This window comes from Diadema antillarum, unplaced genomic scaffold (genome assembly GCF_040938485.1).
Source record: "Diadema antillarum isolate AM-2024a unplaced genomic scaffold, OU_Dant_1.0 scf00000026, whole genome shotgun sequence".
Taxonomy (NCBI): Eukaryota; Metazoa; Echinodermata; class Echinoidea; order Diadematoida; family Diadematidae; genus Diadema; species Diadema antillarum.
Genome location: NW_027270915.1, coordinates 853,924 through 926,012, shown reverse-complemented (window position 1 = coordinate 926,012; position 72,089 = coordinate 853,924). Strand labels below are relative to the sequence as shown.

General features: G+C 37.8%; 4 protein-coding genes across 4 annotated transcripts in view; 3 read left to right on the top strand and 1 right to left on the bottom strand.

Moving 5' to 3' along the window:
* LOC139734513 (uncharacterized) overlaps positions 1–4,637 on the top strand; it is a 106,311-nt gene extending 101,674 nt beyond the window's left edge. Inside the window, exon 16 of the mRNA XM_071645291.1 lies at positions 4,249–4,637. Coding sequence (XP_071501392.1) covers positions 4,249–4,251 — 3 coding nt within the window. The 3' untranslated portion in view covers positions 4,252–4,637. The remainder of the gene's footprint in view (positions 1–4,248) is intronic.
* A 14,884-nt stretch (positions 4,638–19,521) lies between these two features.
* LOC139734359 (ethanolamine kinase 1-like) lies at positions 19,522–30,361 on the bottom strand. Its single transcript, XM_071645154.1, has 8 exons — positions 30,230–30,361; positions 28,211–28,470; positions 25,994–26,134; positions 24,807–24,949; positions 23,254–23,337; positions 21,202–21,362; positions 20,371–20,444; positions 19,522–19,656 (listed from the first exon to the last, which is right to left on the bottom strand). Exons 1-8 carry the CDS (start codon positions 30,359–30,361, stop codon positions 19,596–19,598), a joined length of 1,056 nt encoding a protein of 351 aa, XP_071501255.1. The 3' UTR covers positions 19,522–19,595.
* A 1,997-nt stretch (positions 30,362–32,358) lies between these two features.
* Positions 32,359–51,686, top strand: LOC139734680 (epoxide hydrolase 1-like). Its single transcript, XM_071645467.1, has 7 exons — positions 32,359–32,776; positions 34,663–34,831; positions 39,262–39,376; positions 41,916–42,045; positions 44,140–44,345; positions 48,501–48,732; positions 50,937–51,686. The coding sequence occupies exons 1-7, from the start codon at positions 32,448–32,450 to the stop codon at positions 51,136–51,138; spliced, it is 1,383 nt and encodes a 460-aa protein (XP_071501568.1). The 5' UTR covers positions 32,359–32,447; the 3' UTR covers positions 51,139–51,686.
* Positions 51,687–60,708: 9,022 nt separating this feature from the next.
* Positions 60,709–71,741, top strand: LOC139734675 (epoxide hydrolase 1-like). The gene is made up of 7 exons (XM_071645462.1): positions 60,709–61,177; positions 62,364–62,532; positions 66,585–66,699; positions 67,524–67,653; positions 68,199–68,404; positions 70,252–70,483; positions 71,193–71,741. Exons 1-7 carry the CDS (start codon positions 60,849–60,851, stop codon positions 71,392–71,394), a joined length of 1,383 nt encoding a protein of 460 aa, XP_071501563.1. The 5' UTR covers positions 60,709–60,848; the 3' UTR covers positions 71,395–71,741.
* Positions 71,742–72,089: the final 348 nt, after the last annotated feature.

Here is a 72,089-nt window from a genome sequence, read left to right as displayed (position 1 = left end):
GAGAGCCTCTTTTCTCAGTTCACACTTTTTCTGAGGTTGTGCTTTCTTTCCAATGTTTAGATAGGTTAGGAGAGTCCATTTGATTTGAGTTATACATCATTTTAAAGCTTAAAGTCTGTTCTTTTAGAATATGGTCTTAACTAAAAATTCATGTCTGGCGACTTTTTGTTTGTTTTGAGGTGCACTGTCACAAATGATAATTTGAATATGAGTGTGTATGAATATGATTAAAGCCGAAATGATTAATGAAATCATCGCGATCTCGCCGGGTGACAGTAGCGTAAAAATAGTTGAGTAACGCGTGTTAACCTACTTAATCGGTGTTCAGAAAAAGAAACAAACGCATTTATTAATTTGAATAGATCTGGATTTGTTCATTATCATTTAACAAATGATAATTTAAATATGAGTGTGTATAATGATTAAAGCCGAAATAATTAATGAAATCATCGCGATCTCGCCGGGTGACAGTAGCGTAAAAATAGTTGAATAACACATGTTAACCTACTTAATCGGTGTTCGGAAAAAGAAACAAACGCATTTAACAGTTCAAGGATGTACAAAACGCGAAGAGATTTTCGAGAGAAAATAAAGAACGCATTTTTAATCCCTTCGGACGCAACGATCATACATTGTATAAAATTACAGCCGAAATGATTCATGAAATTATCAAATTCCCGCTGGGCACCAACAGCGTAAGATACCTTGCAAGTTAGCGGTAAACAACTCATGTATGATACTCTGAAATTATCGCGATCTCGCCAGGTGACAGTAGCGTAAAAATAGATGAATAACGCATTTTAACCTAAATCAGGAAAAGAAACAAACACATTTATTAGTTTGAATAGATCTGGGTTTGTTCATTATCACAGTTTTAACACTGCATTTCACAATGAAGATTTTTCTTTCTTTCAGAATGGTCTACGAGGTACAGATTTGCGTAAAAAGGATCACAACGTAACCTTCCACACTCAATCCTGTCGCATATTTTTCAAGAACGGATGTACAAAACGCGAAAAGATTTTCGGAAGAAAATAAAGAACCGGAACGCATTTTTAATCCCTTCGAGCGCAACGATCATACATGTATATTGTACTAGATTACAGCCGAAATGATTCATGAAATCATCGCATTCCCGCTGGGAACCAAAAGCGTAAAAATACCTCGCAAGTTACGGTAAACAACGCCTGTATGTTACTCTATTTGTGCTGGTGTTAGAAAAACTTAAATAAGAATTACAATAAAGAATCAACTCATTTCAACCCCTACTTTTTCGTCTAAGTCACAAATAATTTCCCTTTATTATCTCAATAATAATGACCCATAATTGCCCAATAACAACGCAAAGGATGTTCTTAAGTTTCATTGATAGGTATAATATGATGTCGTGCTTATGTTTTTCTTTGTTTTTGATGCGTACGGTTATAATGAGGTACCGGTTATAACGAGGTAATATCGCCGGTCCCACGGACCTCGTTATAACGAGGTTTCACTGTATTCTATTCTCCCGTCCTTTTACATAAATGTCGATCATTACAAAAGAAAAAGCTTGACTCGTTCTTCCTCCCAACAAAAATTTAAAATTTAATAAATTCTCTCCTAGTTAACCAGGAATGCAGGCAAACTTGAATATTGAGACTGTTCCACACCTTCAAAATTAGATTAATTTGTTCTCAAAGCTGTAATCCTTCAGTGCAGTATTCATTTCTTGTTGACTCTTCCGGTATCGTTAGGAATAAAATATGTTTTTTTGCTTCTTTCATGCCATCGTTTTTCATGCCCATACATGTGTGCCTTTCTCTCTTTCTCTCTCTCTCTCTCTCTCTGTCTCTGTCTCTGTCTCTGTCTCTCTCTCTCTGTCTCTCTCTCTCTCGCTCTTTGTGCATTAAATAAAAGCATGCATCAAAATAAATTGTGTCCCTGTTTTGAACCAGTCAAGTACATGATTGCAATATGATGCATCAGAATCAAATATGCCAGATACTGGAAGTCGAAAAATTCTTTCAAATCAGTTTTTCAATTTTGCAAATCCCTTTCGATCAATCCACAGCACATCATGGTACACTTGTGATGCATCCAACCCAAAATAATATCCATTATGAATAGAAGCATTATTTATTCCTCATGCTTTGTTGGCCAAAACACAATTCAAATTTCATGAATTTAAATTTAAGTGAACCGTCTTATTTGAATTCAGGATTAATTTGATGCAATAGCTGGTATACTAATGGGATGATTCTGGATATATTAGAAGAAATTGGAGAAAAAGAAATTATATGAAGTTATTACAAACAAAAATGGGGACATGTTAAACAATATGGATGGATCTATGTTGAAAATTAAATTTAAAAAGATTACCTCTCTTGCCTGTTTGTTATATGAAAAGGCTTAGTAGTAATAGTGGTTGGAATACTTTCGTCAATGTGAAGAAAAAAAAAGTTATGAGGTCGTGATATAAGGCAAAAATTATCAATGATTTTATTTTCAATTGCTGCTGTCAAACCTCCTTTTCTCTTTTTGTGTTTCCCATCATGTTGAGGCAAATTATTTTGTTTGCTGTCTGTGTAATCATGTACTGTGACAAATATTTTCCATTATTTCTGCATGGTGTCTTTGTTTTCTCCATTTTGCCTCATTTCTACATATTCTATACCTCTGCATGACATAGTATGATTCACTTGGTTACTCTTTGAGATACTCGCTACTGTTTTACCTGCAAAAGTTTATAGTTAATGCATTTATATAGTAATTTTATGTTGTTAACTAATTCCACATTTTATCATGCACATTGTTAATTGATTCTTATACAATAATGATGATATTTAATGTGATAGTATTATAATTATAATTATAATTGTAATTACAAGTAGTAGTAGTACTCTTTTAAAAAAATGAGTGAAAATATTCGCTCTTAAAGGAGTGAATACAAAAAAGAAAGAATTCAGAGTGAAATTGGAGTGAATTTTGAGTAAAAATGTTTATTTTCACTCATTTTGGAGTGACCTCAAGGATCACTCGAAGATTTTGGAGTGATCTCTGAGGTCACTCTGAAACGAGTGAAAATGAACATTTTCACTCTAAATTCACTCCAATTTCACTCTGAATTCACTCTTTTTTGTATTCACTCCTTTAAGGGTGAATATTTTCTCTCAATTTTTTTTTTAGAGAGTAGTAGTAGTAGTAGTGTCATCATTATTATTATTGCTATTATTGTTATAATTATTATTATTATTATTGTTATCATCTTCATCATCATCACAATCATCAATATTATCATTTTGTATGTAATATTATTTTGTATGTAATATAATGTACATAAATCAGAAAGTTTAATCTTGTCAACATCCAGGCTACATATTCTGTGCCACATTTAACACCAATCATTCATATACTGTGTATTCTTTGCATACCATCATGTATTATTTATTTCATTTGCTTCAATTTGAAATGCAATTGATGACAATTATAAGGTTGATATACAATCTTGATAATTAGAATTAGATGACAATGATGATAGTGATGATGTTAATAGGGCAAAAATGATAGCAATCATTCAACCATTTGCCAAAGATTATGCAAAGAGGAATTTAAAGGGATCGTATAGTTTTGGTTGAGACCTAATTTCAGGTTTCTAACAATTTTTGGTGAGATAATGAGAAGCCTCTTCTGAAATACGAAAGAGCATGTAATTCCATGAGGAATTCAACGTTTATTTCATGAAAATTGGTTTTGAAATGGCTGAGATATCCAAAACAGAGCGATTCTAATAAAGTGTGGGACCCACATTTTATTACGATCGCTTTGTTTTACTTTGTTTTTGGATGTTTCAGTCACTCCAAACCCGATTTTCATCAAATAAACTTTGAATTCCTCTTAAAATGGTATGCTCTGTACTATTTCATAAGTAATTTCTTGGTATCTCGCAAAAAGTTAAAAACCCAATTCTCTTCTCCACCAACACTGTACCATCCCTTTAAAACCAGTCACTTCAGCTTCTGAGCTTTCCGTGCAATATTGACAGAGACAGGGTGTTCTTGTATTAATGCCTCATTGCTTCTGACAATTTAAGATGATTTATTGCAAAGTACATGTACACACACACACACACATATATATATATATATATATATATATATATATATATATATATATATATATATATATATATATACTGTGTCATCATCTTCAGTTTGTAATCATATCCTAGTTTGTTTGATGGTATATTGGATCCGCCTTTTATTTCTGCAGTAAGTACAGTAGCAGTCCCTGTCATCTAGTCCAGCTGTTTTATGTCATCTGTCCGTCACCGCGGCAACCCTCCAATCTGAAGACTGGTATCGGCCAACTTGAATCAACCAATCGGAACATCACTCGCATTCTCTGGACACAGGTGCGGATAACACATCACTGTAGCAACAGGGGAGTTTACATGGTGGCTGTAAATGTTGTAGTTTACGTTAATAGCAATGTTGTGATTGCTGCAAAATATTCTCTTAGAAGTTTAGAATAAGAAATGTCACATTGTCATGGCAACACAGAATGTATCTGTTCTGATGCTAGTGGCTATAGGTGATGTTTAGTCATCTTTGTGAACTGATGTATTAAGGTAAAGCCCAACATTTATCATACATAAAAGGAATTCCTCATGATCTTAAGGTAGGCCCTAGTGTCCATAACTAGTATTCTGGCCTAAAGGATGGCATGTACTTGAGACAGGTTCGCAAATATCTCCGGCAAAGTCTTCAGATTAAATGTCCAATGCCTGTGATGGAAGTTTTTAGAGAGGAGTTGCTCTTTTTTGTGTGTGACAAAGATTAGAATCACATGCAGTAGGATGTCCAGGTTTACTGTGTATGACTTGTCCAAACACATTTTCTCATGATGTAGTCCCGTATGTAACGTCTCCGCAGATTTGATCTTTGCAATGTGCGATGATGGTTCTTCATCATCTCCTTCCGTGTCCATCTCTAACAGAAAGAAATAGATTTAAAAATCCATTACAAGTTTCTATAACTACCCGGTATGTCTCAACCCAGTATTATGCAATCCATACAAACATGAATAGATGCAGACTGGTTCCGTAGCACCTGCTTTGGAGTACAACTGTGTCCCACTCTCCAACTGTTCACCTTGTTCGTGAGTGTAGAAAGGAATGTGACATGAGTGGTGTGTTATACACCACAAACAAGTATTCACACACACACACACACACACACACACACACACACACACACACACGATAATATACTGTCAATTTGCATCCATCATTCTGATGCAGTATTGTGCTTCACTAATATAAAGTCCAAGTTCATTATGTGTATTGACCTCCATTCCCACTCCCCATAAAAAAAATCTATGTGACTGTGAAGTTGATTCAGATATAATACACTGTAACCTGTTGGGTATTGAGGAACCTTGTCCATTTGGTGCCATCTATATAGACCACTTTGAAAGTTTTGTAAATCATCTTGAGGAAATAAAGAAGCATTTCTGTACATGGGTAGAGTTATTCAAAAAGAAATACGTACAGGGGAAATGGGGCATTATATGTGTGACTTTGTTTGATGATAAATCTACTGTCTGGAATATTTTTGTGTGATGCCGATATGCCTATAGTCATGTATCGCAATCTGTTATATAATCACCACAGTACCAAGAAATGGCATGTTTAGTGATTGTACAATGTAATTATGAGACTGTCGTGAAATGATGCTTGGGATTAATTTGCTGAAAGCTGGAGAAAACGTGTATGAAAAAAGAAGGGGAAAAAAGGTCAATGCACAGCTGCATTCTCAAGCCAACTTACAATTATATACAGTGGGCTCTCATTATAAGGAATAATTATAGAACAAACTCTCACTAAAGTGAGGTAATATGTTCTTGCAACAAAATTCAAAGCTCCTTAATTTTTATTATGTTGTTTTTCAAACCCTGATATAACAAAATATTGATGCAACAATGTAATCTCTTAGGTCCCAAGAAGATTCTTATAATGAGAGTTCACTATATATGGAAGTAACAAAGCATAGTTTAGTGTGAATAGTGCCTTATTTGTTTGATACCAGATACATATCATACAGAGATTCAAGGAAAGATTAGAATAGGGTAAAGATGAATATTCATTGAAAGACTGTCCCTCCTCTGACACGTGAATATTAATTGATGTAGTCATTATCAAATTTTCTTTCATAAATTCAAGTGTTCAGAATATTCACTATATTGTATATACATGTATTTTACTATGATTATCAATCCTGTTTATATACAATTACCGCTGGTATAAATCATTGTAATCCGAAACAGTCTTTAGTTTGGCGATCACCAGGAGAAATAAAATATCTTGAAAATTAATAGCAGCTATTCTTTCTGTCTTCATCATATCATTTGATGAGGGTGAAGTGAAATTTTGGTAATCGTTTTCTAACGTTGCTTTATTTTGTGCTCAACTTACTATATTTTTTTTTCCTCATCGAGAAGAAGTTTGATAATGAGTTATAATGTAAGTTCCTGCAAGATCATTGTAATGTATGATATGATTCATGTATTGATATGGAACAAATTTATTGGAAGGTTCCATAAAATTGGTCCGTCTACACACTATGCAAGCCAAACAAAACTGACACTTATTATTATTATCATGTCATCAATTCGGAAAACTAAAAGTTCTGTGTCATTCATTGAGACTACTGTCGTTAAATTGTTAATCAGTATTCCTATTGACGGTGTTGCTATGTAATTGTACGGACTTGGCGCAAGTTGCGTGTCTGCACAGCACAGGTGCGCTATTGTATCGGCAAGGTGCTAATGTACGCAGGGTACGACGGTCGGCAACCACGGTGTACAATACGTGCCTTGTTTTCCTTCGTATTTAGGAACAGTATTTTGGGTATATGATATTACAGGCTCTTTATGCAGCAGAATAAAAAATGTTTAAAAAAAGAAAAAAAAAGAAAAAAATTGCAAAAAGTAGATTTATGGTATGTTTCTCGCGACCTTGGCACCTATGTAGTTTTCATATGTGTATAGTATATTAGAATTATTATGTGATTTGTGGATTTGATTCTAGAAAATTCCTCATATGTAGGGAAATTTTCTATAAAAAGACATCTAGTGTGCGTTTATAAAAGATGGAATGCCATTTGACACCGCACACGAGTGGTGGAGTGGTAAATCTCAGATCATGCACGCTGGCAAGTTTCTAGTTGATGTGTCGCGGGTGTTCTGATTGGCATCGATGCATTCATGCACACGGCGAAATTTAGTCTTCCAGCCTGCACTGCGCTTTAGTCTTGACCTTGACATGCGGTCGTAAAGGTCAAAGGTCACACACACACACACACACACACACACAGAGGTCACAAGGACAGTTTAATAGTGGTCTCCTCCACTTTCCTTTCCTGTTCACCTGTCCAAGAGACGGCTGCATCTGGCCGTACAAAGGCCTGAGTTGTAGGAGCCTTACTAGCACCGCACACCACACCCCTCCACTCCTCAGGGGCGGACCGTTTCTTGTCGGTCCTGACTAGATAATGGTAGCTGTTCTCTTTGGTCAACCGTCGCGACTCCGGCCAAAGCTTTCTTCCGTACATGCTGAAGAGCATCCCAAGAAGTGACAAAAGGAATTTTTCGCTGACTCTGCCTCCCCATATGTTGCAGCGAGTAATTGCTTTTTCATCTTTCGAGTACCGGTACCTATGGCCCAGTTTCCATTAGGGTGCTTCATTTTATGTTTGACTTCTACTGAATTGTTTGGATAGGGTTTTTTCTTTTCTTTTCCTTTTGTTGATTGCCCAAGGTATATTCACCACTTATTCCAGTGGCTTATGGGCTTATGGCAAAAATCTCTTCCAGTGAACCACAATATAACATTAATTTTATCTTTTGATTTTGGCACTTTGAGGGCTTAAATCGTCAAGTGCTGCTACAGTTTGTTTTTCAGTCATGGGAGAAAGCATCGGCAAAAGAGGACAGCTACCATACACAAAAACTTATGTATGGGATTAATGATTATGTGTAGGCCCCAGCAATTTTCCAGCGATGGAAATAAGCATCAAGAAAAAAAAAAACTTGTTTTAGTTCATATGGACCTTCCATAACATATATATTTAAGTTATGATAGAGATAGCAAGTATGGTGCTTTGTTTATTAATGAAAATAAAGACACATTGATTTTATGTCTTCTCAAGTCGAATTATTGTACTATATCACTTTCTTTACTGTAAATTTGTGGTGGGCTTTCTTTGATATGTTTCGCTTCCTAGGGCAATATTGTTAGCCTATAATATTTTAGTAGCCGCAAAAGGTGTGCATAAATATTTTGAGAGGTGAGGACGACCTAGTTGTAAACAAAAACTTTTTGTGTGTTTTTAGGACTGTATTTATTGAATGTACTGCATTTCTACGTATTTATTTAATAACTAGCTTCTTTTTAAACCTGACTATGCCAAATGGAAATATCTTTTTTTTTCCATTGCTATGCAATATCATATAATTAGCATGTCTTTTGTCTTGTATTATATGTCATTTGTATCTTGTACCAAGATTCTGATCACATCTACTGTTGGATTTCATACACCACTTTTTAGTTTGAGATTTTAGAGATGTTTAGCTGAATTAGTGAGCAGTGAGAGGGGGAAAAAAGAGGGGAAATAAGTGATGAGTGTGTTTTTGAAGTGAGTTTAAAATTCTATATAAGAAATTGAACACGATGAAATTTTGTTTATCTTTTTCTGAATTGGACAGTACCCTAATGTATAGATAATTCAGTTATGCTCTGTAAATCAACAACCTGTGCTGTATAAAAATGTTACTCTCCATTTATTGGTCAAATGCAACTTTAAAATCCTGATGTGTCTTGGGCATTTATCCGAGGCATGTTTGTTAATATTTCTTACATCTTTTTTCTTTTCTTACAACCTATTTTCCAGATTTTGTGTGTCCATACCAGTCACGTTGAAAGATCCCACCCTTGATAATCTGTCTTTTCTTGTACAAGCCAGAGTCAAAGTAGATGGAAACGCCGTCTGCTTGTTTTCAATGAGTAGTAACGTGAAATCAAGTGATGTCTTGGAAGCACTCTCTTTAGTACAATTATGAAATAAATCCTTTTTCGCCATAACCTCTGTGAATCAGTCTGATCCCAAGAATTCCTTTGATTGCTGATGTTAATGAAAAACACAGACAGCACATGCTTCTTGCATTTTATTGGATTTTTTTTTTGACAACAAATCTTAATTTCTATTTTTTAAGATAGTCCTGCAATTTGCAACACTAGTACATGTCTCTTTAGACTCAAAGAGAACCGGTTTAGTTTAACTTTTTTTCGTTTGATCGGTGAAGGAGGTCTTCAAGCAATGATTCCCTTGTAGTGAAAACTTGACAGATAAAAAGATGTGGACTGTTTCTTACAAGAAAGAAAAGAAAATGAGATCTTCATTTGAAAGAAATGGCCATATTAAAGAATTGTATTCAGTAATTGAATAAATGAATTCACAACTCCAAGGAAACTGAACTACCTTTGTGTGAGCTCTTTGTGAAGTTTGTACCAGGTAATTGTTAATTTTGATTATCGAAATGTGCATACAAATATGGATTATCTCTCTCTCTCTCTAAATATGTTTAATGTGAATATTTATATATATATAGATATATATATATAATAGTGAGAACTTTGAGCAAAGAAAATCCCGATGAAAACCCATTTTCTTTACTCAAAGTTCTCACTATTTATTATTATTTGTTTCTGGTCAGTTTTCCCTTTCTTGTTTCAAAATATATATGTATATATATATATATATATATATATATATATATATATACATTTATATATGTATATATATACATACATACATATATATATATATATATATATATATATATATATATGTATATGTATATGTGTGTATATATATATATATATATATATGTTGTGTGTGTGGATATGTGTGTGTGTGTGTGTGTGTGTGTGTGTACATAGTATATTATACATGTATATCAATGTAAAAGAGGAAATTTTCAGGCATTTCACGCAACCAGAAGCTAGCATAAAAATAAAACCATGCGAATATTTTTGCATGCCATATGTTCCAGTAATAAATAATAATTGAATAATAATAATAATTGTTTTGGATATAAACTCCAAATTTTATTGTCTAAGAATGGAAATTCATTTTGCCCAATTGATCGTGGGCCCGGCAGCCACTGAGCCGAGCGCCAGATCGACGTTGCTCTAACCTTTTCAACTGTTGAACGGCAAACAAGGTAGCAGCAACTCCCATCTTTTAACGTCTTTTGGTATGACGCAGCCGGGGTTTGAACCCACGACCTCCCGATTGTGAGGGCAGCCGCTCTACTCACTGAGCCAACACATCGGTAAATGTCCTGATTCTGCGAATAAAAAACATGCGAAATTCACCTTGCCCAGAGGAGCGTGCAAAAATACATGAAAACTCCACTTTTACAGTATATTAATTTATAATTAAGTGTGAGGTGTTTCAACTTCTTTACGAATAGATTTCATGGCATCAGTGTAATAGAGAACAAATAAAGGCTACCTCAGCTAATACTATGACTTTCCCTGCACTCTTGCCAATCGTTCAACCGTGTCGATCGGCCTAGGTCAATACAATCCAGTCACATGATCAACGACCACAGAAGCCTACATACCAAGAGTACTGCCCTGACTGAGACCAGTAAGGCCAAAAGTCTTGTCCTATTGGCCCTCATTGTTTCTTCGCTGTATACAGTGGACTCCCGTTATAACAAAGTCCTCGGGATCGGCAGTTTTCTTTCATTATAACGAAATTTCATTACAAACCGAACAAGTAAACAATAAAATACTTAGAGCTGATAATGTTACGGTCTGAATTTTTACTTCGTTGTAACCCGAATATCGTTAAAACCGTGTTCTTTATAACGGGAGTGCACTGTGCTGTATATAGGCCCTACTGTATATGTCAAAATCAAAATCATGCATACAGGTGTTGTAGAAACAATGGAAACATAGAGAGTGTATGTGAGTTTAATGATTGGTGATGTTTATATGCTTATTTCAAACATTGATATAGGAGAGGAAAATGAGAAGAAAGAAATGAAAAAGAAATGATGCCTTCACAATTAACTGTTTATGTGCCACGTTCGCACGCCCAACTCAGTCGACGGCGTGCCAACTTGCTACATACTGGCTATTTGAAAGAAATGCAATCATAGATTTGTAGTACAATTTACATCAAAGCAAAGCTTGACATTTTCTCTCTAACTTTCCTCATTATATGTCCAGGGTAACAGAAATCTATAAAAGTTAGAGACTTTAAAAACAAAACCTTTTCCCAAAGCATAACTATGTTGCTATCTCAATAATGTGGCACACAGGGGGTTTACACCATGGCATATAAAGAGTTAACATGAGAAACAGGAATTAGTCTAGAAAATTTCCACCCTCTAGCGTATTTTTTCATCAGTTTGCAAGCCTATTTAAATCTTGTTCTCATTATGAATGTTAAAAAAAAAAAAGTTAAATACGGATATACGTGTACAGTTGAACCTCTCGTATCCAGACAAGTCGGGACCGGGGCTCATCCGGATAAGGGATTTGGCCAGATACGGGAGACTCAATGCTTTATACATGTACATATACATACACATGTACTGATGTAGCCCATTGTAGTACCACATGTAGTAATGTGTATACTGCAACCTTTTCATTGTTACACTCAGTAACAGACCCCAAAATAGAGGTTTGTGTTTGCAAGAATGAAATCATTTTCTTTTATAAATTCTTTGGATGATTTACCTAAATAATTATTCAGAAATGTATCAAGTTTATGTAATTCATGTGTGTTTGTGTAGGAGTTCTCAAGGAGTTGGGAATCCCCCTTTCCTCCCATAATTATTTTTTTAAAAAATCACGGCGAGATTGCGTCCGTATAATAGAGAAATCCGGATAAAGGGAGGCCGGATAAGAGAGGTTCAACTGTATATATGTTTGATATTTGTTATTCACAAGAATATTTGGAAGGAAACATAGTCTTTGACAATCCTTTTTCTATGACTTGCATAACATCACATCTAAGATCATCACTCATACCATCACTTAACAACCGTGCCGTTATTCACTGAGAATGACAGACAGAATTACATTGCATGCAAGGCAGCGGATTCACAGTATAACCTTTTATTCAGAGGGGAGGGGTAAACAGTTTCCATGGTAATAATGATGTCATAGACCAAGTACTAAAAACATCACACACGACGAGACACAAATTTCACACCCGATATTTCTCCTGTGTGGAAGTGCTTGAACCTGTTGTGGTACGTTTATAATAAACATGATCGTCTCTTTCACTATGACATAAAAATACACACATACTGTAGGACCCTACCAATACACCCGTGTTTTCATTTGGTCATTTCCAACAGGGGCGGATCCAGGAATTCTGTAGAGGGGAGCACAACTAATATTTCTGGTGCCACTTCTGGGTTTCATTTCACTTTTTTCTTTTTATTTCTTTTGTATTTAATGAAAAATAAAGGGGGCCTGCACCGGTTGCGCCCCCTCTGGATCCGCCACTGTAAAACACACACACACATAAATGCCATAAGAACGCAGTGTTTCATATTCATGATTCGATTATAATCATTCAATCCAGCAATACAAAAACATGCTTCCTGTGCGTTTTTCTATTGTTCTGAAACCTCTACATATAAAAATAGAATAATCTATTTTCATGCATAGTACACAACAGGCGTATATTGCCGATGTATCAGCGATATCTACACGTAATTTCTTGCTCAGGCAACCTGCCTGTTTAAACGAGATTGATCATTTCACAAGCTTTTGGTTGTTTTGACAAAGTCCCATCACAACAATCATTTCCAAGAATCCACTTTTTGTGCATCTAAAACGGAGAAAAACAAGAAAAAGTCACGCTCACTTTACAAGTATGTAATTCTGCAATTTGCTCATATTCTGTTAAGAAGATGAATTGACTCCAGGCTGACAAAATAACTTTGTTTCACAAAAGTGACAGTTGTAACATCAATGTTTGGCTAATACAGACTATAAATTACACAGAAAACTTTGAACTTTAAGGCAAGAAAGACTACTCTTTTATAGTGGACAATTTTATACAATGATTCTTCATAAGATTTTACTGCATCAGTGAAATGACATTGTGTACAACCATATGTGACCGTGCACCTCAAAACGAACATGAAGTCGCACACACTGATTTTGCGTGGGGACTGAAAATAAGTGAAATGGGTCAACCTAGCCAAACTTGACTTTTTCATATTTTCTGGAAGAGCGGGTATTCTTTTACATTATGCTAAAAATTTTTATCATAAAACTGGCAGGAAAGTGTGTTTTTTAGCAGTTTATCTCGAGCATTTTTGGTAGAATAGTGTGATTAGGTGTGTCTTTAGAATCCCTTTTTCATTTCTGAAAAACCTTGTCCACACTCTTCACTTTCAATTCTAATAACTTTTGAATGGATAGTGTTATTGCTTTGAAAGTTGGCATTAATTATTGACAGAATGTGTTAATGAGGAATGCTTAATTTCAGTTTAATCTAATAATCCCTTCATTGTTGTTACTCTGGTGGTTTACATCCTCTTTTTGTCCCATTCATCGCACAGCCAGCACGGTTTGGTAAAGATTAAGTGCTTGAATAGACACTGTACTTCAGAGCCTCTTTTCTCAGTTCCCACTTTTCCTGAGTTTGTGCTTTCTTTCCAATATTTAGATAGGTTAGGAGAGTCCATTTGATTTGAGTTATACATCATTTTAAAGCTTAAAGTCTGCTCTTTCAGAATATGGTCTTAACTAAAAATTTATGTCTGGCGACTTTTTGTTTGTTTTGAGGTGCAGGGTCACATATACTCTTACCATATTATGATGTCCAAAACACAGAACTGCTATGTTGATACAACAAGGTGTGCTTGTTTAGACTTTTATATTTTGACAGAGATGCTCAATTTCCATTTTAGCCATTATTTTATTTCATCTTCTTTTCTTTTTTCTTTTCCATTTTTTATTTTATTATTATTATTATTATTTTTTTTTTTTTTTTTTTGGGGGGGGGGGGGGGGGGGAGGGGAGTGAAGGGTGACTATAGAAGAACTTGAAAATTTACAGCCAAACTTACAGCACAAGTATACAAGGCCAAACTGGTAGGCAGTCACAATCATACGTGCAGGATAGGGTTAATACACCATACAGTATGGTATATGATTTTCTGTGAGATGTTAGAAGCAATCAGGGCCGATATTAAACAAAATCTGACAACTTTTCACCCAGATGTGGTGGCGAAGAAGAACATACAAGACAATTGCAAAACATGAGCACACAAAATACACACAATAAAAATGATTTTTACTGAATGCCAGTTTTTCCTTTCTCCTGGTAGAATATACCACATGATCCATTAACCATCCGATGCACATATAATAAGTGACATTTCAGCAAAACATACTCTACACCTAAAGGCCACCGCACACTACACGATCCGACTGGTCTTAAAGTCTTAAGCCAAGCTGGGTCTTAAGACCAGTCGTACGACCGGACACCGCACACTATACGACCCGACTGTAAAGCGCGCGCAGTGCGCACTGCGTGCGCTTGCATTTTACTGCATTGTGAATGGCTGGAAGCTCCCGACTGGTCGTAGAAATTCAACATGTCAAATCTCTACGACTGGCGCTAAGACCCAGTCGTACGACTGGAAACTGGCAAGACTGTGACGTCACACTTCTAGTCTTAAGGTCTTAAGACCGGTGAATCGGGGCAAAATCGTGTAGTGTGCGGCGGGCTTAACATTCACATCTGACACACTTTTGTTGAAGAGTCTGCATTTTCCCTGCAGGTAGTAACACATTTTTACTTCCACTCCTCCAACACAAAGTTATTTAAATTTTTTTGGTCTTCCTTCCCACGTGTATGAGGTAAAAGACAAACACAGCAAGCCAAAGATGAAGATAATTGTGCGATTGTAGGAGCACCATCAACTTACTCGGAGAAGACACAGTGTTGATTACCCCCTTTAAAAGTTAACCAATCAAGTCCTTGAGTAATTTGCTGCAGAAGTTCTGAGAACGTATAGTCTTTTCAGCATTAAATTGGCAACTCAGAATTTCACTACATATCTCATATTGGAGAAAAATTAGATGACCTGGCTTTACTCATTCAATCTGCACAAGAGAAAAAAAAAAGCCTGAAGAAATACTAGATTCAGAGTACGCACGGAAATTAATCTCCAAAAATGTTTGCCAATTTCAAGATCATCTGCAAACTTAACAGTTACGAGGCTTTGGGAAATTCTGCAATCAAGACAACTACATATTACCAATGTCGGCTTAACTGAACGAGAATTCTTTACTCTAGATCAAGAAACACTAGCAAAGAATAATAAAAAGAAAAGTAAGTTAATTTCTGTAACTTGCTGGTTTCAAATAATGAACTATTCACATCAGAAGTAGAATTCCAAGCAATCCACAGTCAAATTACAAAACAAAAAACAATTGCATTCAATTTGACAAAGACTGTTAAAAAATCACAGCTGCAGTCCATTTTCCCTGAAGACATGGCTGAATTTCACAATTTGATTTGAATATTATCAAAAATCTATTTTTAAAAAATGCACAATTTACATGAATCAGTGATCACACTTTTAAAATCACCTGAAAGAACTTAGAATTTCAAAGTAGAGGTAGAGAAAAAAAAAAATTGAGCAATGGACAACATCAGAAATGCTACACACCAGTGGTACCAACTAGATTCATAACAGCTATTAAAGGCACATTCAGAATTACTGAAATTCATTTGATTGTTTTCAGATAAATTAATTAACTTGTCATCAATATTTCATGACATCATATTAGAAACATTGGCTGGAAATCAGGTGGGCCTTCTTTTCACATAAATGGAGATTATTGTGAAGTCAAAGCGAAACTTTGAATACACATGTACTTTTTTTCAAGCTTCATTAATAAAGTCTAAATCAACCCAACCACGTAATAGTGCCAGACAAAACAAGGAAAAGTAGAAATTACGCGGTGCGTAATATATGTCCCCGCCGGAAGTAGCATTTAGTAGCAAAATGTACAATATAGGTAAAAAGATCAAGGTCAAAGGTCAAAGAAGTCAAAGGTCAAAATTCTATGTAGAAGTTTTGAAGCCCTCACCTAGTGCCATCACATAAAGCAAACGGAATCGAAATCGGGTTAGAAATGGCGAAGTAGTAGATTTTGTAGCCAATGTACAATATAGGTAAAAAATCAAGGTCAAAGGTCAAAGAAGTCAAAGGTCAACATTCTGTGTAGAAGTTTTGAAGCCCTCACCTAGTGCCATCACATAAAGCAAACGGAATCGAAATCGGGTTAGAAATGGCGAAGGAGTAGCATTTGGTAGCAAAATGTACAATACAGGTCAAAAATCAAGGTCAGAGGTCAAAAAAGTCCAAGGTCAAAATTCTGTGTAGAAGTTTTGAAGCCCTCACCTAGTGCCATCACTTAAAGCAAACGGAATTGAAATCGGGTTACAAATGGCGAAGGAGTAGCATTTTGTAGCAAAATGTACAATATAGGTCAAAATCAAGGTCAAAAGTCAACGGTCAAAATTCTGTGTGGAAGTTTTGAAGCCCTCACCTAGTACCATCACATAAAGCAAACGGAATCAAAATCGGGTTAGAAATGGCGAAGGAGTAGCATTTTGTAGGCAATGTACAATATAGGTCAAAAATCAAGGTCAAAGGTAAAAGAAGTTAAAGGTCAAAATTCTGTGTAGAAGTTTTGAAGCCCTCACCTAGTGCCATCATATAAAGCAAACGGAATCAAAATCGGGTTAGAAATGGCGAAGGAGTAGCATTTTGAAGCAAAATGTACAATATAGGTCAAAGGTCAAGGTCAAAGGTCACAACTGAAATTCTGTACAGAAGTTTCAAAGCTCCCATGTAGTGCTATCATATAAAGCAAACAGAATCAAAATCGGGTTAGAAATGGCGAAGGAGTAGCATTTTGAACATTTTGATCACACACGGACGCACAGACGGACGGACAGACGGACAGACGGACACACGGACACACACACGTATGGAGCCCGTTTCATAGTCCCCTGCTCGAACTCGTTCGGCGGGGACAATTACATGTGAAATATGAGCAATGACTGATAGCTGTAAGAAGTAGGACATGGATGGATCCGAAAATTCCGTTAAAAAAAAGGGGGGGTTGAAAAAAAAAAAAAAAATTTCCAGTGCTACTTCTGGGTTTCGTTTCATTTTTTGTTCTTTTTACTTCTTTTGTTTTAACAAAAAATAAAGGTGGAAATTTGAGTGAAGAAAATGGGATTCCATCAGGACATATATCCCAATGGAATCCCATTTTCTCTGCTCAGTTTTCCACTAATAAATAATATTCATTTCGGGTCAGTTTTTCTGTTTGCGTTTGTTAAAAAATAAAGGTGGCGTGCACCCGGTGCGAACCCCTCTGTATCCACCAGTGGTAGGATCACAGCAATTATCCACAGACGTGTGCTTGAAGCCGCAAGAAGAGTTCATAGCCTTATGAACTCTGGTGTATAGAAAAGTATACATCACAGAATTCCTGTATATTGCCCAGTGAGTGAACTTACAGTCCACAGTCTTGAAGTCCACAGAACCAGAAGACACGCACACACACAAAAACTTGATTTTGAATGAATTGGTCAAAATACAAAGAAGTTTTGGTCATTGATCATTTCAAAACTGCAAATATTTCCTAACAAAAATATCACTACTGAGGAGAAACATTTCTTTGTACAATGCACTCGCTTCATAATGAACCGGTTATCACGAAATGCTCATTACAATGAAGTAAATATTCAGGTCAAAAAACAATATATTCGTACTGTTTAGCTATAACAAAGTTTTGATACAACGAAAAGAAAAAGCCAATCTCAAGGACTTTGTTCTAACGGGAGTGCACTGTACTACAAATTCATACTTCTTAACCCACTGAGGACGAGTCCCGAGTTTACTTGGGCTGGTGTCTATGGGAAATGCATGTCATAGCAAAATCAGCCCGTCCTCAACAGGTTAATCTTTGTCAGTATGCAAGGAATGTCATATCTCCTTTGAAAAAAAAGAAAAAGTCTTGCATTCATATGCAAAAATGGAGAGAGATAAAAAGAAAAAAGTTCATTCAAAATCTTGATTTTCTTTTTTTTTTTTCTGGTTGAGGTTAATGAGAGTAAGGAATTATTACATTTTACAAACAATCAATCATTCACATCTACTGTTAATACAGTAATACCAGAATGCAAATATTTTGTTACTTTCGTCTACAATAAACATAGAATTGACACCAGTGACACTTTCAATGTGCAATAACATAATGTGCAAACATGATATCAAAAATAATAAGAACTATTAAAGTCAGATAACAATTGCAAAATTCTGTTGAAATCATATTTGGTATGATGGCAGTGCACTATAATTATCAATATCTATGTAATAATTATGATAATAATGATTATCATCATCACTAACATTAATTACTGGTAGTATAATTGTCACGATAATATTCATAATCATATCTATCAACAGCCTCTATACACTTCACAAAACTAATTCAGAACAAAAGAAATACAGATTCACATACAGCTTCAGGGGCGGATTCAGGAATTCCGTGAAGGGGGATGGGGGCACAAAGAATATTTCTGATGCTACTTTGGGGTTTTATTTCATATTTTCTTTTTATTTCTTTTGTTTTAACAAAGAATAAAGAGGGGGCACGCGCCCGGTGTGCCGCCCAGTGCACCCCCCTTTGGATCTGCCACTGAGCTTTCAATTGAACTCCTAAAGACCATCCTGAACAAGTTAGTTATAAGGAATATTTCTTTCCTATTAGTCTAGAGTCTTTCTTTCCTGTTATTCTACGCAAGTAATCCAATCTCCCAACTCTTTATGTGCCATGATCACACGTGTGACTCTGTCGACGGCGTGCCAACTTTGCATATTCTGCTCAAACCCACAACCCCGTCCAAACTGATCGAAAAATTGCCAATTGCCACAGTACAATGAAAGGGTTTCTCGCAATTCTATTCCTGTCACATGTAGCTTGCATTGTGTGTTGACTGACTATCAAGTGGTGTTCCCTACGGGATTTGCAAGTATATTTTCAGTTTCTGTCACTGTTGAGCGTGCAAAAGTCGTGCCTCTACAATAATGTAGCTACTGGTCATTTGCCACAGAAGCAATCATAGATTTCTATAGAATCTGCATCAAAGAAAAGCTTGGCATTTTCTCTTCAACATTGCTCATTACATGTCCAGGGTAATAAAAATTTATACAACTTACATAGATTTGAAAAACTGAATGTTTTCCCAAAGCATGACTATATGTTGCTGTCTCAGAATAATGTGGCGCACAGGAGGTTTACACCATGGCACATAAAGATTTAAGTATAAACCAGCACATTGTTCTTCACGTCTGTAAAGGCAGTTACCGAGAAAATAAAAATTTTGTAAGTTTGCATTGATACCCATGTTCCTAATATTTATAATGACAATTCATTTCAATCAAAATAAAATGGCGTGGTGGGTATCCCACCATGCAATGCGCTCATCAGAGTGCAAGGAACTCATCCCTCCTCCGCCTGTACTCGTCAAGACGCGTGATGGCGTAGCTGGGGAGGAAAGCCGGGAATATAACAATATGGCATCAGTACGCAAGAATTAAGAAATATCATTCTTAATGCCCTACACAAGCACATTGCTATAATGTAATCACATACAGTGCACTCTTGTTATAACAAAGTCCCAAGGACCGGAAGTTTTTATGTTTTGTTTGCTTGTTTATAACGAAACTTCAATATTGCCGAACAGTGAAGTATATAAGGACACACTGATGATAATTTCTGGACCTTCATTTCTACTTTGTTGTATCAAGAATTCTGTTATGACTGTGTTTGTTATAATGAGAGTGCACTGTATACAACTGATTACAGAGCAATCCGGTAACTATATTCATATTTATAAGACTAAAGCTTATCAAATCATAGCATTTGACGAAAAAGTGTTCTAGAAAGCTTGTTTAAACATTATTTACCATATATTTTATGATCTCAATCTGTAGAATTGCATAGAATGGCTCTTCCAGAATATACGAAAAACTAAAGATCTATTAGTAAGTAGACCCATTTCACCTTTCGCGAGTCTTTAAGTAAAAATCTCATCACGCAAATTTTGTCTTGTGATGCATGGATGCATGGTCTTATGATACATTTGAGGATATTAAATGATAGTTATCATGAGTATGGATATTGCACAGAAAACGCTAATATCATGCAATCAAACAAGTTTTAAACCCTTATTCTTTCTGCAGAGATAGCCATACTTACTCCATGAAGTCAAAGTCTATGGTAGAATGGCATGCCTGAACGATGGCCCAAACTCCCCAGAAAAAGTGGGCAACCTGTCAAGATATGAGCACAAATGACAGTTTTCATCACACATGGAAGAGCAAATGGGTTCCAAAGTGAAGCATGAGAGTTGTTGTTGTTGTTGTTTGGATTAGTTTTGTTTTATTATGGGTGGGTGTTCTCACAAACAGTTTCAATTGGGGATATTGTAGTGTCTCATTCCAGGCAATCGGGAATACATTTCACACCAGACATATGCCCCTTTGTTCAGTATCTAAAACAAATTAAAAAGCACTCTCTTGTTTTTTAATCTTGTTTTCAAATCTTGGTCTATAATGGGACCTATGCTTAACAGGCTTCCTTCTGAGCAGTTTCCATCAGATTCCTCTAGCATTATTACTTAGCCTCAAACTTTCATAGATTGACTGCCATGTTCTGCATGTTCGGAACATTCTATCGTGCATTCAAGCTGGATATTACCCATCATTCTACTTTGTTATATTTGATGCACTTTTCATTGAAAAATATGAAAAATAAAGTGAAATGTTGTTAACATGCAATGAGGTCTACAAAGTGTCATTGCTCAATCATCTAACGGAGAGTTAGTTTAACTTCAGATACCTTAACTGAAAATGGTGACAAGAAGATAAATAGAGTGTTATACTTGGAGCAACTTTGGGGGTAAATAAAAACCCAAGAGATTATTTTTCATTTTTTAAAGAATAATCACACTGATATGGACTTCCGACAACTACAGAACCCATACGAAATGGCAACATATGAGAGAAGGGTCTAGAAGATGACCCTTACCAATGCAAACTTGTTGGCGACAGGGTACATCTGTTCCACTTCCTCATTAGTCACTGCGCGGTCATCCCCAAGTAGGGCTCGTCGTGCCTCGAGGTACGCTCTCAGCCACTTGAGCTGGAAGTCCTTCTCAGGGTAGAGATTATAATCAATCTCATCAATACCTTGAGAGAGAGAGAATGAAAGAAAAAAAAACTAGAGAAGCACTCTGAGAGCGCAGACCTACGCCAAGTACGCAGCTCATTTCCACCACTGATCTTGTTCTTCCATAGAGACATCAGTGATTTCCACCCATACGTACTGATAGCATTGTGTGCTGAAAGTCGAGCGAATTCCCCAAAAAGAAGTCTTTGTTACGTCATAAACTCTCAACCGCCAGGCCCTAGCAGAAACTAGAGCACGTACTTTAGTGCGCGCATGCAAACCTCAAATATACGCAGCCAGAACTCCAAAGTTCATTGACCCTACCTGCCAAAATAACAAAAATCCTTCATGAATTCCCCAAAAATTCTCAGAACACTACCAAAATTTAAGCATCTGTTACTTGTATCATTCTAAACCTTTCCTGCAAGTTTCATCCAAATCTGTTAACTACTTTTTGAGTTATTTTGCACATGGACAAACTAACTAACTAAAACTAACAAACAAATCAACGGTAAAGAAAACATAACCTCCTCCCTTGGCAGAGGTAACTAGAAAGAGAGAGGGAAGATGGAGATAGAGAGATAGAAATATAGGAGAGAAAGAGAGAGGGAGAGGGGGAGAGAGATAGAAAGAGAAAAGAAAGAGGGGTGCAGAAAAAGAGAAAAGTGGAAAGATAGAGAGAGGAGAGAGATAGAAAATTAGAAACAGAGAGGGAAGATGGAGAAAGAGAGAGAAAAAGATAGATAGGAGAGAGAGGGAGATATAGAAACATAGATGGGGGAAGAGGGAGAGAGAGAGATACAAAGAAAAGTGGAGAGAGGGGAGAGAAATAGAAAGACAGAAAGACGGGAAAGAGGGAGAGATAGAAAAATAGAGAAAAGAGAGAGTGGCAGAAAAAGAGAAAGGTGGAAAGACAGAGAGAGGAGAGAGATAGAAAATTAGAAAGAGAGAGGGAACATGGGGAGAGAGAGATAGAAAGAAAGATAGGAGAGAGAGGGAGATATAGAAACATAGAGGGGGAAGAGGGAGAGATATATAGAAAAGTGAAGAGAGGGGGAGAGAAATACATAGATAGAAAGAGGGGAGAAAAGGAGAGATAGAAATATAGAAAGAACAAAGAGAGAAGGGCAGAAAAAGAGAAAGGTGGAAAGAGAGAGAGAAGGAGATAGAAAGATAGAGAGAAGAGAGACAGATAAACATATAGAAAGGGAGAGATATACAAAGATAGCGCAAGAGAAGGAGAGAGATAGAAGGTAGAAAGGGACAGGGAAAAGAACGATATAAATATAGGGGGGAGGTATGGTGATAGAGAGACAGACAGCGGTTAAGGGGGAGAATCACAGACATACTGTTAAAAGCACACATATTATGCAAAGCAGTCCAAGCTCACTTGTTTTCAATACCATAACTTATAAAATGTCATATCAGTCAATATTTGAAAAGTAAATCTTTCCACATGCTCACATGTGACTTTTTTTTTATTAAAGTTTAACTATTTCCTTCTTTCTCTGCCTTGCCAAGATTCGTCAGTCAACATGCTATTTTCATTCCTTCCGCTTTCTTTGAACAAAATACCTTATATCATCAAGATATTGTAGTATTTGAATGTTAAAGAATCATATGTAAACAACTCAATCAGACCAAAAACTAGATTATCAGAATATATACTTCCGAACCAGAATATACTTCGAACAGATAACAGTGACAGTAATGAAATCCTTTGCGAAAGTAAATGCCACGGCATGGTAACCTTTGAAATTCTGATATATATTTGAATATAATTATACATGCAGCAAACTATAGCCCAATAGAGCTGCATCCTAGATCACCCTTGCCTTCATTATTCCTACTATGACTGTTCTCTGCATATACAAACTGTATGTCAATTGACAAATCATATAGACTACTTACCCACAAATTCACAAAAGTGGTTTCCAATGTCAAATGCCAGGTAATTGTACATGGAGTATTCATAGTCTATGAAGCACACAGAGGCTGTGTGGAAAACAAAATGACAAAAAAATTACATTTGGGAATACTCCAAGCATGAGTTCAAATGTTCAACAAATAGACCAGAGTCCAGTTTCATAAAACTTGTTATCAGTGACAAGTTGCGATAGTTGTTATGAACTACTGAAATCCTTGCATCTTATTGGCTAAGAGCAAATTTGTCATAGAAATGTGGCAGTTGTCACTAATAACAAGTATTATGAATGGGACCCAGGTCCTGAATATGCTCATATTTCACATATGCCTTGATAGTATAGGCTGCTTTAACTGACAACAGAGTTTGCCAGCAGCTTACCGAACATAGCAACTTCTATTACAGCTCTATAAATTTCGAGTGTTTTGATGCATTGAATGTGAATATGTGGATGATTAACTTGTCACTCAGTCCTTATGAAAAATATTCATACATACGGAATATTTATGAAACTTTGTGAACTACGCTCAATTTTTACATAAAACATGACTAGATTGATATAGGACATGAAATAAAGCAAGCAAATCATATAATAATTTGAATTGTTATTCTGATTCAGATTTTGTAAGTTTTTTGTTTTTGGGGTTTTGCTTTGTTTTGATGTTTTGTTGTTGTTGTTTTTTCGGGGGGGGGGGAATAAAGCGAAACATGTTATGTGTCCAGGCACCTGTCTTGAGTGCCGAGTCAGCAATTCATCCAAATGTGACCCACAGCTGCACTTGTGAAATTAACAAGCTGAAAACTCAGGTGTAGCAATGAGCCTCACTACAGCCGGAAGACTCTGGTGACACAGCAGGGATTTGGGGGATTAGGTAACCGCCATTCATTGACATTTAGCTTCAAGATATCTGTGCTAATCGGCAAGAAGGCCCTCCAGCATGTGCACCAATTGGTAAAGAAAACGGCACAGTAAGCATATCGATGTGAATTTCGAGTTATTCAGGTAGTACAGGTAATTATGGGCTGTTGGACTAGGCTTTACTTGTGAAAATCTCATCAAGTCACTTCCTCAGATCTGGCTGGCTGGTGAGCATTTGAGTGTGATGGATGAGTGAGCTATGTTTCTAATACTGCAGGTTCCATGACATTTGCTCCTGCAACAATTGCTCCCAGGAGATATCTGCATACTATTAAAGCCGAACATATATTCTACCCACAAGCGTAACCCTAACCCTAATCCTAATCTTCACATCAAACTACAGCTAAAAAATCATCACAACCCAAACCCCGAGTCCTTTGAGAAAATAAGGCTGGAGCAATTGTCGCATGAGAATACATGTATGTCTTGTCACCATCACTGTATGCCCTTTTTGTTTCAATGTTAAAGAATTTTATATTTTCCATATCGCCAGGAAGTCAGAGCTGGTTGACGAGTCACGAAGCTGTTCTCTCTGTGATTTTCATAAGTCAAATCGAAGAGACCAACCAGCAGTTATGTGTTCAAGCACAGTGAGGGCTAAACAAAAGAAAATCCACTTGCCTTTGGTTTTGTTATAGATGATGTTCCCTAGAAGGAGGTCATTATGAGAGAAGACGACAGGGCTGTCCAGTTTGGTCACAATAGACTCTAGCATGTTTACCTCATCCACGAGCTGTTCACGGGTCATGATTCGTGTCTCAAACCTGCCATAATGGATAATGTACGACAATACAATGTAAGGTCAGTCGATAAGACATGCTTCAATAAGCTGTAAAAGCTGTTATTTTTGCGAGGGTTTAATTTTACACAAATTTCGCGAATCACAGTTGGACCACGAATTTAACAACACACAAAAATATCACCATGCGCTGAGGTAGTAGTGCACTTTTGAAGGCCTCTGTGTCAATTCGCGAAAACAACATCTCCTGTAAATGTCTGTGACCTCCTCATTGGCGAAAACATTTGTATGCGAAAGAAATAGCGTATGCAGCATTTCATTATTAGTATTAGAGTTCGAGGAGGCCTACACTTCTATCTTCACTCTGCATAGCTTGTGGTATCATGTTCCCTATTTTCATACAATGTATTATCATGAACATAAAATCGTCCTTTGACAGTTATCATCTTCATTTTGGTCACAACAGCCTCCAGTATGTTTACCCCATCCGTGAGCTGTTGGTGGGTCATGATTCGTGTCTCAAACCTGCCACAGTGGGTAAAATACAATGTAAGAACAATCAACAAGACCTGCTTTGATATCTGTAGGTATTGAAGAGGCCTGCACTTCTACACTCAATCTGTGTGGTTGGTGATGCCAAGTTCCCTCCTTATTCAAATATTAATCATTGTGATAGATAAGAGATCTTCCTTTGAAAGTCATCATTGCATTTCACATCATTTCTGTGGAGCTGCTTTTGCATCGCACAATATTGTGTTTTGTCACAAATTACAGTTTACAAGACCTCAAAAATTATAATCTCAATTACTGAAAGGGCCTTTTCTGTTATTGCAAAACATAGGAACAAAAATAAGCAAGTTTTGACAGAAAGAACGAAGGGGAGAACGAAAACGAGAGAAAAAAATTATGTAAGGACAAAACATACTAATACACAGGCAAAAAAAAGAAGAATGATATTAAACCATAATATCAAAGAGATACAAAAAAGGAAACGGAATCCAACAATTACTACACAAATAGGTAAATAAACAATACTCAGTAGTACAGAAGAACATTACTCATGACTTACAATTCTTGTTTCTTTGGATCTTCAAAACGTGCTGGGTGTAAAGAGATGAAATGCCTCATCTTGGGGAAGATTTCCGCAGCTGGGACGTCGCCCTCGCTTGGTTTGATGCAGTGCATTTTTGCCATCTCCTTTGCAACCAACCTGCATGAAATGAATCAAAAGATTCTGATCACATTCCTATTCCACCACATGTCAACTTACTGTAAAACGAGGAATTTTCGCGTGCATTCTAATTTCGCGAATTTCGCGAGCGCCAAAATTCGCGAAATTAAAATGCACGCGAAAGTTTTTGTCTACACTACATGCATTGAACGCCAGTGGCAATTCGCGAAAATTTCATGCCACGAAAAAGGCTGTCGGCTCCAATTCGCGAAAATTTCATGCCGCGAATATATCATGTTTTACAGTAACTGTAAAACCAGAAGCATTGGCAGCATGAAACTAAAATAAATTTGCAAACTGGAGCCAAAAGCCTTTCTTGCAAGATAAAACTTGTGAATTGCCTCTGCATTGAATAAACAAAGACTCTTGTGCAAATTTCATACTTTTGTGAATCTTGGATCTTTGCAAAAAGTTTCATGCATAAACATGTCATTCATACTGGGCACTTCATTGTGTTACATTTTACATGTACAGACTGTAGAGGGGCATTAAGAGTTTATGTTAGCAATCTGTGATTTTCTACACAAATGTTCTCTCCTGTATGACAGGAATATACACAGTAAGATATAAACAACATACCAATAAACATCTACTTACACTACTTTTAATGCTACTTTGACCACATCTAGAGTTACCTCTGTAGGTAAAATCTACCTTGTGTAAACTCTGAGAGTTATTATTTGGAGACTGGGCACTCTCAGCTTTTATATGTTTGTGGAATCAGTTACTTGTTCATATCTGTTCTTTGTAAACACTGGATTCTTTCAAGGCAAATCTGAAAACAAAAAAATGGTCCTTTTCACAAAAGTTTGAAATTGTATCATGTCAATTTCTTCTTCTCCGCCACCTGCCTCGTAATGCGTCTTGGAATAGTTGTACTAGATAGATGGTGCTATGTATTCTATTATGAAATGTTTCAGTTTCAGTGAGTTTTATTTGAATCCACTTCCATTAAAAAAAAAAAAAAATAGGTAAAACAATTTCAAACATATTATTTATAAGTCATGAAAATATAAAGAAGAGTTCACATGTACATTCGCTGTACATAATCATGTGAAATATATACAAATATGTGTTTCATACCAAATCTTTAAATCTAGGTGGAGGAGACCGCTATCAATAAGCGGATCGCTTGGCTTGGACAAGGGTGTTAATTATCATTATGCTGACCATTCCATCTCAATTGACGGAACACAATATCCCCCCCCCCCCCTTTTGAGCCGCAGTTATAAACATCATTACTATTCCACACGATGATTTCACCTCTGGTGATTAAAAAATTACAAGGCCCTTACCAGAGTCACTTCCTGCATCTACCCAGCTGACAGGAAATTCTCTCAAGGCCAAAGAGAAAGAGTCTGCCAAATGTCAGTAATTGTCCTGGTATCACCTAGATGGTTTGCACTTTTCACACACTTCTCTGCACTTGACTATTAACCCGTTGAGGACGAGTCCTGAGTATACTCGGGCAAGTGTCTATGGGAAATGTATGTTGTACCAAAATCAAACCACCCTCAACAGGTCAGTTGCTGTAGTACTGCATTGGCATTTAACTTGACCTCCACGCACTTGTTAATACTCTTATCCGACTGAGAATAAGCTGACTTTGCTACAACTTCCATTTCCTACAGATAGGGTCTGCCTGCCAGAGTATACTAGGGACTCCTCACCAATGAGTTTAAGTGCAATTTCACTCTGTGTCTATATGTTGGCTTCAAATGATGAATAGAGCAAAATCAAACAAACTGAATGGTAAAATATTCTACAGAATAATAAAGGTGCAGAATTTCAGTTTTCACAAACAACTGATATCAGGTAATTACATACGCTCATTAATAGAAGAGGTAATGCCTATCCTTTACGAATCTCTCAATATGTCATATATATCTTGCTGTCAGGCAGTATTGGTAAAAACTGTTTTAATCCCGAAAAAAAATACATCCTCTCCTATCACAGCTTCTCACGTTTTCCAATAACTTTTTTTCTGCTGATGGGATATTAATAATCCAACTAAAAGAAGACCCACAGTGAAAGTACAATACATAGTTTTCTCACGGGTATATAGTCGGGTCCCTCACAGTGTCAGGATCCAGTGTCGTCCCAGGAACAAACTCGTAGCAGATTCCGTTCTGGAAGGAGGCGTAGAGCTTGGGGCCACATCCAGCCCGGTACAGGATGCCAAATGTTTCCTTCTCCCTTCGCCGATCGACCAGGAGCTCCGTCTTCTTGCCGTAGATTCTGGACAAGAGGATGTCGTCCTTGTTTGGGGGCACGTAGCAGCCCAGCAGTTTGTTGGATATACCTCCGGAGAACACCTGAGGGTCAGCAAGAAAATGTAACAAAATGAAAATAAATAAATAATAGTAATAATTATAATCAGAGTCAAAGCTATTTTGCATTTTCTGGCGAAGTACACTGACTTTTTATGACCACTATCATTGAATTCCGCATTCACTTCTACCCTTCTTGACAGAATTGCATTATCATTGGACTTTCTCTCACAAGTTGCAGGTGAAAATTGCTCTTTTTCAATCAAAGTTCAGTGACCTTTATTTGGCCTAATCGTTGCTGTATACAACAGTATCCATATTCCTAAATTGTGCATGTAATCTCATGCTCAAAACCAATCCCCAAAAGTTGCCACTTGCCTGATCTAGTTATCTGTAATTTGCAGAATGTAGATTATCTTTATTTTCTGTAGCTCCGACAAGCCTCTAAAACACCTCTTAGTTTATTGTGGTTATGACAATGTTTAGAGCAATGTACACATTAAGACATGAGTGTACCACCAAGTTTTACATAGAATATGTTATGTAAAAGCATTCATAATACTATGACTGTAACAATTGTTTTTGGCTTCATGTTCTTTACAGATAATTTCACTCTGTCAAACGCATGCAAGACACAAAAGAATGTATCCAATGACTGTTTTTGTGCCATTATTCCGAGAAGACAATGTGGATGAGTGCTTCTGGAAAACAAGCCATTTTTCAAAGTCATGTCACATTTTTATAAAGCATTTTATGGCAGAAATCAAGCACATCAAAGTGGTAGAGAAAATTGCAAGGTTTTCTGTGATGTGATGTGATGTGATGTGATGTGATGTGATGTGATGTGATGTGATGTGATGTGATGTGATGTGATGTGATGTGATGTGATGTGATGTGATGTGATGTGATGTGATGTGATGTGATGTGATGTGATGTGATGTGATGTGATGTGATGTGATGTGCGAGGAATGGAATAACATGTAACACTTTAAACATACTGTGACATATTTCAATGAATCATTTGGTTTGTATGCCATTGTGTATTTCAGCAAACAGTGCAAAATTTTCAAACAGTCGACTTTGGGCATGCAAACGGTGGCACAAAAAGGGTTAAATGCACATAGTAAGATTTTCAAAATTTCACATCCCTTAGTTGATAAATCAACAGCTCCATAATTTTTAGATTTGTGGGATTTGTTGTGGTCCTTAAGAAGATAAATAAATGCTCTGGAAAACCCAAGCAAACCATTTACACTAATCAAAGATGATGACATAGGAGCTTCACATATTTCAGAAATGCACTTATTATTATTCCATGATGTCCAGTACCACTTCCTTAACCAATTCACCTGTGTAGAATTTATCCATCCCTTCTTCTTTTTTTCTGCTTCCTTGAGACTTTACTCACGCATTGTTATGGGGAGACTGTCATGTCATCATCCTTGTTCACTGTGATTTATATAAGGAGATATCACTGTTTTTCTCATTAAAAGGTAACTGAAGATGGTTTAGTCTGTTCTAACTATTGTTGACATTTCGAATTGAACAATACTTAACATCAATTATTCTGGTTCAAATTTTTACATTAGTTGTTTCTATCCCTATTTCACATTTTAGAACTATTTTGAAGTCGTATTCATAATGCTGGGTTTCTGTGCCATCTGCAAACGGTAAATTGTGCCTTTAAACTCTACACCCAGTGTAACCAATTTACCGGTACTTTGTTCATGTATGGAAAGTCTAAAAATCATCCAGAGGTCTCCTTTACCTGTACGCAGGTAAAGGAATGATAACTTAAAATCACCTTCACTTTCAGATCTTTATCTTGCCATTCCGGTCGGACTCTCTTGGCAATCGCGACTATTTCTTCTTCCGCCCGATCCTCGTTCAGGGTGACATCCAAATGGGGAACGCTGGAATCACCCCCTGCATTCATGGTGACCTTTGACCTACAGGAGGGAATAAATGAGTGAGAGAAATTCACACACAAATAAAAACATAACAATTTAATTCCCATGAAGGTTATGTCTGATTTTATGACGGAACATTGCTAATCCTCCATCATTTTCTTATTTTCAAAACATAGATCATAACATTCCTATTTGATGATGACTGATGTTAAATAAGACTTAAGACTCAGATTCAGAGTTAAAGCTACCATTGCTTACAGTAGGGCCCTACACTCAGGGTTATTTACACGTCTGTAGCAGCCCACTAAGTGATACTTGACTCATTGAGTAAGTTGAGATGCAGGTGGGAGACGGGGTGTAATTACCTCAATACCTGACTTATCATTATATCTAACGTTAGATTCTAGACAGGTAGATCTACAGATGGGATGGAACTCTACAGCCACTAATCTAACGAATTAGATGTAGAGCCCTATTTGATTATCTGCTACAGTAGTTCATGAGGGACCCTATGACAAATGTTGAAAATGAGACCGAGACTGTTGTTGAGTGTTGTTCAAACCATTCTTGCTCTATCAACTCGCAGTCAAGGAATGAAAGACGATTCACTACTAAACGTTACACTAGCGCCTGACTGTCGACAACCCTGCCACCATACAACTATTAAATAAACCACGGTTATACCACCAAGGTCCAAGGAGCGCCCCGCATCCTGCCCCGGCCCGGAGTTTAACTATAGCGCCTATGACATTGATTAACCCACAACCAAACCTGCCAAATTATAGGAGTTCTTCTTCTTCTTCTTCTTCCATTACGATTAAAGTACATCCCTCCCTCTTACTTGTAGAGTATTGTCGTATGAGTGCAGTGAGGTGCGCACTCTGCGCAGTCACAAGAACATGTGTGGTGCAGAATACAGTGTGAGCACACACAAATTAAGACAAAAAAGAGGAGGGCAAAATAAAAGTGCAAGTAAAAACCAAATAATAAAATATCTTGCTGTTTTAACGGAGGGTGACTGACGAGAGGCGGTGCTTGAACTGTATAGCTGTACCCACATAAGACCTCAATGCCACAATGGACATGGGGCTCGGTTGGGAGAGCATTCCATAGACAGACCACACTGGTATGCTAGGATTCTGCAATGGTGCTGACTGATTTGTAGATGGTGACCTCTTTTTCCTCCTGAAGCTGGGAATATGTAGGGTGGGGCTGCGGGGAGAGCCACAACGCCATTCATGATTCTATATAGAGTCTAGCATGATTACATTGTTGTGGGCACGGCGTTCATTGAGTGACTGCCACTGTTAACATAGACAGAAAGATCCGTCTGTCCGGAGGACTCTTTTTATATTTTGCCATTAACGCTGTCCTCCGTAGACATGAGGGGATCCGTGAAGCCAGACGCAGTCTCCGCGGAACATTCCCCGACGGACAGATACAGACCGATCTTTCGGTCAACTGTTAACAGTGCCAGTGGTTAATAAGTTATAGCATGCCCAGTTCTAGTTGCCTAAAAGCTTACTTACCTCACTTGATTCTTCTTCTTCTTCTTCTTCTTCTTCTTCTTCTTGCAGTAGAGCGAAAGACAGCGGCAGTATTTAAATGTCTTGTGAAAGACTCGAGAGTGGTGGGGTTCGCAGATGATGAGGCTACTGCGATCTACACAGAAGCTAATGCTAACGCAGTTTTACACTGCTTTATTTACGTAGAATTCGAACTTGCTTTTGCTTGTGTCGTCTTGATCGTGCAGCAGCTGCAGCCCAGCCCAGCTAGCCAGATACGGCCTCGGCACTTCGCACTTGCTGCTCGCTCCGATTCCTGAAGGTCACGGCGTTGGCTGCATGCCATGTGTAGCATGCACGACGACTGAATGAAACACACACACAATGCAAGCTGACAAATCAGGCGCGTTTGCTGCCATCACCCGCCTCACCACACCGCATCGCAGTGCAAGTGCGCTTCTATCCTATGGTGCACACTCATAGCACTGTGTGCAGCATGCATGTGGTATTTGTTTGTTAGTACCGCCCACCTTTTCAAACACCCTGCTGTATATCGCTTCAACATTGTCAAATACTTCGTTCCACATATCCAGGAGTTTCTCAAAACATGGGTTGGAAAACACCTTTCGTTATTCTAGTCCTGGCTATCGCTTGTGGCTATTTTATTTCACGTTTGCTCTCTCCCAGCCTGCTCACTGAACCCCCCGATGCTGGTAGCGGGTGGTGGGGTCGTGGTCTGCCCGAAGTGGCGGGGAAGGAACAAGACACGTCCGTTCGCCCGTTTCGCGTCAACGTGTCTGACAAAGTGTTGGCAGATCTCAAGGAGAGATTGAAAAAAACACGATTTGTCGATCGGCTTGAGGACTCGGCCTTCCATTATGGCTTCAACTCAGACTTCATGAAGCAGGTTCAGAGATACTGGCTCGAGAAATACAGGTAAAACTGGTAGAGTGTCTGATAACTTATTAATTAAAGACAAAAAAAGTCGTGAGTGTTTTAAATTTATTAACAAGACTCTTAAAAGATTGACACAAATCCTCAGCTCAGTCCTCAGTTCACTGTAAAGTTACTGCATACAGTAAATTACAGACATTATATACTGGTAACCCAGGCCTCTATGTACCATTTTATTTCCTGTCCATGACTATGTGTGTTAAATTTGTGTACACAGAAGACACAAATATGCAATGATAGTTCATACATTATACGTAAGAGTTCACAATATCTGCAACAGTCAGTGTACGCACAGACATAGCATAATGATCATTGTGGTCTATCTGTTGGTATGTAGAACCTCCACGCTTACTGATTCATGCATGCTCACAGTCATAGATCAATGATTATAATTTTCTTCTAAGTCCTAGAGGACTTCTTTGCAAATTCCTGTCTATTAAATTTCCATAAAACTAGCAGTGCAGTAACTGTTCTGCATCTTTGCAAAGCTAAGCCACTGCAAACTAACTGTGCATAATATAGAATTAAGAAAAGGACGCTTAACCTTGTAAGTCAATACTAACTGAACAAAGTTCAAGTGCAATCACAGTCCATACAAAGCAAGGAGCACAGCTACGATGGAACTCTGTGTAGTCTGTGCAAAAGGCCCTGGTCTGAGTAATCAAGTTTATTGAGCACTGTGCATCCCCCCCCCCCCCCCCCCATCTCCTTAAAGCTTACCTCCATATGTAGTACACTAGTCAATGACTAAGCATTTTGGAGTTCCAAGACATCCAACTCAATTCAATTCAAATCAATTCCGTTCAAAATGGTTCATTGTGCAAATATGAAATAGCAATCCACCAGCTGGAAGGCTGATTCAGTTGCTTTACATCAGATTCATAAATGAAATCAAAATAACATTGAGAATATGTGACCCGCTACAACAAAAGGATCCTAAAGTCGCTGACGGCTGAGCCGAGAAAATCGAGTTTTAAGTTGCATCATCACAACTGGTCATAACAATCAGATTTCTGTTTTTGGCTGTATTTTGTAGTCTAATGTTTTGTCTATCACCTGCCAAAAATTTGAAGCTAAATGATCAACGGAAAGGCAAGAAATCAGTGTTTTTCTCGGCCATGATTTTCTGACTTTAAACTTAACAGAAACGTGTTCGAAGATTTGGATTTAACGCCGCAACTAGACTCCGCCCATAGCGACGAGGGAGTGATCATATTGGTCAGTGCGTGGGATCGTGATTACTGATTGGCCGTGCGTAAACCACTGGCGCTAAGCTTGAGTGATGTACATCACGGAGGTCGCTAGGAGCATGCCTTCTATTGTCAAACAGTGAAACTGTCTCGCCTCCCCTTCGTAGGAGCGAAAACTTTGAAGGCGTTTTTCTCGAAACTCTGATTTCCTCAACAACTTGACATGCACTGTCTAATAAAATAATCGATATCTCCGCAACCGAGTGCTTTTATGAGTTGTGCTATACATGAAATTAAAGAAGAAGAGTAAGGGAATAATGTCATGCCCTTTTTAGAAAATTGTCTTTCCCCGACTTTCGGATCCTTCTGTTGTAGCGGGTCACATATAAACCTGTAGGATGAAATAATACATACTAGACCTGAGCATCAATAGTGGGACATCTGAGACTAATATGACCATTTCTTTAGACAGAAATATACTACACAGTATAACCCCCTATTGTGAAGATACTATACCGGCCCCCAAGGAACCAAGTTGTAGAGTGTTTGGGACTAATTTTTCAAGATTCTAAAGAAAGTGGAAAATATATAAAAGCTCTACATCTATCTTTCAAATGCTATTCACTCTTCTATTTTTCTTTTCTTTTCTTTTTTGTCATTCCTTACTTTATGTCATAGCTGGCGGGATGCTGAGAAAACGCTAAATCAGTATGATCAGTTCTTGACCAACATAGAGGGCATTGATGTACACTTCCTCCATGTGAAGCCTAAACTAAAGCCTGGACAGAAGTCTAAGCCCCTCATCATTGTCCATGGCTGGCCTGGATCGGTCTTCGAATTCTACAAGGTATCCATATAATGGTTGAAAGCCCTTTAGCATGCAGATATTTTTGCAAGATTTCCTCGTGAGACAGTAACCCAAATTGAGGAGAAAAAAAGATGGTATTTACAGGTATATACCCGTATCTAAATACTTCACCAATTTACTCTATCAAATTTCACAGTTCATAATTGTTTTTTTTTTCATGCATTAGGTTTCCTTCTTAACTTTTCACTGATGAACTTATCAGATATCTCTATGTTTATACAGCAGCAACATAACATCCAGATGTAGACTTTCCCTTTCAGGGTTTGTTTGTTTGTTTGTTTTTTTTTGTTTTTTTTTTGGGGGGGGGTTGCTTAGTTTTGTTTTTGTTTTCCTCGGGGGAAGGGGGGTGGAGATGACTGGAGAAAAGGGGAAAGCCGAGGTCAAAGTTACCTTCCTTGGGAGGAGGGGACAGGAAGGATCTGTGCATGGAACCTTTGGAAATTCATGGGTTTTGTGATCTGTTCTCTTTCTTTATATTTTTGTTTTGTTTTGTGTGCTTTGTTAATTTGTTTGTTTGTTTTTCTTTTTTTAGCAAAAAAAAAAAAGGTGGGAGGGGGGCTGCAGCCTTCTCCCCTGCCTGTTCCATGGCCCCTGTCTTTAAATCTTCTGAGTTAGAGCGAGAACAGGGATGATATGTACCAAACAAAGAAGCAAGACAGTGCACTTTATGACCTTTACCAGGTCTTTACAAGGTCTCATTCAAAAGAAAAAAACGGAATTGATGTTGTTCAGGTCCAACATAAGTGCAGATAAAACATTTAGTCTAGACAGACACTGATATCCCACTAATGTTTGCACAAACACTATTACCTCGAGTCTAAGGCAGCAATAAGTACAGTCATGTACCCGCAGTTCTACTACAAACTGTTATCATTAGGGGTGTAATCCATCAACACAAGAAGTGCATTCATGAGTTAGTCATTTCATAAAAGTTAATTGCTTAACCAGCAGTTGCTTATCTTGTGCATTTTTTTTTTTTTTGGGGGGGGGGGGGGGTGGGACACATTATTTCCCATGTAAACCTAGAGCATGATTGCTCCAGCTACAAGGTTATTATGTACGGTACATGAAATGGAGTGACAAGCAAACTCAAAAGCAAAAGATAGCTGATACCGATAATATTTTCATAATCATTGATAGACCAGTCCCCAGCTCCACACTACCATGTTACATTGGCAGTTGGGCAGGGTTTGTTTGATAGTTTGTTTGTTTGTTTGTTTGTATGTTTGCTTTTGTGTGTTTGTTTTTTGTGTGTGCTTGTTTCTTTATTGTCTTTTTTTTTTGTTTGCTTTTTCTGTCATTTCTGTTCACAAATCATGAGTAAATAAGTTGTATAAAATGTGAAAACAGATATTGCACTGTATATGTAATTATAATACTTAGAACAGTACACATGGAACTTATTTTCAGGCCATTATCTTCATTAGAATGTGACACCATAGTGGCAAGTACACAAAGTGAACAAGGTACTAGTACTGTATAGCACATTATGAGATATCATGTACTTCTGAGTCCTAGAAAGAGACTACCAGAGACTCCAACCTCAAGCACCTTCTGATCGGGAGATTCTCCCATTTGAAACCCCTAGCAAATGGGAGACTCCAACTTTTTTTTTTCCCCTCACTGGGATATTTATTATTATCTTTCATCTGTACATGTATTACAACATATTTAAAATAACATCATACTTTTTTCGAATTCAATACAATATACATCAAGAAAAAAGGTGTCTAAAGAGACACCATTTTTTCTGAAACACTCGCAACTTATGATTATTTCTTGCGATAAATTTCTCTTTATCAGAATATTCCCTTATACTATATTTACATAAATCAAAACGAGGTATTATTTTTCTAATTTTACAAACATGAATTTCATATCTCACAAGCATGGTAATACAATTCAATACCAAATTGTTAATACCCCCAAAACCAAATAATTTATTTTCCATCGTAAATGTTATTTCAAACCCCGTGTTAACATTAATCCATTCTCTTACTTCAATCCACAATCTATCAACATATTGACACTCACTCAAAAAATGTATTAAAGTCTCAACATACACATTACAAAATGAACAGTCATTTCTTTCAACCAATCCAATTCTATTCAACATGTAAATTCTATTAACTATTTTAAACTGAAACTATCGTAAATTAACATCTTCTGTGCTCTCAAATAACAATCCCCCAATCCATGATATTTTGAATGCTGTAGCCTGTGTGTAAATATTTATCATTTTCACTCCACCTTGTGCATATGTCTGAGACATTTGAATTCTGTTTATTTTATCCGGCTTCCTTTCCCATATAAAAGTATAAAACATATCATTTATCTAATTCAAAAATTACCTTTAGGACTTGGCAAAGCAAAAACAAATAATTCAATTTTGATAACAACAGTGACTTAATAACTACAATTCTACCAAGCACTGTTAAAGAGCGTTTACGCCAAGAGTTCATTTGTTTCCTAATCACTTCCATTTTTTCATCATAATTATATAGAGCAGTTCTTTCTAAATCAACAAAAAAATGTATACCCAGATACTTAAAACCTCCTTCATACACCCAATGAAGAATCCTTTCAGGCAACATTCTGTCTTCTTTATTCTTACATTTTCCTATCCATATTACTTTTGTTTTATTTTCATTGATTTTTAAACCAGATATATTTGCAAATCTATCAACAATATTCATTGCTATAAATAAATCCTTCTCTGTACCATTTAATGTCAACAGTGTATCATCCGCATATTCTATGAAACATATTCTCTATTTTTATCCCTTCAAATGAATTAGGTCCAGAAATCATCAAATTTAATATTTCACTGCACAACAAAAATATATATGGAGAAAGAGGGTCGCCTTGCCTGCAACCTCTTTCTATCATAAATCTCTCAGTAAAGAAAAACATTAATCTGAGCAGACGAAAAAGCATCAGCATATAAAATATTTATCCAAGAAATTATTGAAGGACCGAAATTGAAAAATGATGTCACATTTGTTATAAAGTCATGAGAGATCAAATCGAAAGCAAATCAATCAATAATAATAATGCTGGAATATCTTTGACATCTGTATATAAAATCAAATCATATAAACGGCGAATGTTCTCTCCAATAAATCTACCTGATAAAAACCCTTTCTGATTTTCACTTATCACAAAAGACAAAACCTTCTTAATTCGATTCGCAATACATCCCAATGCTAATTTATAAACTACATTCAACACAGAAATTGGTCGCCAATTTTTCAAATTATACTTATCTTTATCTTCTTTAGGAATCAAAGTTAAGACATCCAATTTTTGAGAAAAAGACATATTTTCCTCTGTATGTGCATAATTCAACGATCTCAACACTAAAAACCTCAAATCTTCCCAAAATACTCTAAAAAATTCTACAGTAAATCCATCCATTCCAGGTGACTTATTATTTTTAATATTTTTCAACATTTGATCCAATTCCTCTATTTGCAAAGGGCCTTCTAAAGACAATCTAAGTGTTTCGTTTAACCTTGGAATATCTTGACCTTCTAAAATTTCTTGTAAATCCGTATCTTCAACATTTTGCTTCTTATATGATAAACTATAAAAATTTGCTACTTCCTCTAATATTTCCTGTTGCTGATTTAATATCTTTCCATTTTCATCCACCAATTGTAAAATTTGCTTATCTATAAGATTACCCTTTTCCAAATTCAAAAAATATGTTGAAGGCTTTTCACCGAATTCCATCCATTTAATTTTCGATGTAGAACAGAATATGCTATTCACTTTTTCCTGTCTAATTTTATCCAAACATTCTCTCTTTTCTTTTAATTCCTCTAACTTGACTCCAACTTGATGTGCGCTTCATACACATCACGAGCGTGAAGTCCCTTGCGATCTAAGGTTTTAGATGCTCTCTCGTGCTATCTAAGGCTTATTTTTCAACGTACAAATGTGTATAATGAAATTAAGTAAGAAATCATTTCAAGCAGGAGAAATTAAATCTCAAGTGGGAGAACTGGAGATTCTGCAAAAATGGGCTTTCGGCGGGAGATCTCCCGTTGAAAGCGGGAGAGTTGGAGTCTCTGGACTACAATTAGAGACCCACTCTGCGCACATGCAGTCATATAACTTTACTAGGCACATATGTTAGGAGGTAACTTAACATTGCCTGTCACAGTCAAATTATGCACTTTTTGTCACATTTTTTTTCAGGGAACCAGTGGATCTTGAACCTTAAAGTAGCGGGATTTTCTGCAATCTTCCTGTATCATAAAACCAAGAGGCTGCTGCAGATATGATGTTAATTTTAGAGAGACCTGTGTCAAGTAAAATGAGTAGCTAGATTACATGTTTGATTTGACTTGATTTCATGCTTCACATTGAATTGCAAACATGGAATGAATGGTTGTATTTTTCAGATGCTACCAATGCTGACGGACCCCCTTAGCCATGGTGGGACGGCTGATGACATCTTTGAGGTTATCTGCCCAAGTATCCCAGGATATGGCTTCTCAGAAGCCCCCCACAAACAAGGTGTGGTCTGTTGCTCAGGGATACCAACTTCTGTCCAATCAGATTCAAGCTAATCTCCCCGTCTGACCAAACAAGTGGAGTCAAAAGTGGCCTGAGCTTTCGATCGTAGCAGAATCTTTGTCAGAGGCAAAATGGCAAACGAGCAGGGAAAGCAATCACATATCGCTGGTGGGGCGACAAGACCTCGTATCTACAAAATGTCAAATGTTCAGGAGAGCAAAAAAACATGGTAGCCAAAGCACTGTATCCAATGGGATAGACATTCCTTTGACATGCCGTGGTGGCTTCATGTTTGGGGTAAGACATCTAGGATTTGGACAGGACATCACTTAACTAATTATCTGACCATTAATCTAAAAAAGTCATTTTCACCAAAATTGCAGATACAAGGTCTTGTCACCCCAGCGACGATATATAAGGACTTCACATAACAAGAACAGACAAGGACAGGCTGGGTACACAGAACAAACAAAACAAAGGAGAGGGTGGGAGGTCATGGGCAAGGAACCCAACAGGTAAAGGGAGGGGGTTTAGAGCTGGAGGGTGGACAGACAAAAGGCAGAGGAGGGTCAGTAATGAATATGAGGATCAAGGGGGTCAACCAATGAAGGAAAAGGATGAATAGGGAGGCAACATCAAAGAAGATAATGAACACCAGAGGGGTAAAGAAAGGGAAAGAGTGAAACAGCAACAGTAAGGGGAAGGGGGGGGGGGGGGGGGGGGGGGGGGGGTGGGGCTAAGCAAACATCTTCTTTGACATTGCCTCCCTATTCATCCTTTTCCTTCATTGGTTGCCCCCTTGATCCTCATATTCATTACTGACCCTCCTCTGCCTTGTGCCTTTACTCCATTGGCTTGCTTTTAGTGGATAAGCAGTCTTCAGCAGCCTTTTTTGCTACACTTTGACCAAACAAGTAATATATCATGCAATTTGTCTTTTCACGTGCAATATAGTTTCTTCAAGGACGCATGTAGTACCTCCTTAGTTTCCACAAAGATGCCTTAACCCTATAAAGCCCAAGGGGGGGGCACATTGTGCCCCCCCTACCAGATTTTCGTTTGCCACTCCTTCGTCCTTAATTCGATTTCAACCAAATTTGGTGACTTTTCCTAAAATCTTATTGCGAACATTTTGATATATAATTTAACTATATTTTGTGTTGCTGGTTGCCATGGCAACCATAAACTGACAACCATGTCAGTCAGATTATGCATCTTTTTTCTGTTCCCATTTCATTTAACAGCATTACAGTGTATGAAATGGGTATTTCTTGGCTGAAATTTGTTGAAGAAGCAAAATTTGAAGTAATTATGGTCCTGGAAAGTTTTTCTTATTATTTCCTTTGTTTTTATGTGACAAAGGCATAAAACAATAGATATAATAGAGATAATTGAAAACAATAATATTTTCTACAGATTGCTCTTATATTTTGAGTTATTTTGATTCCTTCAGCCAAGTTATGCCTCTAATATCATTAGTTTATCATATTATCAATTTGCAATCTCAAAATTCCACTATTATGCAAATATGAAATATCATAACTATACATGTTCCCATCCCAAACATTTCATCTCGGGTCTCATAATGTATCACTATGTTGATATGAAGAGCGCCCCCATGTGGTGACCTTGAGAAATTTCAAACATAACAAATAATAAAATTCGACTTGCTTATCATTTGTGGCAAATATGAAAATGATTGGTCTATAATAAGACATATATAATGGGGATAAAGAAATTATACCGAAAAGTCATGTTTTTAGCATATTTCCTATGTATTTCTTTATATTTTTGTAAATAGCGCCCTCCATGGGTGACCTTGTGAAAATTCAAATGTACGGTCATGTAGAGTATGAGTTACTCTACCCACGTGCCAAATATGACAATGATACATCAAATAATAAAAAAGTTATATAGAGGGGGCACAATGTGCCCCCCCTTGGGCCTGCGAGGGGTCAAAATAGCTTGGGCTTAATAGGGTTAAATATGTGTTCAAAATGGGAATATGGACATTGAAATGTTATCCTTTTTAAATATGTATTAGAGGCATGATAATTAAATTCCGCATGCTTCAAGTTCTTTTCTCTACCCTACATTGAAATCAATAAGCTGTATAACACCAAATTAATCAGTGTTTTTATAGTAACTATGTTAAAAAAAAAAAAATCATGGACATGCATACTCAGGCAGGATTTGAACTTACAATCTTTTGATCAAATGTCTGGTGTGTTATCCTTGTTAAGATTCAAAGTCCTATTTCTTTGTATGCAGGAAAACATGGATCATATTTATTTTATTTATTTATATGTTTGTTTTGTTTCAGTAGGGTAGCTCTGTCAGTGGCTAAACACTGTTATTCTCAGAGGCCCTACGTATACTATAACATACATCACGAAATACATACATTGTAGACACATTAAAAGAAAAATAACATAATATACAATTAAACAATCATATAGGTATTTCATCTGTGTCCCCATAAATAAAAGGAGTAATGCAGTGCTGATTTGATCCTCTCATTCTCCTCAAATTAACCCAGGTTTCTCTGCATCGGAAGCGGGCAGGGTCTTCCACAAACTGATGGGCCGTCTTGGGTTTAAGAAGTACTACGTCCAAGGGGGAGACTGGGGAGCTCTTATCACACGAAATATGGCCATCATGTTCCCCGAGTAGGTATCCTCAATGCTCGACAAGCAACTGATGCAGTGGAATTCAACCTTGTTATAGAGGATTCTTCATATTTCTTTGTTTTTGTAACCTGCCACTAAGCCAAAGATGATTCAGCCCACATGCTTTTACAATTCTGCTTGCTCAAAACAGGAAAGTACTAGCCCCACAAAAAAGGGAAAATGTATCAAATGAATAAAGAAGATTCTGATTTACACTGTACATATCGATGTCAAAATTTTGCTTCCCCTATTGGGGAATTAACTTTTGACATTTTTGTATAATTTGTTCATTTTTTCTGATGTACAATTCTATTTGTCCTGAGCAAGTGGGCAATTTGTTCATCGAACCCATACTTAGCCCATGTGCTTTACAGCTTTTATACTCTTTACACCTTTATGCTATTATGCAAATTTGCAACTTATGCTTATTATGATATTTATTGAAAGACACTTGCATCATTTCAAAATGGAAACTGTTGAAGTCATAGAAAGAAACATTTTTTGAGAGTGGAACTTTGAAAAGTCCACAGCCCCTGACAAGCATCAATTCTCGTATTTGTTGTAGAGTGTATTCGGCAATTTGCCTAATCAATTTTTGAGATGTTTATGGTCGATTTACATTTGAAATACACATGGAATATGGGACCATAAAACAAACACACAAACCAAAGGCAGAATAAGTTTTATTATTTTACAAATGTTTAGATGCATGATCATCTCACTTGAAGTCTTTAATGTCAGTTATTGTCCCCGCCGAACGAGTTCGAGCAGGGGACTATGAAACGGGCTCCGTACGTGTGTGTGTCTGTGTGTCCGTGTGTCCGTGTGTCCGTCTGTCCGTCTGTCCGTCTGTCCGTCTGTCCGTGCGTCCGTGTGTGATCAAAATGTTCAAAATGCTACTCCTTCGCCATTTCTAACCCGATTTTGATTCTGTTTGCTTTATATGATAGCACTACATGGGAGCTTTGAAACTGCTATACAGAATTTCAGTTGTGACCTTTGACCTTGACCTTTGACCTATATTGTACATTTTGCTTCAAAATGCTACTCCTTCGCCATTTCTAACCCAATTTTGATTCCGTTTGCTTTATATGATGGCACTAGGTGAGGGCTTCAAAACTTCTACACAGAATTTTGACCTTTGACTTCTTTGACCTTTGACCTTGATTTTTGACCTATATTGTACATTGCCTACAAAATGCTACTCCTTCGCCATTTCTAACCCGATTTCGATTCCGTTTGCTTTATGTGATGGCACTAGGTGAGGGCTTCAAAACTTCTACACAGAATTTTGACCTTTGACTTCTTTGACCTTTGACCTTGATTTTTGACCTATATTTTACATTTTGCTACAAAATGCTACTCCTTCGCCATTTCTAACCCGATTTCGATTCCGTTTGCTTTATGTGATGGCACTAGGTGAGGGCTTCAAAACTTCTACACAGAATTTTGACCTTTGACTTCTTTGACCTTTGACCTTGATTTTTGACCTATATTTTACATTTTGCTACAAAATGCTACTCCTTCGCCATTTGTTACCCGATTTCAATTCCGTTTGCTTTAAGTGATGGCACTAAGTGAGGGCTTCAAAATTTCTACACAGAATTTTGACCTTTGACTTCTTTGACCTTTGACCTTGATTTTTGACCTGTATTGTACATTTTGCTACCAAATGCTACTCCTTCGCCATTTCTAACCCGATTTCAATTCCGTTTGCTTTATGTGATGGCACTAGGTGAGGGCTTCAAAACTTCTACACAGAATTTTGACCTTTGACTTCTTTGACCTTTGACCTTGATTTTTTTTAACCTATATTGTACATTGGCTACAAAATGCTACTCCGTCGCCATTTCTAACCCGATTTCGATTCCGTTTGCTTTATGTGATGGCACTAGGTGAGGGCTTCAAAACTTCTACATAGAATTTTGACCCTTGACTTCTTTGACCTTTGACCTTGATCTTTTTACCTATATTGTACATTTTGCTACTAAATGCTACTTCCGGCGGGGACATATTTTACGCACCGCGTAATTTCTACTTTTCCTTGTTCCGTTTGCTTCAATCCTTTTTTTTTTTCTTCCTTTGCATTGTCAGCCATGTTAAAGGTATCCACAACAATGTTGCGACCCTGTCAAACTTTAAGGGGCTCTTATATCCCATCGTCGCTGGATTCTGGCCATCTCTGCTAATGCCAAAGAAAGAGGACCAAGACCGATTTCTTCCATTCAGCAGACAATTCTTCTTCATCCTCCAGGAGAGCGGATACTTTCACCTCCAGGCAACCAAGCCGGACACTGTAGGTCAGTATGATAGACCCTGCATTGCAAAACCGTAATAAATAAACGTCGTCAGACATTGATTTTCAGATGTTGGCAAATTGTGAAAGAGCAGACACTAAGCTTTGTTATTTGTAAGATTTGTAAGATTTTATATTACTTAATGAATGCTATTTAGATGTTAATGCAATTAGCATAATCCTGCCCAGAGTTATTGGAGTCAGAGTTGAAGTGTTCAGGGTTTCCCCATGCTCCTAATCAGTAAATACATGATAGCCTATGTCAGACAATAAAAAGAAGGTTCCAGAAAAAGTTTTAAAAGGATAATTTCCCATTTGTTGAGTTATCCCAAATCTATGAGTAATTAAAAAGTACTGTTATTTCAGTAAATTGAATGAACTATAAATTTCCAAGGTTTACCCATTTCACTTATATTTTAGTCTTTATGTAAATTCACATAAAATCATCACTTAATGTTGGTTTTTGTGATGCGCAGTAACATTTCCAAAAAATGATAATTGGACGTCTATTAATTGATTTTACTGTATTACCTCACATTTGCATACTTTGTTGATTTGTTTTCAGTTGAAAAATCAACTACATTTTAAATTGAAATTGAAATAAGATTTTCTGTCACCTCAATCTCTGACTGAGATCTCGATCTGTGAAATGAAATATGCTGTCTTACTGAGACTCTATAAAAATACATTGTGTCCTGGTTATGATGAGGCTATATAGGTACCTTGTATAACAAAACCCTCTTATAATAAGGTGGTTTTACAGGTGCCACCTTTTTGTATTTCCATGCTTGCTTGTATACCCAGATGTAGAGAGTAACCTGATATATGTAATTGTCTCGGTGTTTAGACTATTACAATTAGCAGATTTAATTGCAAACTATTTTATACGAAACATGACCCTGAGCTTGTAAGTAGTGGTCATACAAATGTTGCAGTGAAATAGAAATGTTGTAAAGGTTTGGTATCATTAAAGCCCGCAGCACACTACACGATTTTGCCCCGATTCACCGGTCTTAAGACCTTAAAGGGACACGGTCCTCACAAAATTTAAAAAATATGTTGTTGTTGGTACCTCCAATGAACTACTTTCACCAAAAACAAACTTTAAAATCACCAAATAAGCTCGTACATTTTGGTTGAAAAAGTGTGACTCTGCATGGTGAATATGCTAATGAGCAAGTCTTGGCGGAGAGTCATACGTCGTCGATGCACAACTCTTCCCAGCCGTGTTCTGCTCGTTATCCGTACGCTCCCTAGTTTACCCGGATGCATGAAGACGTCGGTGGCTACTCCGACTCGTATTTGACATTGTTTCTACGTTGTGTGTGTGTGTGTGTGTGTGTGTTTGTGTGTGTGTATGTATTGTGTATTATATTCGCACGTGTGGACGGTACAACTAGATGATAGATCTACGGTAGATACGCGTACGCACCCCGTACGCGGTTTGCCCTTCGCACTTTTCCAGTCTCAATGTACTAAGCGCAGCTGCAGCCCTACCTGTCGCCGCTCATGCATGTTCTATAGTACGTACAGAGTGTACATATTTGTAGGTAGAAACTATTCTACACAGGTCTGCTAGCGCTAGTACACTACAGGGGCGACCGCATTCAGCGTCGTCTGGTCAGGCTATCTTACATCAGTAGTTTTGCTCGAATCGTGCAGAAAATTTCCCAGGAAAATCCTTTTTTCCATCCCAGACCAACAAAAGTATCGTGAAAGGTGAGCTGTATGGCTGGGAAATATCGGTACAACGATGCCGAACATAAGAAACTTAGGGCCTACAAAATCTCGAAATCGTGTTGTGACCTACCTGTGCGTGGACAATTTGTGAAGCGATGTTTTTACGTGGACCGGCAGGCTGTGGCCCTCGGTTATAAACCGAGAAAACTCCTGAAACCAGATGTAATCCTGACCATTTGCTCACATGAGTTATAAAACAGAAACACCTCGAGCATCGACTTCGAAAAGAACCGAGGGAAAAAAGCGTAGAGTGGTAAGGAAAGTGGCTAGCTATGTTTAATTTACCGTGGGCCTGCAGCCGGGGTTGGACTGCAGTACAGTGCCACTGAGCTAGCTGCTGCCAGTGCTGACTGGACATGCACGGCAAAGTGGAGCGAAATCATATCCCTACGACCCCCTGTGTTTACCCTTCCCGGCTCATGTCATATTTTTTTTTTTTGAGGAAAGGCGATTATCTGACTACTTACAGAAATATTGAGATACAAACAATATTTTCTTTGAAGAATTCGACTCTCTCATGCACAGGTTATCTTCGTTTTGAATGCCAAAATCGACTGGACGGAGTCAAGTGTACTGTGTATGTATACATGGTATGGTAAGGATTTGCGCGCGAGAGTGGTTTCTACGCTAAGAAGTATGCAACACGGACGGAAGCTAGAAAACGACCGTGCCTATTTGATGTCAAGTTCATGGTATATTTGGTTTAAAAATACATATAAATTTATATTTACAATATTAATTTTTCGTAAATTATATATATCTTAAAGCTTGAAATATTTTGTTTGAAATTATAAAACCACAAACTTTCACATTATATGATAAAATTGCAACTAATCATTTGAACACTTAAATTGGTTTTTAGAGGCATGGCTGTCAACTTGGTGAGTAGGGCATGCACTACGTAGCATCTTTTTGCCGGCTCTTTCACGATCGCTTGCAGGAATTATTTTTCAAAAATCGTGTACGGAGACAATTTTTGATGTCCAAGCGTATAAATTGGTGAAAGTTTATATTTTTTACTCTTCTTAATTATCAGTACAGTGAAAATCTCAGGACTGCTTCCCTTTAAGACTAGAAGTGTGACGTCACAGTCTTGCCATTTTCTAGTCGTACGACTGGGTCTAGCGCCAGTCTTAGAGATTTGACATGTTGAATTTCTATGACCGGTCATAGGCTTTCAGCCATTCACAATGCAGTAAAATGCAAGCGCACACAGTGCGCACTGCGTGCGCTTTACAGTCGTAAGCCTACTCGTAAGGTTCGGTCGTATAGTGTGCGGTGTCCAATGGTAATGGTAATGGTAATGGTTTATTAAAAAAAATTCATTTGCAACCATGAACATGGCTGAATTGCAGAATTTTGTACAGTGTAATATTTCATTTTATGGTAACATACATAATCATACAATCAGTCTACGATTAAAAGATAAAACTACACAATTATATACATACATATAGAAAGCCACCTGATAACCAAAATAGCAGAATTAATCAAATACACTTATACACACACATTGAGAAATATGCTAGGAAAATTATACATAATCTTCATATCACCATCATATACATACACAAACGTATAGACAAAAATATATCAAAAATACACAAATCATTACACTTCTCTGACAACTTTCAAATTTTGTTTACATCTTGTTTACATCAAATACATGTGCTGAAAAAAAAAATTAGGCCGGCAGTGATAACATATAAGAGATGTCAAACACTCGTGTATGGAAACGGAGATATATATATATATATATATATAAACACACAAATCATTATACTTCTGCAACAACTTTTATATTTTGTTTATACATGTGCTGAGAAATAATTTAAGGGGGCAGTGATAACAAGAGATATCAAACACTTGTGTATGGAGACGGAGAGAGAGAAACACAGAAGGGGTACTTGTAAAAAGGAGATAGCAAGAAAGATAGAAAGAGACAGAAGAGAATACTAGGGAAGAGATATGCAAAAAAACCGTACGACTGGTCTTAAGACCCAGTTTGGCTTAAGACTTTAAGACCAGTCTGATCGTGTAGTGTGCGGTGGCCTTAACTTGTTTCTTTACAGTATTTTCTTACAGTGAATATCCCATGCAAGAAGGTGAAGTGTCCCCACCCCCCCCCCCCCCCCTCAAGCTTAGTTTGGAAGAATCAAAGGACAGAACCTTCCAGGAATATGGATGTTGAGAATCTTTTTTTTTTTCCAAAGACCCCAAAAGTTGCTAACCCTCCTGGTTTTGCAACCCCTGTTTGTTACAGAGTAGCGCAATGTCAAGAAGAATTAGAACTCATTTTTGTCGAGCTGATGATTTTTGTGTTTTGAGAACACAGTTAAACATAACATAAATTAACATTTTGGTATTTTAGAGAAATAACTTCCAAACTGAAATCATTTCATCATTTTGATGTTTATAGGGCAGGGCGTGAATGACTCTCCGGTCGGACTTGCTGCATACATCATGGAAAAGTTCTCAACTTGGACCAACAAAGAGTGGCGAGACCTGCCAGACGGCGGACTTACCAAGGTCTGGACGCTGGACGAGCTCTTGACCAACGTGATGATCTACTGGGTCAATGGGAACATAGCGTCCTCCATGCGGTTTTACAAGGAGGAAATGGGAGGATCCTCAAAGAAATTTGAATATAGGTGAGTGCTTCTTTTTTCTAAATGGTGGAATTAAATCACGTAATAGTGTGATAGCTTGTGGCCTATCACTTTGGGGTTTTGTTTAAGCTACATATCATCTTTACCGAACTCTTAAAGGGTGTGTACAGTTCTGGTTGAGGTGAGGATTTAGCTTTTAACATTTTGCGAGATATTCAGAAACCACTCTATGAGATGCCAAAGAGCATGCAATTCTGTGGGGTATCAAAAGTTTATTTGATGAAAATCGGTTTTTTAAATGGCTGAGATATCCAAAAACATGGTGAAACAAAGAGATCCTAATAAAACGCGTGGCCTGTCGCCTTTTATTATTATCACTTTTTTGGACATCTCAGCCATTTGAAAACCAATTTCCATCAAATAAATGTTGAATCCTTCTTAAAATTACATGCTCTTTGGTATTTCATGAGAGGTTTCTCATTATCTCACTTAGGAATGTTCAAAACATGAATGCCCACCTCAACCAGTACTGTACAGTCCCTTTAATGTATCCATGCGCTTAGTCTAATAGCTTAACTTGTCAAGCTTCCAAAGTGTTCAGTAATCCATCCAAACCTGACTTAGTTGTATAAATGTAGAAATCTCACACAGGTGTAGCAATGTACCTCAGTTCACCAGGAAATCTAAGCATGCGATACAATGGAGATTGGATAATGAGCCATATGCATCAGCAGTAGCAATTGCTTGCAAGCAATTGCTGCTAGCACAAGCACAAGCTTGTCAAGGAAAATATCAAGCTCAAGCCATCAATTGCTTAATCCATTTGCAATACCTTTTGCTTACCCTGTACAAGCAGTTACTTGCAATTTCAACAAAAGGGATGACCTGTGCAAACAAAAAATCAATGGTTGGTTTGATAGGATAAATGACACTCAAAATGCACGCACACAGACACACACATTCTGACTGATTCAATACTTCCCCAACCGCTGCCTATAGTAGACCTGGGGGTGTTTCATAAAGCTGTTATTAAAGTTACGAATGACAGGTGATCAGTTCTGATGTGCTATACTTATCAGAATTTCAATAATTCAGCACAAGAACTGATCACCAGTGGCTTTAAGAACAGCTTTATGAAAGACCCCCAGGATCTGCCAGGTCGCACATGGAGAGAGGTCTCATTGCTGTCACAGATGTCAGACATCATGCCAGGGAATAATTTTCCTGGTATCGCATCGCAATTTGCTATGCATTTTTACACCACTGCTACACAAACTATCTTTTGTGCAGCACTTTTCCTTCATAGAAATGTACAGGATACCATTTGAAATATTGTTCATCAGGTGAGATTGGTAATCAATTTTGAGTTGGAAAATTATTCCCTGCATGCCCATTTCTAATCGCATTTTGCATGCTAACCACTGAGAATTCCCATTGTTGAAACCTCCCTTGACACCTTCCTCTTCGCAAACAATATGGGGGTGCTATATATATTGAAACCGCTCAACGCAGAGTATTCCCTCACATACCCCATTTATACACAAAATTAGGTGCAGGAGTGCTCCTGAAGCACTTTGACTTTAATATGCCTGGTCAAGTTTGAGAAGCGCAGCCCACCAAGATTACTCTTATGGCAACCTTTGCGAGCATGGGAAATTCGAACATAAGCTGTATGTATGCTTCATATATTTAGAAAGTCTAATTTTTTGTGTATCAGGACTTCATGGAATACATGGAGATCATGGAGTACAGTAATGAACATGTACATGTGCACGTCCCATTCATGTCAAGGTTAGAGTTGATGAATTTATGTGTTGTTAAATTTGCAAATAGCACCCATCTCGTGAAATTCGCAATAACTAAAACCTCGCGAAACATACAGAGTATATATACATGTACAGTAAACAGTATGCACAACTTGTGCCCCATACCACTTCTGGGCACCATTTCATAAAAGATGTTATGATAGCAACTCTTGCTGAATCCGAATGGGAGCCTCCCGAAGCAATAGCCAATCAGGAAGCTGGATTCGTGTCATTACCATGACGATTGCCATTCCAGCAAGAGATGCTATCATCAACCTTTTATGAAATTGGGCCCTGGAGTGCTCTGAACAATGATTACCATTTATACAGAGTTTAGAGTGCTCCTTCGGGCCGATTGTCTGTATGTACAGAGTTCAGAAGAGCTCAGGAGTGCTCCAAAGAATAATCCATCCAACCAGCTGTCTTTCTATTCTTCTGTAGCTATGCGAACATGGTCCCCTATGCCTGCGCCGATTTCCCCCATGACCTCGGCCATGCACCTGAGTGGTCCCTGAGGGAGGCGAACCCCAACCTCGTCAGTTACACCATCATGCCCCGTGGGGGTCATTTTGCCGCCTTTGAAGAGCCACGCCTCCTAGCGGAGGACATCCGGCAATTCGTCAGCAAGGTCGAAGCACTTTAATCAGACAAATAACCGATATCTCACTTTGGGATCAGTCAGCCAAATAAATCATATCAGTATTTGTGATAACATTCCTGAATATATTTTTTCTATCAAAAATTTTTCAGATCATATCAAGGAGAAAATTAAAGGCATTAGTGTTGATGTATCAAAATTTGATAATAATAATAAAATTTGATAATAATAATTGACAGTGCTTATATAGTGCATAACACAAAGTGATAATGTCCCTATGCGCTCAAAAATGGAAAGATTATACCAAAACATACGCTTCCAATTACAGTGATGGTATCGAGTTTCATGTTTGCTTACACTGTGAACTACTGCATTTTCAAAGCAGACTTGAATCTATTCATATCAATGATTTAACTTTCAGGGGTAGAAAATTCTGTAAAGTAAGGGCATTGATAGCAAATGTTCACTCTTGTGTAAAATTTGGTTCTTCTGTTAGGAATAACAAATAAATCTTTGCTTTTGAAATAAGGTTCTTTTCTAGTGTGTAGATTTGAAGTAGCTATCTTAAAGGGGATGGCTAATACCTGATCAGTGGGAATGCTGGGGATAATTATTCCAATCCTTGCAGGATTCATTTAAGAGTACGTTATATATCTATTGTTTGATCGTTATCGATCGTTAACGGGCCGTTAACGATCGCCCCGTCACTGTACAGGCATGCTAACCTGGAAACATCAAACTGCATATTACTTGAATATGAGACCATTCTGAAGCAAATAATTTTCACACAACAATAGATATATAATGTACTCTTAAATGAATCCCACAAGGATTGGAACAATCATCCCCAACATTCCCACTGATTCCTTCTGATCAGTTACTAGCCATCCCCTTTAAATAATGTGGAGCAAACATAAAGAAACATTCAAATGTTAGTAACAATATCGTAAACTGAGTCTGATTTTTGACTGGAAGCCAATGTAAGCTTTTTAAACTGATGAAATTTGGTTACGAGGTAATAGAGTAAGACTTTGTCACACACAAGTGTATTTTTTATGCCTACATGAAGTGAATTAATGGGAACCCTTGATTGTACACACCAAATTACAATAAATTGTCCATAGGCTATCTTCAGTATATTTTCTGACCCTGCAAATATACCTCCAGTACTAATGTAATGCTACAATAAACTGTGTGAGTTGAAGTCCTTGGATCTGGAGAAAGTGTTTTTGACTCGTATGATATTCAATATTTGTTGTCTTGTTACATGCCATAATTATATAAATACACTGTATGTACGTGTGTATCACTGGTTTGTATGCATGTTTACATTTCGTTTTGCTAATGTTTTATTGAATTTTGTCAATATATTGTTTACACCTGCCATTAAGTGTCATACATTCATTGATCTATTGGTCATTTTATAGAATATACAGGTATATCTATAAACAGCATGTAATTGCATCATGGCACCCATACACACACACACACACACACACACAGTGGCCCCACATTATAGCTTCGAATTGGGACTAAAACTGGTCACACATGGTCAATACAGATACAGGTATACATATAATGTGTAGAAATGTGGAGTTGTACGCTCAATGTAGTGTGACGCAAGTTTGCATCGTGTTTTCGGGAAAAGCCTGGCCACTTGATTGACTCATACCATCGAGTTCGTATGTATTTCAAGAGAAAGTTACTGGAATTTTCTTATAACTCATCCAATATTCAACTTCAAAGAAATTTTGTGCATGAATTCATGAGATATGAATCTCATATTCTATGCAACTTCCTCAATAGATATTTCAGAGATATGTACAGTGAACAAAATTGCTGGAAATCATTCCTTTCCAAACATCACTAACAAGCTTTGGAGTTTATTTTCCCCTTCAGTAGCAAGTGTATCATCCAGGCTATTGTTGTATAAGCATCTATCGTCGCATGTTCTGGTATTTCAGTAATGCTTGATGATATTTTGCCATGTCATTTCTGCTATGTCCTGTGTTAGTTAGTCATGTGTGATGTGTTATTATTCATGTGTAAAGTGCTTTGTATCATTTGGAAGAGGTGTTACAATACAAAAGCCATATTGTATGTAATGTAGTAAGGAAAAAAGTATACATTTTCTGCTTACCAGTGTAGCAAAAATGATTCATGAACTTGACCCTTTTGGAGTTTACTGAGTAGTCTGTATGTAGTGATTTCAAAGACTTACTAGAGGACATTGCAGAGATTCTAATCAAGACTGCCAAACTTCAGTGAAATACAACTCATTTTTGGTATCAAATTCATTTTTATATCAGATTATTTTCAGATTTAAAAGAAACTATAGATATATTTTGCAGCATATTGTTATTGCAAGAGAATCAGAGCTACTTTATACCCTTTTATATGTGCAAAGGGACTAATTTTATCTTGCCAGGGTTTTTTCATAAGTATATTTTGTAATCTAAACTTTATGTGTGTTTAATACAAAATCAGCGAATAGCCATCAGAAAAAGAAAAAAATCACAGCTGTAGTTTTTATTCTTTGAATGTCATTATGTGAGTTTAAGTGAGTGAGATAATTGAGAAATATTTATTGATTGACTGCATTCAACTCGACATTTGTGATAAACATGGTGCCAGATATTATGATCTGATGAATAGATGCATTTGCCCTATATGTATATGAAGTAAAGGAATAAAAAATGTAAATCATCATTTGCTTTATAATTGTTGTGTACATGTATGTAATGCAATGTCATTTTTTAAAATGATGCATTAATGTGTAATATTATTGCATCCAAATACACATTCAAGCATATTACATATGTATTTATATATATATATATATATATATATATATATATATATATATACATATATATATATATATATATATATATATATATATATATGTATATATATTTATTTAGAAAAATGCACAATAGTATTATATTATAGACATATGCGTGTGCAGAAAGAGAGAGAGTGATAAATAAAGAAGAGATAGAAATAGGCCTACGAAATATATACACATACTTTGATGAATATACATGTAGATGGATCGAAATACATACAAAAATACATATATGACTGACAAAATACGGTAAATGCATAAGTGAACTATGTAAGCTGTCTTCGATTTAACCTCCAATAATTATGTACAAAAAAGAATGATAATAATAATGTGAATAACAATTAAGTGAACTAAACCAGTGGCGGATCCAGAAGGGGGCCTACAGGGTGCCCCCCCTCCCCCCCCCCCCAATTTAGTTTTGTTAAAACAAAAGAAATAGAGAAAAATGAAGGAGGCAGCATGCACCTCCCTTTTATTTTGTAAAGCCTCCCCCCCCCCCCCCCTTATGGAATTCCTGGATCCGCCCCTGACTATGAGAACCTAAGCGTATCATACAAGAAGATGAGTTCTGTTTTCACCTCCTTATCTGTTAAAACGCGGGTCGAGGGAGCTGAGATGCACCTCTCTCCACAACACGAACTCAAAACCTCACCGGGTTCCCCAGCGTAGTTTTTTTGGAGGGTTATCTAATAATCGCACCACTTTGCATGATCGATCATACGGCAGAGACTCCAACTCTCCCGCTTTCGACGGGAGATCTCCCGCCGAAAGCCCATTTTTGCAAAATCTCCCGTTCTCCCGCTTGAGATTTAATTTCTCCCGCCCTGGCTCTGTGTCTCCCGTTGGAAAGGATTTCTTACTTAATATTGCCATTATGTTGAATCGGTAGGCAAGAGAGAGCATCTTGAACCTTAGAGCTTCCAGGGCCCTTTTAAATGGGCCCTGGACCCTGGCCGCAAGAAACTTCATACCTCACGCTCATGATGTGCGCGAAGCGCACATCAATTTGGAGTCTCCCATTTTCTAGCAGTTTCAGGCCGGAGAATCTCCAGATCAGAAGGTGCTTGGGCTTTGGGGTTGGTGGAGTCTCTGGATCATACCACCATCACTAGATCGCGATATGACCCCGTTACTCTTTATAGTACATGTCGGTTACCCTGGGGATCTGTTGGGAGCGTAGGTGCACTCGCGCGATTCTAGACGTAAACAGGTGTAGTAAGCCATGGAGCCCAACGGCGGCCATTTTAGGAAGCAAACCGCTGGATTATCGCGAGCGTATAATACATGACCTATAAGGAGTGAATTCTGCCTCCCCTTCATTTTCTCCCTTTTAAGGGGGCAAACAGCGGTGTAGCTTTGTTTAAGACCTCAAATTTCCATTGAGACGCATCATTATTTATGCCTAAAGATGAAAAATAAAGAAGAAATATCCATAATTTTCGAATCTGTAGTCCCTCAAAGTTAGTTATAGGCACCGTATATCTATACTGAAACGCCTCAGCCCCACTCTCTCTCTCTCCCTCTCCCTCTCTCTCCCTCCCTCTCTCTCTCTCTCCCTCTCCCTCCCTCTCACTGACTCTTCTCTTGGTCAACGATATACAATGTATAGGCTAATATACCGTGATTTTCCCTAGAACAACCAATAGAAATCATTGCAGGCGGTAAATACAATTAATTGTCCTTTCTATGCAGTCGTTTCCAGAAAAGCTGCAGAACAGTGTGAGAACACTATATTCTATTTCTTCTTTTGGGGTTATTTTTCTTTCTTTCTTTCTTTCTTGTTGATGGGGGATACCGTGGATGGGGTAATGTAGACATCTTGATATGTGTGAGGTTTTCGCTGTATTGCACTGTTAACATTAATGAAATGTATGTCTTCTTTTTTTTTGATGATGATCATAATATATACACATGAACATGTTATTATCCCTGCATATGACCGGGTTGCTGTGTATATTTCAACGACACGCATTTCAGATTTTACATATTTCTTCGGACATTTTGTTGAAAAGTGACAATGAAATCTAAATTTAAATTTGAATTGGACTTTGAATTAACATGGACCAAACGGAAGCGGTGGTATTATTTTTATTTCTTTTATTTTTTCATTGTTACGGTGCACGGACATGAGGAAGCCCTTAATTGGATGAATCACGTGCCGTCCTGGAGTAAATATGATTATGAAATGAAAGAAAAATTATTCTTATCAACCATGGCGCTCTTCTTGTTAGTATGAATTATCTTATTTATCATAATAGTGATCTTTGTCGCCACCACCGCATATTTTCACATTACTGATCCCTAAAAACAACGTCTCTTGTTATTACAAGTATAACAAATGTCGATTATAGTCTTGCCCTTAACAGAAAAATATTCCTGGTTAAAGTGGCCATGGTGTGTGGGTGGGGGGGGGGGGGGGGGGGGGGCTTGAACGGACATTCATTGAATCGCCTTTCTTGGCCGTAATAGATTGAGATTGTTTCTCTTGGCCGCAAATCATAACAACTATAGGTCTGATCTGTGTATGGACTTGTCTACGCCACTGTCCACTCTATACCGTCGGAGCTTTTGGATTTTTCAAGAAGAATTCAACAATATTTGCGGTGCCCACTTTGGTGGAATGATATGTTTTTAATCAAAGAGATTCTGGGACAGTGATTGGCTGAATCATGGTATCTGCCACCTCTTGATCTATATACGATGTCGGTCTTCACGGTGTATACTTGGTACTCTGTCTGTGTTTATTGGAAGTCGACAGTGCATGGGGCCTAGGAGAGGGGGAGGGGGCTTAGGATGTCTCCCTCCCACACGAGGGACCCGTATTTTCAGAATTGATACGACTTGGTGCGCATTTTGGTGGAATATTTGCAATCTTTAATTAAAAAAGGAGGAAATGTAGGGAAAATGTGGCTAAATTCGTTATCATTCGCGACCTCTTTATGCAGGATCGACATTAATTATTATGCGCGTCTTCATTGCGTAAGAGGTGGACCGAAGAGGCCGGGGAGGGCCTATGCATTTTCAGAATTAAAATTCAGCCATGTGATGCACACCTTTGGTGGAATATTTGAGAATTTTCAATCAAATATTAATGTAATCTTCAACATGTTCGCATTGCAGATCATCGTGACATAGTCTATTGCATATATACAAGGGTGCTAAAAAAGAAAAATAATAATAGTTTGTGAATACAGGGGGGGGGGGATGATCCTCAGGAAAAAAAAAAACCAGGGGACACGTCTCCCCCCCCCCCCCAAAAAAAAAAAGAGAGAGAGAGAGAGAGAGGGGGGGGGGGAAGGGCTCGAAAGCTGTGGTGAGCCGCCCTCATGCATGACACATCATGCATTAGGCATTGTTAGGCCTACTCCCTATCATTGGGAGTTAGCTCGAACTTTGAGGAAGTATACATTAGATTGGATATTAAAGGGCATTCCTTCATCGTTCTTAGGCAGAAATAAATGCCGTAATGAGGTCTGGAGTTCTTCTTTTCCCTGTATGCTCATGGGCGTCACCAGGGGGGTGCGCTGGGTGCGAACGCACCCCCCTTCAGAACCTTAAAAAAAAAAAAAAAATGCTTCAGTCTGCGAGCGACCTCAACGCCGGACGCTAAATAATTGTTCTTTTTTCATTTTTCTTCATATTTTTTTATATTTTGCACCAGGAGGAAAAAAAAACAAAACAAAAAACAAAACAGAACAAAAACAAAACAAAAATAAAAACAAAAAACAAAAACAATCGCACCCCGGCTCTGGCAGCGCTGATGCTATACAATGTGTTTACTACTTATATCGACCGTACTGTATATTATTTCATTGTGCAACGGATTATCAATTCAGAAAATGCAAAAGCTCCGTCGCATGGGAGGGAGATACCCCGCCCATACACCCTCCTCCCCCGTTATAAGTCTCCCTCCAATCAGTGGCGAAACGGGGGGTGTCCCCCCCCCCATCCGCTGGTACCCCCCCCACCCCCCCCCCCAAAAAAAAAAAATGGTTATCCAAGGATTAGTAAACTGCTTTTGAAATTGACATGAAAGGGTGAGCAAGATTTTTTTTTTTCTCTAAGATTTCTTTTAACCATAATTAAAGTGACATCAATAGTGTGAAACATTGTTCAAAAAGCCCGGAGCCGACAAAAGATTGTGATTCAGCGTGATTCCTGGTTGGCATTCTGAATGATAAGGAGGATGGAGCAGCGTATAGTATACTCAGAAATTAACATCCGAACGGCAAAGAGTCGCTGCAATGTTGCGCAATGTGATGTAGAATGTACACCTCTGTACCTTACACTTCGTTATATCAAAGCTAGATCACTGACTGTTGCTTTACATACTTATAGTCTATATCAAAATGCCTTGCATTGCCAATAATAAGACGGGACCTGCATGGGCTATTTCCCAACTTTTCCATGTATAAAACACACACACACAAACACAAACAATTAGGGGATGCTCTAAAGTGCAGATTTTGGACATCCTTCACCCGCTTGGTCACTTCGACGCCCCCTTGCTGGTCACACCTCCCCCGTGCAATCATGAACATAAACCGACATCCTTGACTACCAGTGGCGCACCGCCCCCCCCCCTTAATTTCCAAAGCGAAAAAACAAAGCTACAAACAGCAGTTTTTGGACTGTAAAATGTCAACATTTTCACGCTCGCTCGCTCCGCTCGCTCGTATTTAATCGCTATGCCATTCTCCTGATGTTGCTGCCAGTAAGATTGCCAGCAGTTGCACCCGGTGCGCCCCCCCCCCCTCCTTAATTTCCAAAGCGAAAAGGAATAGCTACAAACGGTAGTTTTTAGACTGTAAAATGTGAAAATTTTCACACTCGCTCGCTCCGCTCGCTGGCATTTTAATCAATTCAATTCATTTCAATTCAATTAAAACTTTATTTCATTTTTCAAAAAGAACATAAACATTTCACTTTCTTTGGTAACATAGAATAAGGTTGCATAATCAAAACAAAGTAAACTGAGAAAACATAATTGTGGAACCTTGGGGTATTTTAACAAAAACGTTGTAAGGAAAATTGATTGACTGAAGTGATACAGACGATATAATCGTTATGCCATTCTCCTGATGTTGCTGCCAGTAATTGCCAGCAGTTGCGCCCGATGCGCCCCCCCCCCTTAATTTCGAAAACGAAAAAATATAGCTACAAACGGCAATTTTTTGACTGTGTCAAAATTTTCAAGCTCACTCGTTCCGCTCGCTCGCATTTAATTGTTATGCCATTCTCCTGATGTTAACTGACAGTAATTGCCTGCAGTTGCGCCCTGTGCGCCCCCCTTAATTTCCAAAGCGAAGAATAGCTACAAACGGAAGCTTTTTTTTCTACAGTAAAATGTCAAAATTTTCAAAGTCGCTCGCTCCGCTCGCTCGCATTTACTCGTTATCCCATTCTCCTGATGTTGTTGCCAGTAATTGCCAGCAGTTGCTCCCGGTGCGCCCTGCCTAATTTCAATTTAATGTAGCTAAAAACGACATCTTTAGTTTAGCTGTAATATGCCAAAATTTTCGAGCTCGCTCGCTTCGCTCGCTCGCATTTTATCGTTGTGCCATTCTCCTGACGTTGCTGCCAGTAATTGCCAGCAGTTGCGCCCTGTGCGCCGCCCCCCCCCCCCCTTCAATCTCCAAAGCGAAAAGATAGAGCTAAAAACGGCAGTTTTGGGACTGTAAAAATAATGTCAACATTTTCAAGCTTGCTCGCTACGCTCGCTCGCATTTAATCGTTATGCCTTATCCTCATGTTCAGCAGTTGCGCCCGGTGCCCCCCCCCCCCTTCATTTCCAAAGCGAAAAAAATATAGCTACAAACCGCAGTTTGGGATTGTAAAATATCAAAATTTTCAAGCTCGCTCGCACTTAATTGTTATGCAATTCTCCTCTTTTTTTTTTTCTTTTCACGTAAAGTCCCTCCGTGGGAGGGGTATCCCCCTCCTACACCCTCTCCTGCTCGGTTGCTTCGCTCCCTCGCCGAGGATCTCACACCACACCGTCACATAATAATGTACCCCCGTAATAGTCAGTCATAGTATATATTTATTTTTACTATGCTCTATAAGCGCGACTTTTACACTCTTGTTTTTACAAAAAGTTCCTACCGTGGGAGGGGGTATCCCCCTCCCACACCCTCCGCACTGAAGGAGCGGAATAGATCATCGCCGAGGATCTCACACCGTCACATAATGCACCCCCGTATAGTCCTTCATAAGATTCGTGTATGTATACACTCACATGTCTATATAGAGTATGTGTAAATGTACATGATGACACAGGAGCCAATAAATCAAATCAAAAAAAAAAAAAAAAATCTCACAGTTTATATTTACTGTCAAAACGCACCCCCCTTGAAAAAAAGCTGGTGACGCCCCTGATGCTTCCCTAAAAGGGAGAAAATGAAAGAGAGGCAGATCAGATACTGTACCTCTCCATCCGTAAAAAAATCCGCCCGCTATCGATCGCTTTGCTTCCTAAAATGGCGCTTGCACCCGCCCATGAGCGACGCTACCCGCCTACCCGCCCATGAGCGACGCTGTTAAAAAAAACACGCACCCGCCTGCGTACCCGCCCGTGAGCGTACTACGCAAAATCGGGAGAGTAGGCTCTCTTGGCGCACTTCTACGCTGTTGAGTACACTGTGCACACACAACCTCCTCCAGCTTTAGGTGCGCGCGCGCTCGCTATCCTATTACACTGTACTAGTATTCTACACGTTCGTTCTTCTTTGGTTCCCATGTATGACTCACATCGCTCAAAACCAAAGTATAAAGAGCAGAAGCGCACGCATGCTCTTTGGTGGGCATGTTCCTTTGTTAGTACCGCCCACCTTTTCAAACACCCTGATGTCTATCGCTTCAACTTCGTTAAATATTTCGATCCACATATTCAAAAGTTTCTCAAAAGATGGGTTGGAAAACACCTTTCGTTATTCTAGTCCTGGCTATCGCTTGTGGCTATTTTATTTCACGTTTGCTCTCTCCCAGTCTGCTCACTGAACCCCCCGATGCTGGTAGCGGGTGGTGGGGTCGTGGTCTGCCCGAAGTGGCGGGGAAGGAACAAGACACGTCCGTTCGCCCGTTTCGCGTCAACGTGTCTGACAAAGTGCTGGCAGATCTCAAGGAGAGATTGAAAAAAACACGATTTGTTGATCGGCTTGAGGACTCGGCCTTCCATTATGGCTTCAACTCAGACTTTATGAAGCAGGTTCAGAGATACTGGCTCGAGAAATACAGGTAAAACTGGTAGAGTGTCTGATAACTTATTAATTAAAGACCTAAGTCGTGAGTGTTTTAAATCTATTAACAAGATTGACATAAATCCTCAGCTCCGTCCTCAGTTCACTGTAAAGTTACTGCATACAGTAAATTACAGACATTATGTACCAGTAACCCAGGCCTCTATGTGCCATTTTATTTCCTGTCCATGACTATGTGTGTTGAATTTGTGTACACAGAAGACACAAATATGCAATGATAGTTCTGTACATTATAGGTAAGAGTTCACAATATCTGCAACAGTCAGTGTACGCACATAGCATAATGATCATTGTGGTCTATCTGTTGGTATGTAGAACCTCCACGCTTACTGATTCATGCATGCTCACAGTCATAGATCAATGATTATAATTTTCTTCTAAGTCCTGTAGCAGACTTCTTTGCAAATTCCTGTCTATTAGATTTCCATAAAACTAGCAGTGCAGTTCTGCATCTTTGCAAAGCTAAGCCATTGGATTGCAAACTGTGCATAATATCAAATTTAGAAAAGGACGCTTAACCTTGTAAGTCAATACTAACTGAACAAAGTTCAAGTGCAATCACAGTCCATACAAAGCAAGGAGCACAGCTACGATGGAACTCTGTGTAGTCTGTGCAAAAGGCCCTGGTCTGAGTAATCAAGTTTATTGAGCACTGTGCATCCCCCCCCCCCCATCTCTTTCTTACCTCCATATGTAGTACACTAGTCAATGACTAAGCATTTTGGAGTTCCAAGACATCCAATTCAATTCAATTCAAATCAATTCAGTTCAAAATGGTTCATTGTGGTATATAAAATAGCTATCCACCAGCTGGAAGGCTGATTCAGTTGCTTTACATCAGATTCATAAATGAAATCAAACTAACATTGATAATATAAACCTGTAGGATGAAATAATACATACTAGACCTGAGCATCAATAGTGGGACATCTGAGACTAATATGACCATTTCTTTTAATAGACAGAAATATACTACACAGTATAACCCCCTATTGTATATACTACCGACCCCCAAGGAATCAAGTTGTAGAGTGTTTGGGACTAATTTTTCAAGATTCTAAAGAAAGTGGAAAATATATAAGAGCTCTACATCTATCTTTCAAATGTCACTCTTGTATTTTTCTTTTCTTTTCTTTTTTGTCATTTCTTACTTTATGTCATAGCTGGCGGGATGCTGAGAAAACGCTAAATCAGTATGACCAGTTCTTGACCAACATAGAGGGCATTGATGTACACTTCCTCCATGTGAAGCCTAAACTAAAGCCTGGACAGAAGGCTAAACCCCTCATCATTGTCCATGGCTGGCCTGGATCAGTCTACGAGTTCTACAAGGTATCCATGTTATTATACAGTTAATGGTTGAAAGCCCTTCAGCATGCAGATGTTTTTGCAAGATTTCCTCGTGAGACAGTAACCCAAATTGAGGAGAAAAAAATATGGTATTTACAGGATACCCGTATCTAAATACTTCACCAATTTACTCTATCAAATTTCACAGTTCATAATTTTTTTTTCATGCATTAGGTTTCCTTCCTAACTTTTCACTGATGAACTTATCAGATATCTCTATGTTTACACAGCAGCAACATAACATCCAGATGTAGACTTTCCCTTTCAGGGTTTTTTTTTTTGGGGGGGGGGGTTGCTTAGTTTTGTTTTTTGTTTTCCTCGGGGGGAAGGGGGGTGGGGATGACTGGAGAAAAGGGGAAAACCGAGGTCAAAGTTACCTTCCTTGGGAGGAGGGGACAGGAAGGATCTGTGCATGGAACCTTTGGAAATTCATGGGTTTTGTGATCTGTTTTCTTTCTTTATATTTTTGTTTTGTTTTGTGTGCTTTGTTTAATCGTTTGTTTGTTTTTCTTTTTTTAGCAAAAAAAAAAAAAAAAAGTGGGACTGGGGGCTGCAGCCTTCTCCCCTGCCTGTTCCGTGGCCCCTGTCTTTAAATCTTCTGAGTTAGAGTGAGAACAGGGATGATATGTACCAAACAAAGGAGCACGTCCATGCACTTTGTGACCTTTACCAGGTCAAAACGGAAAGGATGTTGTTCAGGTCCGTCATGAGTTGGTGATTGCAGATAGAACATTTCGTCTAGACAGACACCATATCTTCCTAATGTTTGCACAAACACTGTTCCCTCTCTAAGGCAGCAAAGTACAGCCATGTACCAGCAGGTCTACCACAAACTCTTATCGTTAAGGGTGTAATCCATCAACACAAGAAGTGCATTCATGAGTTAGTCATTTCATAAAAGTTAACCCAGGACGAAAATCCAGTTGAATCCCAATTGAAAATTCAATTGGTCTCAATTGGTTTTAATTGGTTCCCATTGAATTCAATGGGTGTTTACTGGTTCCAGTTGGTCCCCATTGAGATTCCAGTTGCAATTGCTGCCATTAATTGCTTAACCCACAGATGCTTATCTTTTGCATTTTTTTTTTTTTTTTTTTTTTGGGGGGGGGGGGGTCGGCACATTATATCCTATGAAAACCTATAGCATGATTCCTCCAGCTACAAGGCTATTATGTACCGTACATAAAGTGGAGTGAAAAGCAAACTCGGTCTCATGTTTGCTTGAATAAGCGATGGGGAAAGATGTCACATTGACAGTATATTGCTTCTACAAAAGAAAGCTATACGTATATGCACCAATTCAGGTTATCGGGACCATTCAGATCCTTTGTTCGTAGAATTAAAAACACTAAAGGTAAATGATATTAATTTTTTGCAAAATTCACTTTTTATGTTTCGTTTGTGTAACGGTCAGTTGCCATCTTCTTTTTTCTCATTATTTCATTTAAACAAGGATATACATTCTTATCCCACAAGGCAATCTGATAAATTTCATCTACAAAATCCTAAAAACGGTGATGGCTCTGAAATCTATCAGACACACTGGACCTGATATTTGGAACTCTCTTCCTTCAGAAATTCGAACTTTAAAGTCTATGTATTCTTTCAAGAAAGCTGTAAAGACAATGCTGCTCTCTGGATATCAGTGATCTTAAAATGTCAGTGCAATTGTATTGTGTATGAAATTCCCTCATGGAATTATCGTTGGTCTGAATTTATTGTCCCCGCCGAACGAGTTCGAGCAGGGGACTATGAAACAGGCTCCGTACGTGTGTGTGTCCGTCTGTCCGTCTGTCCGTCTGTCCGTCTGTCCGTGCGTCCGTGTGTGATCAAAATGTTCAAAATGCTACTCCTTCGCCATTTCTAACCCGATTTTGATTCTGTTTGCTTTATATGATAGCACTACATGGGAGCTGTGAAACTTCTATACAGAATTTCAGTTGTGACCTTTGACCTTGACCTTTGACCTATATTGTACATTTTGCTTCAAAATGCTACTCCTTCGCCATTTCCAACCCAATTTTGATTCCGTTTGCTTTATATGATGGCACTAGGTGAGGGCTTCAAAACTTCTACACAGAATTTTGACCTTTGACTTCTTTGACCTTTGACCTTGATTTTTGACCTGTATTGTACATTGCCTACAAAATGCTACTCCTTCGCCATTTCTAACCCGATTTCGATTCCGTTTGCTCTATGTGATGGCACTAGGTGAGGGCTTCAAAACTTCTACACAGAATTTTGACCTTTGACTTCTTTGACCTTTGACCTTGATTTTTTACCTATATTGTACATTTTGCTACAAAATGCTACTCCTTCGTCATTTGTAACCCGATTTCAATTCCGTTTGCTTTAAGTGATGGCACTAGGTGAGGGCTTCAAAACTTCTACACAGAATTTTGACCTTTGACTTCTTTGACCTCTGACCTTGATTTTGACCTGTATTGTACATTTTGCTACCAAATGCTACTCCTTTGCCATTTCTAACCCGATTTCGATTCCGTTTCCTTTATGTGATGGCACTAGGTGAGGGCTTCAAAACTTCTACACAGAATTTTGACCTTTGACTTCTTTGACCTTTGATCTTGATTTTTTACCTTTATTGTACATTGGCTACAAAATGCTACTCCTTCGCCATTTCTAACCCGATTTCGATTCCGTTTGCTTTAAATGATGGCACTAGGTGAGGGCTTCAAAACTTCTACATAGAATTTTGACCTTTGACTTCTTTGACCTTTGACCTTGATCTTTTTACCTATATTGTACATTTTGCTACTAAATGCTACTTCCGGCGGGGACATATATTACGCACCGCGTAATTTCTACATTTCCTTGTTGCATAATGTTATGTAACCGACCATGACCTGTAACTGTTCACCTGTACCTCGGTGAGAAATTACTTTGCCATGCTTTACTATTCAGTGATCCAGGTGATCTAACTTTGTGTATTAGTGAAAGCAGACAGACCTCTCCTCTCTCCTTTCTCCTATCCTATCTCTATGCAAGTCATCCCTCCCCCTATTTTCCTATATGTTATGTATTATGTACGAGGGCTGCATGCAAATCGAGCAATGCTTAAGCTGTAGCCCTTCTGCGTTATTCATTGCATCACTGTTCTGTTGGACATTGTACAGGCAAATGAAGAAATGTATTGCTGTATATTCTAAAAGTAATGAAAAAAACCTCATTTTGTTAGCAACTAATGTTCATGTACATATCCATTTATATGTATGATTATTATGTATAAAATATTATTATGTATAAAATCAAATCAAATCAAAATCAAATCTGATACCAGTAATATTATCATAATCATTGATAGACCAGTCCCTAGCTCCACAGTACCATGTTACATTGGCAGTTGGGCAGGTGTTTTGTTTGATAGTTTGTTTGTTTTTTGTTTGTTTGTTTGTTTGTTTGAGTTTTTGTGTGCTTGTTTCTTTATTGTCTTATTTGTTGCTTTTTCTGTCATTTCTGTTCACAAATCATAACAAAAATAAGTAATCCCATACTCATGTAATAGCAAATATTGCATATAGAACAATACACATGGAACTTATTTTCAGGCCATTATCTTCATTAAAATGTGACACCATAGTGGCAAATACACACAGTAAACAATATAACACATTGTCTGATATTAAAAAAAAAAAAAAACGTAGGCACATTAAGCATGATTTTTACTTGTGGAGTCTCAGAAAGAGGCTACATTTACAGAACCGATTTGCACACATGTATGCAGTCATATCCCTTTTCTAGGCACATGTGTTAGGAGGTCATCACAGTCAAATTATACACTTTTTATCACATTTTTATTTTTCAGGAAACCACTGGATCTTGAACCTAGAAGTAGTGGAATTTTATTTTCTGCAATCTTTCTGTACCATAAAACCAAGAGGCTGCTGCAGATATGATGTTAATTTTAAAGAGACCTGTGTCAAGTAAAATGGGTAGCTAGATTACATGTTTGATTTGACTTGATTTCATGCTTCACATTGAATTGCAAACATGGAATGAATGGTTGTATTTTTCAGATGCTACCAATGCTGACGGACCCCCTTAGCCATGGTGGGACGGCTGATGACATCTTTGAGGTTATCTGCCCAAGTATCCCAGGATATGGCTTCTCAGAAGCCCCCCACAAACAAGGTGTGGTCTGTTGCTCAGGGATACCAACTTCTGTCCAATCAGGAAGTTAGCCAGTTTGTATAATTTGCACAGAGAGATTCAAATTGGATCAGGTTCTCACTAGTAATTTCATAAGTTTCTCCAAGCAATACTATATTCGTTCAAAAATTGAGTGTTAATAAGGAAATTGAAATCTTGGGATTTTTATTCATTGAATGTAATTATGGCAATATTTCATGTCTTTCAGCTGGTTTATCAGAGGACTTTTGTATCAAAACGTAAATGCTTTCAATTTTGAATTTTTGCTGTATGTCACTTCAGATTTACCAAATTGCATTAAAAAAAAAATAGGTGAGTTCACTTTAATATCAAGTGAAGGAGAGACAGGACATTGTGTATAAGTTGTGGTTCTCTGTTTTGAGTTTTGAGAAAGTGCTTCCATGTCAAAAGTGCACATGGAATAGGGAATGACCATGGGACCATCACATAAAACTCTGGTAACTTTACGATCAAGTGTAACTTCCATAGCCACACCCATAAGGCATAGCATAACAAAGCCAAGAAATTGTTAATATTTACCACTGATTACAAAGTTTTACCATTACTTGTAAAAGTTACTAGTTTTATTGAATGGTGAGCTTGTATGTTATTGTTGGTTTTTTTCCTACAGGGGTATGGAGAATGGATGCTTACATATTTAAGGAAACATAACCCTGGAAAGTCGTATGTCATCATATGTGGTTAAACATGGATCATATTTATAGGTATGTTTCATCTACGACCCTGTAGATAAAAGAGCAATGCAGTGCTGATTTGGTCTTCTCATTCTCCTCAAACCAACCCAGGTTTCTCTGCATCCAAAGCGGGAAGAGTCTTCCACAAACTGATGGGTCGTCTTGGGTTTAAGAAGTACTACGTCCAAGGGGGCGACTGGGGAAGTCTTATCACTCGAAATATGGCCATCATGTTCCCTGAGTATGTATCCCCAATGATCTTCAAGTAATTGATATTGGTACTGTGTTGACAGACTTTATTGTTTATCATTTGGAGCAGTGATTTAGAAATTGTCCAAGTTATCGCATTTGATGTACTTATGTAGGTCAGTTGTATCACAAAACCTCCTACCATATAAAAATTCTGCAATTATGCCTCAATTATTTAGGAGATAACATTATTATTGATAAGTCATCAACTGGAGATGGTTTATTCTAGAAACAATTTTATTATAATTATTATATTGTTTACATTTGTATATTCAATAATACTTACTGATTATACTGATTAAGATTTTTACATTGTTTTTTTTTCCTATCCATATAACTCTCCTTTTAGAACTTTTTTGAAGCAGTAAAGCCGGGTGTTTGTTTCATCTGCAAATGGTATATAATATGCTCTAAGTTTTAGTAATTTTTTTTATATATATGACTATCTCACTTGAGGTCTCACTTCTCACCTTTGATGATCATCATTCTTCTTGCTTTTTGATAGTTGTCTCTCTTTTGTTGCCTCGCATTTCTCAGCCATGTTAAAGGTGTCCACAACAACATGGCGACTCTGTCCAACTTTAAGGGCCTCATTTATCCCATTGTTGCTGGGTTCTGCCCGTCTCTGCTAATGCCAAAGAAAGAGGATCAGGACCGGTTTCTTCCATTCAGTTCACTATTCTTCTTTGCCCTCCAAGAGAGCGGATACATGCACATCCAGGCCACCAAGCCGGACACTGCTGGTCAGTGAAGAGCACTGGAATATTATTAGCCTGTTGAAGGCTAGTCCTTAGTATATGTGGGCAGGTGTCTAAGGGAAATGCATGTTATGTAGCAAAAGCAGCTCATCCTTTGATAGCAGGTTAAATGTGTGACCCTGCATCTCAAAACCATCTTGGATCTAGAAGTTGCCAGACGTGGATTTTCGCTGAAGGGCAAATTCTGAAAGAGCACACTTTGAGCTTTAGGATTACATAAAGCATAATATAAATTGACTTTCCAAACTCATAGATAATGTAAAGTACCTATACCAGATAGAAAGGTGTTATCTTACCCAGTGCTGCTCTATGCAATGAAGGGATGTGGAATGGAAGGTTATACTGCTGTGATCATTGCATTAATCTGAAATTTTGCATGCATTAAGTAAATACTAGTTATGATTAATACTGTGGCACCTTTACATGGAATAGTATGATCCTTCCAAAACATATTAGAGTTGAATGTGAAGAGTGTGTCTAAAAGGGATTCTGGAAGGAACTTTTTGTAACAAAAATACATAAAAATACCCAACTGTAAAAGATAAATATCACAAAATTGCAGCATCTTATACAAATGAAAGATTGATTTTGAATGGGCAAGATATGAAACATGGTGTACAATACGTATTGCACGTTTTTGTAAGACACAAACTCTGTTCAACTGGATTTTTGATGCATTGCCCCAAATTATGATCCCGTATGACAAATGTGGTAAATTGAATTATAAATCATTTTTAAAAACACTTTAGGTATTGACTTTAAATACATAGCACCAATATTCAACACATTACAAAGGTAATTTACATGAGCATTCCAGGTAACATTTTCATCAAGTATTAATCCTAAAAACTTCAAAGCCGACACACGTTTTACCTGAGAGGCACAGATATTGACATTAACGAAAATACACACAGACATAACTACAGAGTGGTTGAAATAACTATCACACTATTGGCAAGTTGAGGGAAAAACAAAGGAAAAACAATGCAAAAATTAAGATTGCATAAACCTAGATCGTATTTTAATTGTAATCAAGAGCAAAGAAACACCAGGAGAAAACACCTTTCAATTATTTCATTAGACACTAAACTTGTGAGATATGAGTGGTAGTATTGAAGTTCGGATCCTTTATGTTGTCAGACATATGAAATCAATCAGCAGAACCCAGTTTACATAGAATCAATAATCTATTAATCACTTCATATGTTGGTGGATCTTCAGAGCTTTTGCAAGTCAATCTTGCTGTAGATTCTTTTTGTGATTGTTTTCCCATTTGATGCCCTCATGGAAATGATGATCCTGCCATCAATGGTCCAAGCTGACAGGACCTTTGTATTTGGTCTTTTCATTTCAGCGAAGGCATCCCAGAGAAGTGCACGATTTGTGTCAGTAAGATCCTCATATATGCTGATTCCGCTTTTTTGTTCCTTTAGCTTTTTTCTGTTTCTCAGTGTTGAAGAAAAGGGGAAAAAATTATCAATTTCACACTCATTCTAACAGGGATCCCAAAATTAACAATTGTATAAAGGCAGAGCTGGTCTTTCAGAAATTATCATTTAAAAAAAAAAGAAAAAAAGTTCTAGGTTGAGCCATTTCACTGATTTTGAGTGCTTACATGAAATAGGGTAAAATTACGACTTCTTGCACATGTATTTGTTGTGATACATGGTCAAATTACAAAAGATTGGTATTTACGATTTGATTTCACTGTATTGTCATCACAGTTGCATAGTTAATTTATCTTTCAGTGTAAAAATAAACTACATCTTTGTGAGTTGACTTTGAGAGAAACGGTTTCCAAAATGAAGTCATTTGATCATGTTGATGTTTAGGGCAAGGTGTGAATGACTCTCCCGTCGGACTTGCCGCATACATCATGGAAAAGTTCTCAACTTGGACCAACAAAGAGTGGCGAGACCTGCCGGACGGTGGACTGACCAAGATCTGGACGCTGGATGAGCTCTTGACCAATGTGATGATCTACTGGGTCAATGGGAACATTGCATCGTCCATGCGTCTTTACAAAGAAGAACTGGGGGGATCCTCAGAGAAATATGAATATAGGTGAGTGCTTTGTTTTGAATAGTGGAAGTTCACGTGGTATGTTGGCTGTGGTCTACCACTTTTGGGGTCTTTTTCACCACCTGTTGTCAGCTTTACTTGAACCATTATGTTCCGAGGCATTTAGCTTCACCCTTTCCTACCTAAATTCTCTGATGAACTTATGAAACTCCCCCCCCCCCCCCTCCCGCAGCGAGATTAAGCCATTGGCAGAGAACAGACAGGCTGCTGATCCACCTGTACAAAAGCGGTCAAGCGATACATGTACACTGTATCCCCTTTGCATTTTGTGATTTAGTGAACATATTTCCTATAAAAAACAGTGCTCTAGCTGTCATGAAACTCATAAAAACCTGACTATGTATAATATCCATCAGTTTGATTGATTGATTGATTGATTTTATGTTAATTATGGTAGAAAAGTGATAAGTGACAATTTCCATTGCAAAAAACAAGGGGAAAAAGAGAATCAGCCCAGCCCTCCCTCCCCCCTCCCCCCTCCCCCCCCCCCCCCCAATTTAGCAAAGACAAAAAGCAGGCCTGTTCAAGATTAAACTTTAGAGCATTCCAGGGCCAGATTGTCTTCTGTTTTTCTAAGAATTCAGAATTATTCGGGAGCACTCCCAAAACCAGCTGTCTATGCCCTTTATAAGTGGGAGTGTAAAATACACAAATAATTCATCCAATTTGTCATCTGTCTCTTTCTCTGTAGCTATGCAAACATGGTCCCATACGCCTACGCTGATTTTCCTCACGACCTCACCCATGCAGCCGAGTGGGCCTTGAAGGAGGCCAACCCCAACCTCATCAGTTACACCATCATGCCCCGTGGGGGGCATTTTGCTGCCTTTGAAGAGCCACGCCTCCTAGCGGATGACATCCGACAGTTCGTTAGAAAGGTGGAAGCACTTTAATCAGACAAATAACCATTATCTCACTTACGGATCATTCAGTCAGCCAAAAAAATCAAATCAGTATTTGTGACAACATTCCTGAATATACAAATGGGTATATTTTCTATTGACAATTTTTCAGATATATCAAGGAGAAAATTAGAGGCATTAGTATTGATGTATCAAAATTTGATAATAATAATACTGATAATTAACAGTGCTTATATAGTGCATAACACAAAGTGATATTGTCCCTATGCACTCAAAAAATGGAAAGATTATACCAAAACATACGCTTCCAATTTACAGTGATGGTACCGAGTTCAATGTTTGCTTACACTGTAAACTAATGCACTTTCAAAGCAGACTTGAATAGACTTGAATCTATTCATATCAATGATTTGTCTTACTTTCTGGGGTAGATAATTCCGTAATTTTTTTTTTTTTTTCAATTCAATTCAATCTTTATTTCCGATTCAATATATAATATACAAAGTATATGTGAATATGAGCAAATTGTACAAAAAGTGAGTTTAAAAACAATGGAAACGACAACAAAACAAAGCGAGATTATGATAAAGACAAAAGAATTTAAAAAAAACACATCGGGAAAACAGATATCACAGGTACACAGAGAACAGAAACTCATTAACATTATGTGTTTGGTTGACCGGAAAATGGTATGCGCGTAGAAAGCCAGAATAGGCTTGTTATGT

Coding starts and splice junctions, on each gene's coding strand:
- LOC139734359 (XM_071645154.1), bottom strand. CDS start 30,361: ATGAATGCAGGGGGTGATTCCAGCGTTCCCCATTTGGATGTCACCCTG. Junction 28,471..30,229: donor ATAAAGATCTGAAAGTGAAG/GTGATTTTAAGT, acceptor GCTGACCCTCAG/GTGTTCTCCGGAGGTATATC. Junction 23,338..24,806: donor CATCTATAACAAAACCAAAG/GCAAGTGGATTT, acceptor TTTTCCACACAG/CCTCTGTGTGCTTCATAGAC.
- LOC139734680 (XM_071645467.1), top strand. CDS start 32,448: ATGGGTTGGAAAACACCTTTCGTTATTCTAGTCCTGGCTATCGCTTGT. Junction 34,832..39,261: donor CGGTCTTCGAATTCTACAAG/GTATCCATATAA, acceptor TGTATTTTTCAG/ATGCTACCAATGCTGACGGA. Junction 42,046..44,139: donor ATGGCCATCATGTTCCCCGA/GTAGGTATCCTC, acceptor TTGCATTGTCAG/CCATGTTAAAGGTATCCACA.
- LOC139734675 (XM_071645462.1), top strand. CDS start 60,849: ATGGGTTGGAAAACACCTTTCGTTATTCTAGTCCTGGCTATCGCTTGT. Junction 61,178..62,363: donor TACTGGCTCGAGAAATACAG/GTAAAACTGGTA, acceptor TTTATGTCATAG/CTGGCGGGATGCTGAGAAAA. Junction 67,654..68,198: donor ATGGCCATCATGTTCCCTGA/GTATGTATCCCC, acceptor CGCATTTCTCAG/CCATGTTAAAGGTGTCCACA.